Here is a 72,089-nt window from a genome sequence, read left to right on the forward strand (position 1 = left end):
ATCTGATACAAAGCCATAAATGATCTAGTTTGAAGAAAATAATTAAAAAAAAAAAAAAAAAACAGTCATCTTGTTCAACAGGATGTATTTTCAGTCACAGTATATAGTGTTTCACGATCCAGTACACATTGGCAAGTTGGGTTGTGACTAATGAAATGCAATGATGTTATCCACGTCGTTTGATGAAGTTCAACTGGAAATGGAAACGTGAGCAGCGCACACTGTCGTTATTTCAGAGGTATAACTATCACACAAACAATGTGGGACATACGGGACCAAAACTTCCCCGAGTTCTACCCTCTAATGTGGGCGGGCCGGTTCTTCTACATTTCTTTGGCGCTCCTCTTTTCCTCTCCTCTCTGAATACGTCAGGTTCTCTGGACGACTGGTACCAGCAGGGTTTTCTGCTGTCATTCATCGATGCAACGTTCACTTCCTTTTTTTTGACGAAATAACCGTCATAACGTTTTTTTTTTTTGTTTGTGAAAGAATACAATTATATATATATTTTTTTTAAGTTTTCTGAATCTGCTCTTCTGATTTACAGAATCTGATTTTACAGAGCAAACATTGCCAGAAGAATAAATATTGTAATTAAATAATTATTTAATTAAAGCGACATTTCTCTTCACGCTTTTTGGCCATTATCTATAGTAAAAAATGTGTCAAAATTATGGTCAAAATTATGTTAAATTGCTTAGTTTTAAGTTGAAAACCTTCACATTTTCTTCACACACTTCAAAGCCAATATCTCCTGGTATATTGTATTCACCGTAGAAATTCAGAATGTGATAATAGTTGCTGATAAACGTGGCAACAATGTGAATTAGGGGAGCACTGGCAACTAAATGCTGGTGGATTTTACTTAAAAAACATCATATTTAAACCTCCTTATGAAATGGTTACAGTTAAAGCTGTATTGGCAAACATGTGCAGGAACAACATTTTTTTTCTGGTGAAATTATTCATATTCATTCACTCTCCTTAACGCTCTGTTTTCGTCTCCACCGACTCATGAACTCACCTTGTCATGCCAGCATTTCAAATGGAAACAATTTCACAGCAAATTCATGCCATTCCACTGAGAAAAAAAACCCTGCTGCAAACATTCCCATTTATGTTGCATGATGTCACCGTGTTCATGATATCGTATATATATATATATATATATATATATATATATATATATATATATATATATATGTAATTGCGTGAGAAACATTCTGCTTCTAAGAACCCTCCTTGTACATTATGTGTGAAACAAAGAGCATCTGTAATACTTTATCCTTTATTCTAGATGCGAAAAAAATAAAAATAAAAAATGGATGTGCTGATCCACAGAATTGTAAAATTTGATTAGCGTTCACGCCTAAATTCAAACACATTCTGTATCACTATAACTGTCTATCCATGGTGACAGAATAAGGGTGAATCTGAAGATTTAGTCGTGCCAATTTGGTGGGGCCATATCTCACAGTGACTCGTTACGAGGGGTTCACGTCCCCGGTGTGAAATGCATAAGCTTTGCAGAAACGGTGGATTTTTAAGCGATATCATTTCCTTTTTATTTTCTTCTCCAAAAGCCAGAATAAAACAGGTCCACCTACACAGAACACCATGAAGTCATAGATCATTATAAAGCTTTCACTACACCGAGGACAAAAGAATTTCACCTTTGCACTTTTTTTTTTTTGAATGCCCCTTATGTTTTATGATATCTCATGAATTATAATCTGGTTGTTGCATCACGGCAATAATACTAGATCAGCGTTTTCCCATAGGGATTCTTCCCCTTCCACTTTTATCTATCTTTTATCACCACTGGCTCCAGACGGCTGCGATGCCTTTTCGATAATGGCTTAATGTTTCACCTGCCTGTTTCCTGTGAATCACATGCCGATGTGTCTGGCGGACCGACCGACCGACCGACAACGACGAAGCATCATCAGATATGAACCCGGTTCCAGAAAACGTTTCTAAGCGATTATATTTGCTGTGGATTCCTTTGACGATCGGCGTATGTTTCGTCTCTTTGTGTTTCGTTGACTCCCTGAACTCTCGAGGTTTCCACTTTGGCAGATTTCAAATTGATAACGGCAGGGTCGCTCGGTTTCCTTATATTTTGCAAAATGTTTGATGAAACTAGTTATTCGTTAACAGTAAAAATGCAACACTTAGTAGAGCTGAGCTATGAAATAATGGTCAAAATAAAAAGGGTCGAAATTAGTTGTAATAAATAAAGTATGTTTAAAATCCAACAATTGGTACCAAATGGCTGGCATTGATTTTGCAATGGCCATTGCAATATATGTATCCTCATTGGTTCTCTCTTTAGTAAGTTGTTTTCATTGTGTGTGGCGGAGTCTGCCATTCCCATGCAGTCACATGATGTTTCAGATGAGTCAAACTTTTTTTTGAAAACACCTGATCAAAGAATAACTATAAAATGTCCACACGCCAATGTCACTCATCACCGTCTTGGGAGAGCAACAAGAAGCAGGATGTCCACTCTTTTCTAGAGCTCATCATCAATCTACACTCAATGCCCTACAATCACAACGGAACAAATATCACATTGACATTGTTTAGACCCACAACATCTGCATATTCTCCCCAGCTGTGTTGGGGTCGGGTGGGGACGTTGATTTTCAACGACGCTGTCATTCGTCTTCCACTGAGGAGAAGGAGAGGATCCTGTCTGGACACTTTGGCATAAAGCCCGAGATCAGTGGAGTCATGCAGTGATGGTTTACTTCTGGACGTTTCTCCTATCCCCAAAACCGGATCTCTGCTCTGGGAAGAGTCCAGGCTGCTCCAAACTCCAAAAATATGCCTCGTTGAAAGTTCAATGAGGCATATTTTTTGGATTGTAGCGTTCCCTCAACACAAGCCTCTGTGAGCTCTGCAGGAAGCTGCTTCCACCTCGCAGCTCGGTTTACGCTCCGATGTGCATCGTCAGCAGAGAGACCTCACACAGACTTGTGTGTGTGTGTGTGTGTGTGTGTGTGTGTGTGTGCCTTTCCAAATCGACGTCCAATCAGTTGAATTCACCACAGGTGGACTCCAATCAAGGCGACGAGCTGTCTCACAGGTGATCAAGAGTAATGGGAGCCACCTGAGGCTGTCACACAAAAGGGTCTGATTACTTATGTCAATGACATATTTGAGCTTTTTCTTTTTATTGAATTTGCAAAAATCCTTCATGCTGTTGAAGCATGGTCATTCTGGGGTTACGGAGTTTGGATTAAAGAAGGGAAAAGAGTGACTTTAAATAGGTTTTGGGGGCCAACAGGGCCCTGTCCATGGTGCTGAGAGTCAGTGCGTCGACAACAAAGTGCATTTTCCCTCTGATCGAAAGGCAACCCTGCTCTCCACTTAGACCACGGTCACCCCTGACCTTCAACTAGTGCATCATTTAAGTTGTTATTATTGCACCTTGACATGTTCAAATTGATTTAAATTGCACTCATAGCCAATCAGTCAAACAGGATGACGTCAACATAATTATTAAGTGTAATCTATAAAGGACTTTCTCACCCAGACTTACTTCAAAGTCAGTGAATAGTGAATAAAATAAAAAAAATATATTTTTTTCTACCCCGTCAGTTTTTTGTGGGCTTCCAAGATCAGAAAAAAAACCATGTGATTCAACAAGCCAATCAGATCTGGCCTCACCTTCATCTGTCACATGCAGACTCCTTAGATTCTAAGCGTAAAGGTAGTTCTAAGACTAGAGGTATATTCTAAGGCTTAGAATATACCTCTAGTATATTCTAAGCCTTACAATAGGCAGACAAGGCTTTTTTTTTAGGAAAGGGTCTTAAAGAGACAGGCGCTACAACAGAGCATTTCAGACAAGAGGGTGAATGCAGGTCTATTCAGACAGACAGCGTGAGACAAATAATGTGTTTTTTGGAACATTAAAGCATGTAAACATGTTCTAGCAGAAACCCCAAATACTAGTATGAACCTGAAGTATGAGTACTACTTTCTTTTGAGAAGTATTTAAAAAAAAAAAATACAATTGTTTTTGTCATGGTTAAGTGTTATCTACAGCGAATGAAAAAAGAACCTGGAGCTGATTTCCTGCTTGATACGTTTCTGTGCATCGAGTTGAAAGGCTTAGTTGAACATTTTCCACCTTTAACTTCTCCATCCAGAAATCTTCGACCTAGAGGTGGCACGCATCCAAGAAGAGTCACGTTTCCAGTGGATGATTAAACCTTTCTCTAATACCTTCAAGTACAGAACATCGTGGCTGACGGTGTCTCTTCACTGATTAGATTCTAGTAATCCTGTTAGATTTGCGCCAACTGACTTGCAAGGGCCACACAAACCATCTTAAATATTTATCAGTGCGACTGGTCTGACCCTTGACCAGCTGATGGGCTTGGACAAACTTGGCACTTGTCCCAGCCACATGGCTTTCACATATGGCGCTCGCTGTGTGTGACCCCATTTTTACCTGTTATGTCAAATAAGCTTCAACTTACATACAAGTCAAGTGAACACACAACCAGTTGGCGCACTGGGTTGGAAGCAGGTTTAGTCATATACGTTGCTATAAAATAAGGTCCAGTTGTTCATATCTCACAAGGAGACAGAGGAATAGGTGTTTTTAAATTTGTACTTTTGCCATGTTGTCTTTACCTTCTAACCTAATGTTTTTACAAGATTTTTGGCTGCTAAGCTGTAGTTCCAGGTGTACAAGAGAAGCAAGTCATCCGCGTAAATACACCAGGATGTGCACATTAACTTAGCTTACCTGGGGGCGAGTAAACCTAAGACGAGAAGGGCAGAGGAGAGCCTAGAGAGACAAGAGGAAACAGGAAATCTGTGAAATCGCTGTCATCAAAGCCACAGGACACCATTGACATGTCATTTCACCTTGCAGTTGCTGGTTTACCGCTGCCTGTAAGTTACGCTGACTCTGCCGCCTATAGCCGTGGTTGGACCTGGGTCTACCCACTTGGCACTCAGGCCCATTCAGTCAGAGGACTTACTTGACGATGACCAATTCAAAAATTTTTGTTTCTTGTTTCGGCAGACTTTTTTTTTTCCGTGATAGTGCATTTGGCAAATGCCAGATTGTGAGCAGCCCCTTAACTTGAACTTGGTCCCTCGTTAAACCACAACATTGCACAGAGGACCAGAGGCCTAGACCTGCTTTTAATGTAGGTTGGATAAAAAATTTTTTTTTTTTTAAATCACGGTGAGACAAAGCGGTTTGCTTAAGTTTGTCACAAAAAGTCGACGTGAGGAGCGGGAGGATGAGAGTTCAACTCAAGTTCAGCCATCGTTCTCAACCAGGCCCTACTCCTGCGGCAGTTTCTCCTCAACAAGTGCCAACTAATAACGACACATCAGTGACCCCATTTTACCTGAACAAAAAAAAAAAAACTGTGACATGCCGTTGAAAGATTCAATCGTCAGTCGGAGAAAAAAAACTGGCATCGGGGCTGCAAACAGACTGAACTCTTTGTCCCTGCTCTCCTTTTGAAAGAGACTATAATGAAACAATTTCAGAGTTCAACACAAAGCGCTGTAGTCTCCTGCCGTAATCATCAAGAGCAGAGCTCATTTATAATCTTTGGACTGTATTGGCCGATTTTTCGTTTTTTGTTGGGTGTGTGACGCTGACGTTGCTTTGTGCTGATGTTGCTACATTTGTCATCTGCGAATGTGTGTTTTGTGTGGCAGCCGTCCAAGGCGAAGTCAAAGTGTATATTTACTGGGCATGTTGGAGCCGGTGAACCTCCAACGATACGTTTGTTTGATGATGCCACGGTGCTGTTAATGTTTGTCTTGACGATGACGTATAAGGCTAGGGTTGAGTACCAAAAACCGGTGCCAATACCGGTACCTACCGGACCTAAACGCAACGCAGATTTCGGTGCTTCATTTTGGTGCCTGAGACGACTGAAATACGTTCGCTGCTTCCTTTCGGTGCCGAGGCAAATACGCTCATATTTCTGCAAAAGAATTGCTGAAGTTTATTTATATTTATTTAAGTATGCTGTAAACTGTTGTTAACAGTTAATATATTGTTCATAGTTTGAAGTTAAAAAGTTTGAAGCTGTAGTTTGAAGCCAAGTGTTTTGTATTTATTTATATTTATAGTATACTTCAAACAGTTAATATATTGTTCAATTTGAAGAAAACAAATTGCCTTGGCAATAAAAAAAAGCCTTTCTTTAATGTCGTCAATCGTCGTTTTGTGTGTTTGTTTTTTTTAAAGTATCGGTTCAGGCACCGTTTAGGCACCGGTATCGTTTTAAAAGTATCGTTTTAGCACCGGTATCGGAAAAAACCCAAACGATACCCATCCCTATATAAGGCTCGTAGTTGCAATGGCCAACGGTTTGTAATTAAGTAGCCATTGATTGGTCTTGGACTTGCCAGCCCCACCTGATTTTCCCCTTTGCCCACCAACACTGTGATGTCTGCATACGTCGCTGCACCGACTATAAGGATGGACATACACTGAACGTGTGTCGTGCAGAAACCTGCGTCAGATCATGTGGGGGAAAAAAGGGTTTTAGAAGGGATTGGGAAAATGGCATTTTGACACTATAACGTCTATATTCTTATTATAGGAGCATCAGCTTACCGACATTATCTTTAAGGTTCTGGAAATATCAATGTTTTGCATGGTTCTTCCCGTCAACGTTTGTTATCATGGTATATAGGCACATACAGCACTTACAGTTAAACAATAAATACCACAGGGGATTAACTCTGCGACCCTTTGTTGAAAGACGATAGGCCTGATCAGGAGACTGCAGGAGACCCTTTTAATCACCCCAAATGTCTTAAAAGTCTCCGTGGAGAAGCACCCCAGAGGTAAATCTGTACAGTCAGATGTACGATAGACACTAATCCCAAGAAAGGAAGAGATTGTCATACATCAGTGAGGAATGAAGAGCGAGACAAAACATCAGTCGAACGTAAACTTCAAAGCTTGTTTTTAGAAGACAAGAATTTGTAAATGCCAAAACCGATGTGGAGACACAAGTACCATCCAAAGCCACACACACACACACACACACACACACACACACACACACACACACACACATGTACTAGAAGAAAACAAATCTAATTTCTACAGCTTGTTAGGAGAATTCATCCACAGAAAAAAAATCTCTAAAGTCTGTTTTAAAGATATTTTGCAATTTTTTGGGGGGTTGTAAGCTCTTAACATGCTCTCGACCCGATCACGGATAAGCGGACGAAGATGAATGAATGAATGAATGAATGATCCCAAATTGTTCCAATCCTCATTAAAAGCAACCAAATGCCACCATTCACAGTCACCGACGGCATGACGACCCATCGCACAACGCGTAGCTTTGTCTGACCTTAGAATAGTTCTGACAGTGTTGGGTCTTGATGCTGATGTCGGTATTTTAAAAACAACTGTCTTTTTAATTCTTGAGTGTTTCAACCTTTTTATTTTGTTATATTTGGAATGGCAGTAAGAACGACGACCGCCATTTAAACCTAGGGTGGTGCCATTAAACCCACTCACAGCTGGCTGAACATCCAGTTCTTGGTGCTCCTCCGCATTAGAAAGTGATCCCAAACTGTGAGGGCATTTAAGGCCGCTGACATATATCCGATCAATATCTGCTCCTTCTGCTTATAAAGCTGAACATGAAAGAATGAGAGAGCTCGGTTTATGCTCTTGCTTCTCTTGTTCTAATGATTTACAGAGTTATCGTTAATGTTCTGGTTTACACACTCCATTCACTTTTATTCCACGGAATTTAGATTCACAATGGTTTGATGGCGGGTCATAATTTAACAAAGTGTTTTACAGGTGCTCCCATAATGATGACATAATTACTACAATTTGTCTGTGTCACTCTGAAAGGCGGATAAATGATTTCACTGGGTGTGTCTAAGGTGAAGGATGTATTAGTTCAGGTAGACAGAGATGAACGTGATGTTTACTTCCTTATGCTAAAACCACTTTGGTTTCAGAGCCGCACGCATTCACATCACATACATTTTTCTTGTTCTTAACCATTCAAAGTCAATGCCTGGACTCAATCGATGGTATTTACAGACTGTGTGGGCTAAAAAGCACAACGGCCTATTTTCTCCTGTGCAATAATTCACTACATGTTTTCAATCAAGTAGGCAAACTCATTAAAATACGCAATATTTCAGATCCCAAGAGCCACCAAATTTGGGCTTTTACATGTATTTATTGTTTGGTGAAGTGAGGTTTTGTTTCAAAAGGAGCAATCGTGGCAATACTCATGGTAGAAATGCAGCTAAAGACGCCGACACTGACCAATCAGAGCAGACTGGGCTTTACGGGCTAAAACAAACAGGCGGCAACCTCCGGTTCTGCCGAGTGAAGCCGATGCGGAAGTTCCTTAACACCTGCATTCTCTCTAGTGTCCACCAGGGGGCGACTCCTCTGGTTGTATAGAAGTCTAGTCTAAAATGACTCTACTCCTCTCTTGATTTATTCCCTCAGTAAACATTGTAAACATGAGTTTATGGTCTCAATCTCTAGTTTACAGTCTTCTTCAATACAGCATGATGTTCATTTAGTACATTATGCTCCATTTAGAGTCAAACACACCATAAAGCAGGGGATGCTTTAGGGGCGGGGCTTACTGTGATTGACAGGTCGCTACCAGAGCTGATGGTTCTGATGTTGAATTTTCAATGTTAAGACGCTGGTCATACTGATCAGAGGATTGTTTAGTTGCTGCTGTTAACATTTATCCGAATGCTCAACAGGAATACTGTTTTTGTTTTGTCGTGTGTTTCTTGCGTAGCTACAACTGCATTTCGTTTTGCAACGCGTTGTTGCATGATGACAATAAATGACGTGCAATGGATCGTAATGACATTTAGTAGAGCGATTCATGGTCCCCAGAGGATTAAGCCTGCTGACTTCGATGATCCCCTGACTTTTACACGTTTCGCCAGCAGGTTAAAAGTTTTCAGTTTTGATTGAAATGTCTTCACAACTATCGGATAGATTACCATGGAATTTGGAAGAGACGTTCACGTTCCCCTCAGGGACTCGTGGACTTTTAGTCTTGTTGTAAAAAAATAAATAGGTTAACACCCTGTGGAGTACGTACACCAAGCATAATTTGACTTTATACTCAAAAGTGAACAATTCCCTTACTCTCATACCCAAAGAGCTCTTCATGTTATGACCCGTGCTTTAGAACTTCATGGATGTTTTTATTCTCAAAACCTGTAGAAACTTCAAGTTGAACATGTTGCACAGTGAAGTCTATATTAACATCAGAATTTATTTAACAACAACCCATCGCAATTTAGGACTTTTTGAAAAATTTTTTTGTAAAATTGCATAATATATATATATATTTGAAAATGCAAAAGTGTCACATGTAAAAACAATAAAAAAAAAGATGTTCTTCTATACAGTGTCAAAACACGTTATGAAATGTATAACGCAGTAACCTCAATAATGTTAAAAGCAGAACAGATATTATATATATATATAATATTAAAGTTATTATTAATTATACAATGTGAAAAAAGCTTTCCATTAATTATCTGTTTCTGTTCTTGATGAGGTAGTAGTGATTCTACTCAAAACGTTACTACACATTTGTAACACATTTGTAACACATTTGTAACACATTAATTGATTAGTAACTCTTTACTAATTTATTTTATTCTTTAAAAAAAAAAGACTGAAACGTGAAATTTAAAGACTTTGTTCATGCCGAAAGTCTAACAAAGGGTTTTCCACATCCGAGAGGTAAAAAAAAGAAAAAGGAAGAATGTTTGTTGAAGAATTTATGTTTAATCTTAAAACATATCTCTAGAGGAGTGTCTTATTAATGTCTATGCAAGCTCTCCGTGAGGACTGATGATTCCTCCTAAGTGGTTTAATGCCGCTCCTTGCTTGTTCAGGCACTACAGATGTTTCGTTAACCTAGAAGGCTTTTTGTTTTGAATTCCAACTGTAAGGAGACGTGGTACCTCGACTTTGACTCAACAAGTCAATGTTCTAGTCTACACAAGGACAAACGTGTTGAGTCCTACAGAAGATACGTGGATTCGATTTAGGTGTTTGTATTAACTACTGTTAACCGTTTTGATTTCAGCGTCAGTGCAACCCTGTACATGAACCCTTCGTTACTAAGACGTCCCCTGTTGGGTGGTCTTGTAAGAAGGGAGGAAGGGCAGGTACTGGAAACATCTAAACCGCTTGAAGACGGCGTTTAAGTACGGGATGTCGTAGCACGACTCGTCACAATAGTTTTTGCTTCCCTGTTGCACCTCGTCTTGCCAGCTTTTGATGCCCCGCTCTTTCTCGGTGCCTGAAGAAAAGAAAGAAATGGCGAGGTTAGCTGATAGTGATTATTATTATTATGTGTGATTATTACTTGAGAGCAACAGTAAAAAAGTGTTTTGACATACCCGGAATCGTGTTATCGAGGATGAACCCAAAGAATCCTCCGATGAACATGTGCGTGGTGAAGAGCACCACGATCACCTGGTCCAGCTCTTTTATTCCTTAAAGAAGTAGAGACACAACATTTGTTACCCACTCGGTGGTTTGTGAAATAACAACTATAAATCTTGGTAGAAAAGCATCTCTCTCCCCCCGCCCCCCCCCCCCCTCTCTGCTCTGACCTCATCCGCACGAGGATGTCAGAGGTCAGGTTAAAGTTCAGACTACAAAAACCAAAAAGAAACACAAGCTCCCTCAAACAAAAACGGCCACTGGAGCCTGACAGTAAATCCTGTAGGACCGGATAACAGATAATCCACAGACACAGTCCAGCTCTGATACATCTGTTGGGCGAAACTCAAACCTGCTTTCTGCGCTGAGCAGATCTCGTATCGGATACTGTTACTTTAACAAATAACAATTCAAGGCATTCATATCTAATGTATTTACTTTGTTTTACAAAGCAGCGTTTAAGTCAAGCCTGATGTTTCCTTTCACACAAACGAATGATCCAAGTCTCTTCCCACGCACCGAGGCACACAGCTCAGGTTCTTAACGGTATAGCGGATTGGTAGTCAGATCCACCGACAAGATGAACGTCGGTTCTAATAAAGAAAGGTCTCGCGAGTAAATACGGACAGCGTGCATTCGTACACGACGGGGCCACACTGAGGTCAAATAGCAAAAATCCCGACGTGGTGATTCAAGAACGTGAACGAGGAGCAGCGGTAGCAAAGCTCGAAGCAGTGAATCTGAGAAAATGGGATTGTTTCGGGGCCGTCACGTTCTACAACCACAACTCCGCGCAACCACACGGGAAGGTTGTGAACGATCGCAGCCGAGGAGCGGGCTTCACCAGAGAGCGAAAAAGGAAAAAACGGCGAAGCTCGTAGAAACTACGCCAGGTGTCGCAGAAGCTAAAAGCGCCGAGGGGGGCCTCGGTATTAGAAGGCGAGCGCCGAGGGGGGCGTGACTCCGGCCACTCACTTTCAGTGGGTCACAAATGGTGAGTGAGAGGGTTATTTTTGTGTCCGTTTATACCTTTTGTTGGCCTTTCATGTGGCAACATGTGGTTAATTGTGAATACTGTACGACACAAAGGGGGCACACCGTTAGGCTCCAAATAAAAAAAGTTATATTTCTTGTTGTTGTTTGCAGCATTTTGATCTGTAAGATCTTCCTCGGGTCATGCGTAAACTGCCTAATAAAGTTGTATGAAATTTAAATAATATTATCGAGAATGGCAGACAGCGCTGACACACACACACACACACACACACACACACACACACGTCTCGCGCAGAGAGGAAGTAGTCAAAAGTTCAAGGCGCCCGCTGAGTTGGTTTTAAGTCCCTCAGCTTGTGCCTGGAAGAGCATCAGCAGTGTGTTTACAAAGAGCCTCCTCTTGTGTGGCACTATCAGCTGAGTGTGTGTGTGTGTGTGTGTGTGTGTGTGTGTGGGGGGGGGGGGGGGGTATTAAGTCAGGCGAAAGAGTGCTTTATCTGAGCCGGGCAGATCACAGACAGTGACATGGGGGTTAGCCAAGAGGATTGGAAGGTAAGCAGCCTAGACCAGAGAAACCCAGACAAACCCTCATGCCCAGTGTTAAACTCTGGATTAGCACTTTCCTGGGAGACACTCAAAATCACATGACTCATGGGATCAAGAACTCATGTCTGTAGAAAAGTGCTGTTTAATCTTGAAGATTGCTCTTTTGATGACGCTTCTTAGGAGGTGGCCGCGGAGCGTCTCTCCCCGTGTGTCATCAGCTGATGGGCTGCGATTGATCCCGGATCGGTTCTCCGACTGATCAGACCTGCGCTTGTGAAAGCTCCACATGGTCTATTTTCTTCGGTTGGATTAGCGTAATTGGGTTCTGCCTGTTGCGTATGTTTAGACGTGTGTGTGTGTGTGTGTGTGTGTGTGTGTGTGTTCGCTTCGTTGCAAGACGATATTACCATTTTTTTTTAATTCTAATGTTTGGTTTTCCCAGTTTCCTACTGGTTTCCTACTGGTTTCCTACTATCTACCCAACCAAGCAGCTTTTCAACAGCAACCACTGCCATTAATGTAGACTGGAACATACAACCAGAGAAGTTGATTCTTGAAAAACAGCACGGACACATATGCATACGGAGCTGCGACTGTGGAAAGGGTCCGGTTGAGTGTCTCATGAAGCTGGACCCATAAAATAAGATGAGGAGATTTATGTGTGTCGTCTAAACTTAACTATAAACCTATTTGGGGGTCAAACAAATCCCGAGGTCAATATCAGGTTAGACCTCCTTTCCACTATCGAAGATGTAAAGACTGAAGGTAACCAAGTGTTTGCCATCTGGGCCTGTTGGATTTGGGAACACCGTGGCTTTAGAAGCTTAGGATAATCTGTAAGTGGAGCAGTGGGAGCACACAGGACCACACTGCTCCTCTGACAAGGATTAAGAACTTCGATGTGTCAACTTTTGTTTGCCGATTCGATCTTTGCAAAAAAAAAAAAAAAAAGTATTGAGTGTGTGTGTGTGAGTAAGGGTGGGGGACACAAATTACAAATATTGGGCCCATTATGAATATTATCTAGGAATTCACGACTGATCTGATCGAGTCACTTCCAGTCTGGATCTGTTGGTACCGACAGTCGCTCATTATATAGTTATTATATTATTATAAGTGTGTGTAGATTTTTTTTTTTAATAATCTCAAGGGCTGAGTCCTCAGTGTGTGCATGAGTGAGTGAGTGAGTGAGTGAGTGAGTGAGTGAGTGAGTGAGTGAGTGAGCGAATTGTCTCATGAATCACCTGTGTCAATGATGCCGGGGTTGGAGTGAAACCAGGTCGGTAAAACGAGACCGCTGAAGGTAGAGAAGCCGAGGATGAGAAGGTTCCGGGACGAGTTCAGGTCCACGTACTGGAGGGAGAGAGAGAGAGGGAGAGAGAAAGAGGGGGAGAGAGAGAGAGAGAGAGAGAGAGAGAGAGAGAGAGAGAGAGAGAGAGAGAGAGAGAGAGAAAGAGAGATCACTAAAATCTGATTAGAAATAATCTGGAACCTCAAATAACGATTCTATTTTGTTGCAGGATCCATGTTTATTTGGTCATGACAGGTCAAATCAGGGCAGATGGTGGTGGTGGTGGTGGGGGGGGGGGTGTACAAAGAAGAAGCATTGATCCGGCTACATTACACAAAATGACCGTGACTCTGTGAGGGGCATGACAGCACAGGAGCACAGTTAGCCTCTGTTCTACCAGCGTTAGGTTCTGATGTCATTTCCCTTGCAGTGCAGCGGTCTTCCTGTGAAACTAAAGTATGATAACAGGGTTTCTGTTCCGATATCAAAGCTAAATCTCAGCACCTTGTCATCGCAAACTGACTTTTTTTTTTAAAATAAATATATAATAATAATATATATAATATAATATATACTGTAGCACCCAAAAGGTTTTGACACCTTTAACTTAAGTTCTTTAAACACTGGGGGCGACTAATTCACACGTAATTATATATATATATATATATATATATATATATATTCTTCCCGTCTTACTTCTCATAAATAAAAGCCCTTTAGAAATAATATTTGCTGCCGAGTATTTTACATTTTATATATATATATATATATATATATATATATATATATATATATATATATATAGATATGGACATAAAATTTGTTTTATCTTTTTACAAAACAATATTATGGGAAAAATACACTGTCTGGGTGGGACTTTGGCTCTCTATACTAATAATTCAGTGATTACGATGTGACAAAGCACAAACGGAATATTTGCACATGAAAGAGCTGAAATAGTGTGAAGGATTTAGCAATTTAATATTTGGCTAAATGCTTCTGTGAGACTTCCACGCCAACTAATTCCCTGGTATGTTTGTGCTGGAGAAGCCTGGGAGGGCCGACGCCGTGCAGATCTATTCAGGAAGAGGAGATGCGTTCGTCAATATTCTCACTGCTTCAATAAGTCCCTCGTTACTTCTTCTTATGATACAAATAAGGAACCCTGTTACTGTTTTTCACCAGGAACTAATATCCAAAGCAACAACAATAATGTAAATAAATATCTTTGTGGGTCGTTTTAATGGGCAGCGGTGAGAAAGACGTGCCAGGAAACAGGATCACAGATGACCTTAGCTCACATGGTTGCCTGGGCGGTTCCCCAACTACACTCCCGACTATAAGTGTATCAACCCCCCCCCCCCCCTAAAAGGACACCCGTGGGTGCCTTATGGACTCAACTTATAGAGTGTAAAATAAATAGTCACTTAGCATTTTGTTTTCCTAATTTTTACAATTAACTTTGCAGAATTAGTTTTCTGTTGTGTTGGATTTTTATTTGTTTGTCTGCAACCTTTTATTTTATATATACCAGACGCTTATATATATATATATATATATATATATATATATATATATATTTATATATATATATATATATATATATATTTATTTATTTATATATATATATATATATATATATATATATATATATATATATATATATATATATATATTTATATAAAATTCTGATTCGCCACCCTAATAAAGGTTTTCTCTAATACTTGATGCCCATAGAAATTGTCTGTTTTTTGCTTGTATTTCAGCTCCTCTGGAACCAATTAGTATCTAAATCCAGTGGCCTTTAGCAGGAAGGATGTTTTATGTCTCAGCTTCTTGATTTTCATAGGAAGGGGCGCCATCTCAATACCGCATTCAGGAAGTGATATGGATGAAAGTGTCCAGCTAATGAAACGTAAGACGTTGCGCTATTGAACCGTGTTTACCTGGAGGTTGGATATTCCCACCGCTGCGATCATTCCAAACATAACGAGGAACATGCCTCCGATGACCGGGTCTGGGATGGTGATAAAAACTGCTCCAAATTTCCCAAAGATCCCCAGGACAATCATCAGAATGCCGGCCGTCTGGAGGACCAGTCTGCTGCCAACCTAGCATGACATGAGCACATGAGTGTATACAAGAAGGGTTAATCCATCGTTCTCATCATGCCACCTTTCATTTTCACCGGGACGCCGTCTGGGGGGGGGGGAAATGAGCATGAGCAGGGACACTATAAATCTCATCTGCAATGGTTTCGGGTCGGACGGAGACGAGAAAGCTGAGTCAGACGGAGAATGCTCTGGTCAAGTCTGCAGAGGCCATAAAAGCTTAAGCTGTAGAATACGTTTTTATCTGCGCTGTGCTGCTCAAAGACGGGACTGGGTACATCAAACTGACACGCCGTGGCTCAGTGTTATGTGCTTTTTACGTACCGCCCTAGTGAAGAACTCCATACAAATCCAACTTAATACCTCCAAACAGGAATCCTTATGGACGCTCTCGTCTGCGTTAACGTTATTAGGGCCCGGAGCGACCCGATGGTCCCTGGCAATGAAAAGTGCAAAAGCTCTTATTTTTGTAAAAAAATAACTTTTCTAGCGTGCGATCGCAATTTTTCAAGGGGCTTGGGATACTTGCAATCTCAGGAAAGTTGGCACACCGCAGTGACGTTTAGTGGGATTCAAAACACCGATTTTGCCCAATGGGAAAAGTCAGCCATTTTGGATTTTCTGCGTCCATTTTCGTGTTACGAAAACGTGTTTGAGGACTTAAAAAGTCACGAAACTTTGCACCCATCTTCGAACTAGTTATTAATTAAATTTTTGGTTTCAATTGGGCTTTGGTGTCAGCTCTATTACTTCTAGTCTTTGAGCGTGTTTTGGCTTGGTCTACACATGCTATACAGCAACACGGTATAAAATTCTCTACCGCCACATAGTGGACAAAAACAGCAAAAAAACATCTTCTGTGCTTTGGATCCCACCAGGAGCCTCGATGTGTCCGAAAGGTGCGAGGGCTCGTTCACCGCTGCTTGCAGCTATAATTGATTCTTCTTCTTTTTTTTAAAAATTTTCCCAGAATGTGAAGATCACAGATTATGATTTAAGAATCTATAGTGGGAGTTTTACAAAAAAAAAAAAAAAAAAAAAAAATAGATAAGGAGGTCACACGGTACACATTTCAAGGTAACTCATTACAATGACAAACGGCGATCATGTCAGCGACTCACAGAAGTTCATCTTAGGCCACATGCCAAAACAACCTTTAAAAGTTACCGTAAAAAACCTAAGTGCTTCCTCCAGATATATGACCATTAGTTAAAGTGTCAGTCCGGTGAGCAGCTCAGACCGTGTGAATCGTGTTGGGACCATGTGCTTCACCATGTGCTCTTAAACAAAGAGAGCTGACCGATTTTTGACTGAATGTTTAGATGCAAAAGCCATAAAAAAAAAATCAACACCGCAGTCTAATTGGACAAGGGGCCACAGACACCCCCAGGACCCCCTGTGGCTCAGCTCAGTAGCCTAGGTCCGTTTTACATTCGCTGGACGAAAAGACCGTTTGTTTTGTCTTGTTTTGTCATCCTGAGGAAACAGGGAGCGGACAATTTGCCGGCAGAAGTGAAGAAAACAAGGACACTCCTCTTTCCCATCGAGTCGACTCTATGCCGGTTCCAAGGACGAGAATTCCTTTGACTTCCGAAGAAATTTTATCTTGTTTCATTACTGTGTATTTCATACTGCTGCAATTATGTTTTTGAGATGATTCACCCGCTAGCGGGGGGGGGGGGGGGGGGGGCGGAAGTTGTTCTTTCATTGGTTCAAAGGTCAGAACCGCGGATGATCGATCGTCAGCCGCTTTTCTGTGACGAGATAGCGATCTCCGTATCTTGCGGCGGTGGTAAAGATCTGTTTTTGGAGGATTTACTTTGTTTTGTTTTGCTTTCTCTCTTCTTTAACTAACCCACCACGCACATGTAGCGCTAAGCTAATGTAGCTCGGGGTTGAGCTAGCTGCTTCAGACGCGTGGAGATAACGAGACCTCTATGTTCGCCATTTTGGAGTCTCTATCTTCAATGTGTAGTCGTGACGTAGCCCCGTTTTAGATTACATCATACGTTGTCTGAGCGGTGCTCTCGCCTCTACCCCACACACACACACACACACACACACACACACACACACACACACACACACACACACACACACACACACACTCTCTTCCTCTTACCGTAAATGTATAGTATTTGTTGCTAGTTTTAGATATTAGTTGACTAGATCATTATTATTGGAACTTAATAAACTCTGTTATACTTTAAAGAGCAGCTGTCTGTGATTACTTTGTGCATGTGTATTGTGATAACAGCTGGATATGTTCACTTTTCACTCTGAATGTGTAATAGTACTTTGACTATTGACATTGTGAGTGAACACTAATTATGAGGTTTAGTTTATAGTTTGGTTGTTGGTTCCTGTTCGCAGGGTGGTGCCCCGTTATTATTGATAATTGTTAATAATCATACTGACATTAATAATTCTATTGATGTCAATAATAATACCCTATAACACCAAAATCAAAAGGTCAAGTTAAATCCCATCAGACCCCTTTTATTCAAGTAAAAGTAGCAATACCACAGTGTAGAAAATACTGGTAAAGTTCTGCATTCAAACTCTTACGTAAAGTAAAAGTACAAAAACGATATACTTATCAGGTACTAAAAGTATTCCTTATGCAGGATGGCCCATTTCAGACTAATATACATTATATCACTAGTAATTATGTTAAGCATCTCTAATGTTGCAGCCGGTAAAGTTTGAGCTAATTTATATATATTTTTTCATATCTAGCATAACAATAAAACATGATTTAAATGTTTTTGTATTGATCATACGAATCGGTAAAATAATTGATAGTGTCAAGTAAATGTAGTGAAGTAAAAGGTACAATATTGGCTTCCAAAATATAGTGTTTAAAGTATCATACAATGGATGTAAAGTACTTCAAAATTGTACTTAAGAGCTTGAGTAAATGTACTGACAGTACTTGACAGTCGTACTCTATTCTTAGAACTTGCAGATGCCTGGATGATGCCCACAGTAGATGGATTATATATGGATGTTTTATGGATTTTACACCATGGACGCTCTCTGCCAGACACACATCAAATCACCATAAATCAACATTATTTGTGAATTCCACAAGTCTACCCTCCTTCGCCTCCACTTGGCACACAGTAATGTATACTGTGTGCATAATGTGCATAAGTAAAACATGAAAAAAAAAAAAAAAGTAAATCACATGAGTGAGCTCTTGCAGTGTGTGAGTAAAGTCTGGACAAACACAGTTGTGCTCAAACAAGCCAAAAATAAATAAATCAGGATTCATTTATGATAACGAATTCACTGCTATCCAGATAATGAGGAACCTATTATCCGAATAATTTTCCTTCAATTTAAACTTTTTGCAATTCTTTACAATCACTTACCGCTCGATCTTCCATTGTGCCAGGAGCAGAACTGACAAGAGAAGAGCCCAAAGCCTTCTGAAAGGTTTCGCTCGCTAAAGCTCAACAAAGCCAACTTGAATTTTCGCCGTCCCACAATAACATCCGCCGCTGAAAACATCCGTCTTAGGAGGAATGTGATTCTGTTTTCAATCCTCGTCGATGTACTTTTTCTTTCTTTCTTTGTAGTCCATTTCCAATATCAGTGAAATTCTTTGATTTTTAATACCCAATTCAAAACCGCGTGGGTAGTTGGTTTATTGCGTTCTTTCCGGATTTCAGACGGCGTTAGTCTCGAAGGCCCCCTGGTACTACTACCTGAGGTATTATAGAAAAGTGTTTTCGGAATATTGACATTAAACTTGATACCAAACTATCAGTTCTTATGTCATCCCAAGTTAAAAAAACAAACGCCATCGCCTAGTGTTAGTGGAGTTGGATTCTGTAAGTCTTTCACTTCTTTCCTTGACTGCGTGATGTTTTCAAGATTAAAGAAAGGTGGTTAGAAAAAGACATCGGTAAATCCTTTATAATTTACCATTTGACCGCAGCTAAGGTTAGCAACTCGCTTGGTGACGACATGTAGGATATGAAACAGAGCTAAAAGCGATGAAATTGATCTAAAGGAAGTTCCCAATTTGTTTGCTAAAATGTTAAATAGCAATGAGTTAAAAGAGCATAGGGAGACTATAATGACGCGTACCTTGGTGATGCCGAGTGCGGCGATGTTCTGGCTGTAGGAGGTGGTGCCGTTTCCAGTTCCCCACAGCGCAGCCAGGATGCAGCCGATGCCCTCCACCGCGATGCCTCGGTTTATGGCGTGGGTCGGCGGAGGAGGGGCGCCGGACAGGCGGGCGCAAGCGTAGTAGTCGCCGATCGATTCCATCGTGGACGCCAAGACGCCCGCTGTCATGCCCAACACTGAAGACACGCTCACTGTGGGCGCACCCCACTGACCTGATGTGTGCAGAGCAGACATACTTTAGATTGCACACATATTCAGACTCAAAAATACACTTGAAGACTTTTCCATGATCCTTCAACGTTTTCGTCCGTTTCCGCCCCCCGGAGGACACATTTAACGATGTTTCCGTATTTACTTCCGACTGAAGGAACGGCTAGCAGACTGCTACCAGACGACCAGAGAGGCTAAGAGGGTTCATACAGCATGTTAAGAGACAAACCAGTCCTCCTTAAACCATCGAGAGATTTATAGACAAGCAGCGGTAGAAAACATCTGCCAGACCAAAGGATTACATGACGCCATGTCCGCCTTACTATAACTCTTACATAATCACCTGGACGCATCCAAATATCATGCTAAGATTCTATTCCCTTACATTTTGTAACTGAAGTCATCCAGCCACCCCCCCCCCCCCCCCCCCCAGTCTCAGTCCAAAACCTTTTTTTGGATTATAGGCTCTCCCCACGAGAACAATAGTAAACAGGACGGGGGATTACGGGTCATGGAGCGCCCCGCCGTGCCATTTTATGTACATTTAATTCAACACATGACATCATTTCATAATTTATTGAGCATGAATAAGTGATACCTCAAGACACCGTGTGTCCACTGAAGACAGATGGTGACATCTAACAAGGTTCTCCATCTGGACTCGATTCAGAGTCCTTTCTCCGTTGTTTTTTGGTCTCTTTTTTAAGGTGGAGACCTTTAGCAACCGGTTGCAATATGACATGAATATGACAGGTACTGCAGCATCTTCCTCAGTGATACGTTATTACCTTTCCACCCTCAGAAAAAAATCCTGAGTGGGAATTTAATTATTTAAATAATTCAAGTGTTTACACTTGTTGCGACGGTTCACTATTTTCTTTTTTAATGGTTTTAATGGAAGTATTTTAATACTCTGCATGCATTTGTGCGGTCTGTTGAACTGTCGTCTCCCGGCAAAACAGGTTCTGCCAAAAGAGTGTGAACTGTAGTTACATTCTTAAATGCTCAAATGTAAACCTCGTCCCACCCATGCGTACGTGTACCGAAAAAGTCCGGTTCCCGTTTTGAACCAAGTTCCGTGGGGGCACCCTTACTCCCTTACTCCCTTACTCCCTTACTCCCTTACACCCGTCTGTCTTGGATTAGGCTACAGATTATGTTTTTAACAGTTTGACTAGTAATCGTACCGCAACACATTTTTAAAGAAACCCTCCCTGCCCTGTGTGTTTGCTGCGTGTTGAAGGACGTGCATTGTGTAGCGCCGACACGCTGACGCTTTCCTTCATTCGATGCATGTCATCGCAGAAACAACATTCCCAGAGGAATATGATGTTATTATAAACTAGCCTAACGTTTATTTGCCCGTCGTTATTTCCCCCCAAAAAAACCTTTATGGGAGGCATCGACACGTGAAGGAGTCAAAGGAGGTAACGTTAGGCGTGACCTTAAAGCACATGCGCTGTGTCAACATCTTCCTTCGGTCGATGAAGCCGATACTTGTAGCACATTGTTCCGATTCATGGATCAAATACAGAACCTTTTTCGAAAGCATGCAGAAACATGCAGTCACACCAAAGACACACATGAGTGCTCACTTATAGACATCATGTCGCGCATGGTTAGAGGCGGTTTGGGTTCATATTAGGATGAGGATGTTTTTTGGGTTTATTTTATTGTTTTATTGTTTTTTTAAATAGGCTTACTCCACATCCGTTCTTGCACAATGAATAACACAATGTCCTGCCAAAAATATGGAACAGACATTTTACCAGTTTGATAACAGGGAACATGTTGAGTCTGCTTTGTGTATGTATTTAATTGGCACGGTTGTTCCTGTTGTCATCGTAGATTGGTTCTTTCTGGCAGAAACGTGGATTACAGGGTCCGAGTGAAGTGAAGTTGCCATGTGCAAATAATCAAAGAGATCATAAAACTGGCTTTGCTGTTAACATTTAATCAATAAGGAAATCTGACACCAAACTGACCCTGTGAGCCGGTTTTTCCGAATACACCCAAAATCCATAGATTCTTTTTGACAGACGTGTGCATTTTGCCAGAACAAAGAAGGTGTATTTACATCAGAGACCCGCTAACAGGATCGGTTTATAAAATCAGTCCAAAAGTTGTGTAATCATTATTACAGCAGCATGTGTTCCTTGGAAACCCTGCAACGAGTTGTTGCCAGTTAAACGAATCAAGTCACAGCCAACTCTCTGGCAGGAGATTCCTGGTCCCAGTGTGGCGATAAGGATCTGTCATTTAATAGATCTATCAATCATCATCGCCGCCGTCTCATTTAGACACTAAACTGGAGGACACGCACTTCTGGCAATCACAGCAAAATACTGATACTGATACTGATTTCAATCCTCTCCGAGAGCTTCTGTGACGTTTTGGCGGATCATTAAAGAGTGGTTGTGCAACCCTCGGCCGAGCTGCAGAACGACCTCTGTTTGAGTTTTTGGAAGTTTGTCAAAGGTGAATTTGACTGTGGAGATAACGCTGAAATTTACGACACAATACCCGTCACATTGTTTGTTATTGGCGCAACCACTGCAGGAGTTTAGGCAGCACTGATGTACCCATAGTTATTGTATAATGAATCCTGTATACAAGTATATACATGACAGTATGCTGTCTGTCAGTTATTTGACCTTTATCGTTCAGTCAGTTCAAATTTGGTACAAACATACATGAACTGTTCAGGGCTAGAAGGATTCCTCTACTCTAAACCCGCTTAAACAGATCTAGAAACAACTATTTCTAGAGTGTATGAAGCTCTTATGTCGTCTTTATTATTACCTGATTTGGATAGAAATCCAGAATTAGATGGGAGAATGACCCGGGATGGGGAACTATGGGGTGCTCTGTGCAGCGATGGTGCTTCATCTACAGTTGTGGTCAAAAGTTTACATACACTTGTAAAGAACATAATGTCATGGCTCTCTTGAGTTTCCAGTTATTTCTACAACTCTGATTTTTCTCTGATAGAGTGATTGGAACAGATACTTCTTTGTCACAAAAAACATTCATGAAGTTTGGTTCTTTCATGACTTTATTATGGGTTAACAGAAAAAGTGACAAAATCTGCTGGGTCAAAAATATACATACAGCAACATGAATTAGCAATTTTGGTGACTTAGAAAGTTGTGTCAATGAAATGAGCTTCATAGCATGGCCTCTTAACTTCTTGTGAGTGATTATGAGTGACTACAGCTGGTGACTTCTCTGAGGCCATTTAAATAGGGCTCATTGGATACAAACGCCCACAAACGCTACAATGGGAAAGTCAAAGGAGCTCAGCATGGATCTGAAAAAGCGAATCATTGACTTGAACAAGTCAGGAAAGTCACTTGGAGCCATTTCAAAGCAGCTGCAGGTCCCAAGAGCAACAGTGCAAACAATTGTTTGTAAGTATAAAGTGCATGGCACTGTTTTGTCACTGCCACGATCAGGAAGAAAACGCAAGCTATCACCTGCTGCTGAGAGAAAATTGGTCAGGAGGGTGAAGAGTCAACCGAGAACCACCAAAAAGCAGATCTGCCAAGAATTAGAAGCTGCTGGAACACAGGTGTCAGTGTCCACAGTCAAGCGTGTTTTGCATCTCCATGGACTGAGAGGCTGCCGTGCAAGAAGGAAGCCCTCGCTCCAAAAGCGGCACCTTAAGGCTCGACTGAAGTTTGCTGCTGATCACATGGACAAAGATAAGACCTTCTGGAGGAAAGTTCTGTGGTCAGACGAAACAAAAATCGAGCTGTTTGGCCACAATGCCCAGCAATATGTTTGGAGGAGAAAAGGTGAGGCCTTTAACCCCAAGAACACCATGCCTACCGTCAAGCACGGTGGTGGTAGTATTATGCTGTGGGGCTGTTTTGCTGCCAATGGAACTGGTGCTTTACAGAGAGGAAATGGGATAATGAAGAAGGAGGATTACCTTCAAATTCTTGAAGATAACCTAAAATCATCAGCCCGAAGGTTGGGTCTTGGGCGCAGTTGGGTGTTCCAACAGGACAATGACCCCAAACACACATCAAAAGTGGTAATGGAATGGCTAAATCAGGCTAGAATTAGGGTTTTAGAATGGCCTTCCCAAAGTCCTGACTTAAATCCCATTGAGAACATGTGGACAATGCTGAAGAAACCAGTCCATGTCAGAAAGCCATCAAATTTAACTGAACTGCACCAATTCTGTCAAGAGGAGTGGTCAAAGATTCAACGAGAAGCTTGCCAGAAGCTTGTGGATGGCTACCAAAAGCGCCTAATTGAAGTGAAAATGGCCAAGGGACATGTAACCAAATATTAGCACTGCTGTATGTATATTTTTGACCCAGCAGATTTGATCACTTTTTCTGTTAACCCATAATAAAGTCATGAAAGAACCAAACTTCATGAATGTTTTTTGTGACAAAGAAGTATCTGTTCCAATCACTCTATCAGAGAAAAATCAAGAGTTGTAGAAATAACTGGAAACTCAAGAGAGCCATGACATTATGTTCTTTACAAGTGTATGTAAACTTTTGACCACAACTGTACATCCAATATTTCGCCCCTTTTGTTTTAGATGTGGCCGAGAAGAGGGAACATTTTCACCCTCCACTTGGCAGTGCCTGAAACAAAAGAGGTTTCGGAAGGGGGGGGGGGGGGGGGGGGGGGTATGTGACACTCTATCCATGGTGTTGACTTTCTATTGGACCAGGAGACTTGTTTATTGAGTAACTTTACTAAATCTCATCTCATCTTCAACCTCTTATCCGGGATCGGGTCGTGGGGGGCAACAGCTCCAGCAGGTGGACCCCCAAACTTCCCTTTCCCGGTGCCACATCAGCCAGCTCTGACTGGGGGGGATCCCGAGGCGCTCCCAGGACCAGTTTGGAGATGTAGTCCCTCCACCTGGTCCCGGGCCCTCCCTCGGGGGTCTCCTCCCAGCCGGTCGTGCCTGGAAACACCTCCCTAGGGAGGCGCCCAGGTGGCGTCCTCACCAGATGCCCGAAACCACCTCGACTCAGCGGCTCTACTCAGAGTCCCTCACGGATGACCGAACTTCTCACCCTATCTCTAAGGGAGACGCCAGCCACCCTCCTGAGGAAACCCATTTCGGCCACTTGTACCCGCGATCTAATTCTTTGGGTCATGACCCAGTCCACATGACCATAGGTGAGGGTAGGAACCAAGATCGCCCGGTAGATAGAGAGCTTTGCCTTTGCGGCTCGGCTCTCTTTTCGTCACAACGGTGCGGTAGAGCGACTGCAATACACCGCCCCAGCTGCTCCGATTCTCCGGCCGATCTCACGTTCCGTTGTTCCCTCACTCGCGAACAACTTTACTAAATCCAACCTTAAAAATTGCCAGGTGATAAAGCTCACAAAAAAACTCGCTGGCAATGGAAATTCAGATGTACCGGTCTCGATTGGAATGTGGCTCTCTTAAATGAATGGTTCAGAGAAAAGAACGCATTAGTTCAGGAAAAAGAGTAAAAACATTTAACGAGATACAGAAAAAGCTAAATTAAATATTCCACAAAAAAGTATGATATTTGTGCGCTCACCTGGGTAAGGCACATGGAACCAAGGGGAGTTTGTCACGGCGTCCAGGCTGATGTCGGTCCTGGCGGAGAAGCCGTACTCATCGGACTTTGTGGGGAAGACGTCAAAGATGGTCAGTAAGAAGCAGACCAGCCAGGCGCCGCACATCCCGAACAAAGCCTGGAATTTGTCGTCAAGATGCAAAACGTCTCAGTACGCGGAAATGGAGCTTCCACCAACACAAACGTTCTTTTGAGAATACTAAACCCAACCACCTAGCGCCACGTCGAGCGTCTGTCCGTCTCAACACCAATGAATCAACGCCCAAGAAGGATTCGCGTGGAGCACAGGTTCCCGCAAACAAAACTCCGCCATTGCATCACTCAAACGGCACAAAAGAATACGACGGGTGCTTTTGCTAGTTTCTCGCATTCAGTTTGTATGTCTTCATTCAACGCGCCTTGGGCTCCGGCGTGGACTTCAGATTGCATTCGTGCAGAGATTACGTGGGAGCAAAGAGCTGTGAACAAGTGTCAAACAGTAGCTCTGGGGCAGAGAAACAAATGTGCTTCAGTTTCCTCGATTTCTGTCGTCTTTACACCTGAACCTATAGGATCAAAGAGAAAGATTATATATATATTTATATATATTCAAACTACAAATTATACATTCCAGTGCCAGAGTATTTCACGCATCATTTGGCTACTTCATGATGAATGGGACTTGGCAAGCCAGTGTCTATTCTACAGCGAGTTGGCGGACCTCGTACAGTAGATGGGATCTTTTCTATGCTGCTTTAGAATCCTTCACTCCTTCACACTAGAAAGCGCCGCATTTCATCCTTTGTGTGGCTTCATTTGACGATGGGGAAATAAACACAGATGAAAAGCTTCGTTTACTGTGAGATGAAGGGACCTTTAGGGTCTTTTGTTGTCAGGTTTTTTTTTTTTTTAGGCTTGCGAGTCTTTCTGCCAAAAAAATGTGCAGCGCTGCTCAGAGGCCTTTAAGTTCTTCTGCATTGACTTTTATGTTTTTGTTAATCCTTTTAAACCTTTATTGTGTTTTGGAGTCTGCATGTTAGTGCCGTGTATACTTTCTGCCCCTATCTTCTAATCAGTCACAACAAATTCACACCCAGGAGCTTCAAAGCGCGGCGGAAAAAAACCTTCAGGCTGCTGGCAACGCTTGTTTATTTTGGCTCTCGCTGAACAGAAAAGAAATAAGTGTTTAATGATGGGAAAGGATTCTCCTCTATGTGTGTGTGTGTGTGTGTGTGTGTGTGTGTATGAATCCCTTGTCACAGTTTAAATTACTTTTGCAAAGCAGCGTATGTGTCCGCCGACTTCTGATTGACAGCAAGCCAGTCGGTTGTTGTAACCGCGTGAATGTGAAGCAGGGCGGTTGTAGAAACCAAACCCATCCTCAGTGACTTTAAGAAACACAAACGTGTCTGTGTTTGGTTTATCATCACAGACGATCTCTTACCTGGCAGCTTGAAACTGCAGTCAGTGGGGGGGGAATAATCTAGAATAAATGCACTACAGGAATACCACTACTGTTTTTGTTTTGTTCTGTTTTTCTTGTGCAAACGAGCTACCGCTGCATGTCGTTGCGCATCCTTGTGTTGCAACGAATGATCCTTGAATTTCTTCATACATTTGAACGTAGCTATCTCAGTCACGTCGACTGCTATTTTTGTGTTAATTAAAAAAGAAATAATTATGATAATAAAAAAAATATGGTTATAATTATTATAACGTTTTTTGTTAACGTACCTGTAAACTTGTTCAGCTCCACAGACAGACTACTCCACAGTAGCTATATGTTACTTAGTTACAGGACTCACTTGTAAGATGAACATTGTAAAAAGAAGAAGAAGAAAAACAAGTACGTGGGGATAAACTTTATTTGAGGTAAAAATCAATTTGAATATAATTATAATCTAGCACGCTTTCTGACTTAATTATCTGACGAATAGCTTTTAGCTATATCTCTGTATAATGCATCTGAATTCAAGTAGTGAAGTTTATGTTTATTATGTATGGTTTATCATATATATATATATATATATATATATATATATATATATATATATATATATATATATATATATATATATATATATATATATCTTTGTCTTTGATTTGGACATTTTGAATTAAATACATACACACATGTTTTTAAGATGCACGTTTTTTTGGAGTCATTAGCAGATGTTGGCTTGATACTGGATGATCTCTTCGCGGTATACTATTAACGTTTATTGTTTGGAAGCGAGGCACGGATGATTAAAAACAGACTTTATGGGACAAACACGACGCTGAAACTTAACAAACTTTCCATTATTTTTTTTCCCATGACAGCAGAACGCATGAGACCCCGGAGAACGTTGGCAACTCACAGAGAAGAGCTTGAAGAGAGGGTACTGGAAAACCTTCCACTTCTTATCCTTGTAGGCGATCATGGGCACGTTGACTTTGCTGAGATACTGAGAGAACAGCAGGATCAGACACACCGTGCTGTAAGAGAAGAGAAGACGGGGTACAAATGCGTCACTCGCAGTAGTTTCCCCAAACGGCCCGGCCCTCGCTCACAAGCTGCTAGTGTAAATCTGCTTTAACATGCTATGCCTCTGTACGTCTTGGGTAGGGGAGGGGGGGGGGGGTCACAGCGAGTGAAAACATGCTGTGTCACACAGCGGGTCACCTAAGTGATACTTGTCATCGTCTACATGTATGTAGCGGAAAAATATCAATCAATCGAACATTGTAGAATACTTAACTCAGTTCCCCGCCTTAGAATGGGATCTCACGCTGCGCGTGAAGCACGTCACGCTGTGCATGAAAACACTGCACACTGCATGAAATGCCGCTCTGGACCGACGCCAGCGTCAGTGTGTGTTATTTCAACGGGAGAGTCTGCAGCCTGTGGAAATGTCTACCAGACAAAAAAAAAAGTTCCTTTCTGTATCTTGTGTCAGCTCGACGTAACGAGCAAAATCGGTCTACGTCTCGAACGTACTGGAGGAAAACAAATGTGCTCGGACTGAAAAAAAAAAAAAAAAAAAAATAGAAACCCGGAAATGGAGCTCGTAATGAAAGAGCAGGAAAACGGCAGGATGCCCGAGGAGGGGAAGGATGCGGGAGACGGTGATGTGATATCGGAGAGGAGTTCCTGATTTGTGAGAATGTGGAGCTCCTCGTTTTCTACGGTCTCCTGCTGTGTTTTCAGAATAAAAGCCCCCCCCCCCCCCCCCCCTCCCTCCACTCTGTATTGTTATTACTGTATGTATAGTATGATAATAATACATACTATTAGGGCCGTATTGATCGTGTTTTAGAAAGAAAATGGACTGAGGGCGCTTTCACACCTGAAGTTGGGATCTATTGGTGCGCACAAAAAAAGGGAAAAAATGTTCACACTGACTTTTCACAAACAAACACAAACAAGATGGACGTCAAAAGATTGCAGAGTCGGGGGCCCACGTGGGGAAATAAAATCCAGGTGACTGACGGAAGTGTTTTGCAGCACTTGAATGCTCCAGATGTGTTTATCCATTGTTCTTTGATTAACACTTGGTAATAAGCATTATCGGTAATGATACTGAGTGACTACCAGGTAGAGGCTTTGCAAAACGCCCCGTTGCACACTCCCAGATGATGGCTGCGTACGACGGGATTTATTACCTTGGGTAATTGCGTTCACACACTTTTTAATGCGCTTAATGAACTGACTAAGTACATAGAGTCAGACGAAACCGACAAAACGCTCAAGGGTTCGGTTTAAAACAGGTTGTGTGTGTTGTGTGTTTGTGTGTGTGTGTGTGTGTGTGTGTGTGTGTGTGTGTGTGTGTGTGTGTGTGTGTGTGTGCTGGTAGTGTTGAGGATGCCTGTGTTTCTGCGCCTGTAAGCTGCTGGTTCTGCTCCAAAGGGACTGCTGGGTGGGTGGGGGGGCTATAGTGCACTGAGGCTGATGACTGATTACCACCCATATATACGGCACCAGGAGGTGGATGCGCTGAACCTTTTAAAACCCGCAAGGATCGCTCTGTGTAATGACTTTAGTCTGCATTATCTGGAGATGACGGCGGTGAATGAAGACATCTTTCACGGGGTCGGTTAATGTGGAACAGTGGCCGTGACTGCTTTGATAAAGAAACAAGCAGACGATGAGTTATTGAATGAATAAAGACGTTTTGCTGCACAGAGATTCGATTAGACGTCTGTTTCCAGTAATGTCGTTAGTTTCCCATGCATTTCTATGTCTCATCTTACTGTACTGTATTTGTAAATGCCAAAGATATGTTGCAATTGAAGTCGCGTATTGCAAATTTATCATTAATCCTACGTGTAATCTTAACGACGAGGTAATGAGACACTTCTTGTTGGTTTTTCCTTTCATTTGTATTCCCGTAGAGTACATTGAAGTACACACACACGTGCAACTGCAACACATATAATTACTATATCAGCTTATCGTACAACATATGGACATGACCTCGACCGTTTATACGTGATGACGTTTTTTATTAGCTCAGACGCATTTACGCAATAAATGAACTAGGCCTAAATCATTTTATATTATTGATTTATTGTACAATAAATGGACATGACCTCGATAATTTTACAATATAGATTTATCTTACGATAAATGGACATGACCTTGATAAGTTCTACGTGACTTATTGTACGATAAATCGACATTACCTCAGACGCTTTTACCCCATTGATTTATCCTACGATAAATCAACATGACCTAAATAATTTAACCCTATTGATTTATCCTACGATAAATGGACATGACCTAAATAATTTGACCCTATTGTTTTATCGTACTATAAATGGACATGTCCTAAATAATTTTACAATATCGACTTATCGTACGATAAATGGACATGACCTCGATCATTTTACAATAGATTTGTCTTACGATAAATGGACATGATCTCAATCATTTCTACATGACTTATTGTACGATAAATCGACATTACCTCAGACGCTTTTACCCCATTGATTTATCCTACGATAAATGAACAATACCTAAATAATTTTACAGTTTTGATTTATCGTACGATAAATGGACATGACCTCGACCATTTGGGCGCTATCAACTTATTGCACTATATATGGAAATGACTTTGACTATTTTTGCTGACCTCCATATTGCCAGTTGTGTTAACATGTTTCCATAAATACAAGTTGCCAGAATAAACAGAATAACCATTATTAGACTTGGGCATTACGCAAACGTTGCACATGTTCTGTTAACAGGATCCCAAGAGTTTAGGATATTTTAATATTTAATATTTTAATACTGAGTATAAAACGGCAATAATATTGTTTGTCGCAATTTTTTCTGGTACGATATATCGCCCAACACAAAAAAGTTATCGACAGGCTCATATGCTTCATAAAGATGTCCTCCACTACAAATATATGTTCATACATGTAAAACAGCATCCACTCACAGAGCAGCTATCCCCCAGTGACCTCCAGACTTCTTCCCAGCTTCGATGAAGAGTGACAGGCCGATGAGGTTGATGGTGGGAGCGATAGCCAGCGGGCCGATGTATTTCAGCACGAGACCCACCAGCCCCGAAAAACCCAGGACGATCTGGAGCAGAGAGGACACCAGGATGGCTCCCTGGATCTGTGGACGAGTCAAAAAGGACACACCTGAGCTGTATATGCACATAGCATGCCAATGTTGTTCCTGGAGGTAGATTTAAAGTTATAATAACTTTAAAGTAATGCTTTTTAGTACTGTGAATGGAAAAAAAACAACAGTTTGTAATATGTGATTTTGAGAGAAATGTGAAATAGTATAGCTCATGTCTTGTGTTGTGTTTGGTGGATATTTTGGAAGACAATGATACAAAAATAATAGTAAAAGATGATTGCAAGATCCTGCTATGTATCTGCATACTCTAAAAGATGTTGATTTAATTTCCTTTTGATTTGGTTTTGGATTTAACTGAGCTCTGAACAAAAAGAAAAAAGACTATTTATTTATCTTTAAAGGTCTAAAAAAATATTAGCGTTATGTGAACTTTGTTTTATTATCTGTAAATAAATGTATGTTAGTCTTAGTATTCTATTGGCCTATTCCATTTTAACTAGAAGTTACACAAGCATGTTGACTTTCCCTTATGAATTATTGTGCAAAACTCTGAATAGAGCTCTATTATAGCAATATAATACATATCTAATATCATGGAGTAAATACAGTATACTTATGAGAATGATTTATGACTAAAGAGTCTTTGGAATATTAATACTTTTTGATTAAAAATAAACTTCAATTTCTGGAACGATTAAAAAAAGTACGTGTTTTATTTGAATGTATTTGAAATATTGGGCCATACCAAACTTTTTCTTCGAAATTTTGACATTTTCAACACAGTTTGTTTGACCCACATGTCTGTGTTTTTACAAACCATATTAGCATTTGAACACAAGTTGAAGGTATTGTATTTGACCCCAGATGTCCAGTTTGTTTTTTAAGTCGTGTTATGCCTATTGTTTTTTGGTTTTTTTTGGAGGGGGTTTTCTTACAGTACCAGGAGTTTGGGTAAAAGTTAAACTGATTTCCAGGATTATTTTATTTTAAATGTGGCCTTTTGGAGTCTTGTTTGACCTAAATGTTTGTGTTTTTAAAATCTTTGTAGCAATTTATTTCCCCTTTGGGGTTTTAACCACACGTTTCTGGATTTGAACACTTCATGGGTCCTGGTTTGTCCCTTTTTCCAGTTGTTTTACATGCATCCAAAGTTATTACAATTTAACACATTTTATTCCAGTTCAACCGTTAAGCGACAGGATTAGTGCCTTGCATGCAATGGTGCTGTGGTTGAAGTGCATGACAAGCCCGCAACAATAACCAATAAACAGGTTAAAGCCATCATTTACTCCAGCTGCAGTGTATGTGCAAAAAAAAAAAAAAAAGGTAACTGAGCAATTTAATTTCTTAAATTGAGACTATGATACACGGCCTTCTTCGTTCCCTTTAAATGAATCAGCGCTGCTTAGGCGACCGATCGGTCACCTCCAATGTAGGGGCGCAGAAGGTACTGAAAACCCTCCTCTGGCTCAAGTAAATATTTGACATACCTCACGCATTCGTGACATCCAGACTTCATCGGAATTCCCATTTTGCAGTGGGCTGGTACTGTTCTGCTGCTGCATGGACAGCGTCACGGACGCTTGTGGGGCTGGACACTGCCACTTGGGGAGAGCGAGGATGGCCAGGGTCGGAGTGATGAAACTGAACGTCCCACCCTGGAGGATCGGTAACCTGCAAGTAAGTAAGGTGACGGGGTTATGGATCGGAGGTCCACGGACCGCATTATGTCAGGTCTCTGCCGACTAGGAGGACCTGGAATTGTTCAAAGCAAAGCTTGAAAGGAGAGCTGAGAATGTTAATGAGCACGACCAGAGGAGGTTTTTTTTTATCCGGGTGGACTAAAATAATTCCCATGACAAATCCTAATGATTGAAAGAAAAAAAATAGTGCTACATGAGGTACCTACGTTCAAACAAGCGCACAAGTTAAAAACATGTTTCGGATGTTTTTTAAATAATTTTTTTGGGGTAGAGAAGGTGGAGGCCGGTGATCTCATAATATGAATCTACTCTCATTTGTATCGAGGACATTCAATATTGACTAACCCTAGCGGAAATTATAATCAATAATGCCTGAAATAATGTGGATTATTTTCTTTTTCGTTGTGTTGCAGCGTATATAGAGTTATATATACACAGTTTAAAAAAAAAAAATAAAGATTAACTTATCATTTAATGTCAAAGTGTTTGCTGGGATTCCACTTTTTGGCCCTTTAAGCGTTTGCCAAACTGTGTAGGTGGAAAAAGTCGAACCAAAGCTCAGGCTCACTATTACAGCAGTGAGGGCAGGAAACTGTGTGTGTGTGTGTGTGTGTGTGTGTGGCGCCCTGTACTGTTATTGTACTGTGCTCTACAGTATGCGTGGGCGAAAGCTGCACTGTAAAGGCGTAGAGACTGATGCATCGGTTTCAGAAGGATTTTCCTCTAAAAGTGCCAAACAGCTCCCAGGATTTAACGCGTCTCTGTTGTGAAAGGAAAGCCACGAAATAAGCCGTGTAAACGTTGGAGATCAAAAGGCTTTAAGGAAATTATCCTGCAGGATAAATCTCACTTCCACTGTTAGTGTCCCGTAGAGCCCGACGGTGGACTGACTCACCGCTCAACACCACGTCAACCACTGCCGTAAGTCTTAAGCTTCAGGCTGTTGCAAAATACAGCTCAGCACTGCTTTGGGTGCACATTGAAGGTTGGGAAACCATCACGGGACCATGTCGGGCAAGTGTTGTGCAATCTTCAATACATTAAGATTGAAATACTTCTTTGTCCTTTTCATCAGAAGTGTAAAGCATTCAGGTCAAAAGGTGTGTGGAAAGGGTGATAAACCAGCGTTCCCTTCATCTCTTAACCAGGGCATTCCCTCAATTTGTACCTCCTGTAAATCTTAAAACCACGGGGGGTTTGAATACAAGGAGGAAATTCTCACATCTGTACGTGTAAATCTTCTTAAGTGCAAGTGAACATCTCCGCGAGGCCTGGTACCTCCCAGTTCACTGGTGCCGCGAGACAATAAGGGGGATTTACCTGGTACCGACAGCCGTCTGCAGTATCGTGCACAGTCCCGACACGAAGAATATGGTGGAGATGAGCTGGCTTTTGGCCACGTTGTTGTCCTTTATGCAGAGGGGCTCGGCCAGGATCAGCGGGACTGCAATGATGCCCCCGAACGCGAGGATGTAATGCTGTGGAGGCAGACGAAAAGGTTTAAAATTTGGGGAGTTTTTGAACGGCTAAAAAGGGGTAAAAAATAAATCCATTTCTCTATTGACACCAGGTTTATCCTGGCTTCTCGGTTTCCTCTGAATTCAGCTGGTCTTTATTTTGGTAAGTAAATAGGAAGTATTTGTTTCTCAGAACCAAAGACATGTATCTTAATTGCTCTTGTTGCAAAAAAAACAACCACCCACTGCACAAAATTATGGAAAAATACGATGCTTATCACCCTTCATAATAGCTGCTATTTATCTAGATGAGTTATTTCAGTTCAGACTAGGAGGGAAGAGGCCATCCTGTGTGGCTCAGCAACATATCACATAGTGTGTAGGTGTTCTCCAACCTCAACAGACAAACAAGTCGTTTGTCATCTGAAACAACACCTATTGGTGCGGTCCGATCCAGAACCCTGTTTGTCAGTGCCTTTATATTTAAAAAGAACATTGCACATATGAATGTTTTCTGGTGTGCCATCTCTATGATGTGAGGTTCAGGTCAGTTTAGGAACGATTTCCATTGATCCAAAAGAAATGTAAGCTGATGTCAACAGGCCTCAGCTGATTTATGGGGCTATTTTCAAACCAACCACTCCAATAAATCAGATGGAGATGCCTCTGGTCAGCTCCATGACAGGAAACTGGGAGGAGATTTTCCTTCAGGAAGAAGGCTGCTTCAAAAAGGCCACAGTTCATCTCCAGTGAACGCATTTTAATCCCAAATTGACAGAAGCTGCGCTTTACATAGTTTAAACTACAAGGTGACACTCAATGAATATTCAGTATCCCAGTTTATTTACCACAATTAGCTCACCAAAACACCACATTTGTACTATTCTGTGACTCACAATATTCCCTGACGAATATTGACTTTGAGTAACGTTTGCTAAAAACTACAAGATACTTCAGAAAATCATTGGGGCTTTTTTTTAAAACTGAACTATATCGTGTTTTTTTTTTTTTTTAAAGAATTCAGAAGGAACTAATTGATTTGGTGGTTTGGTGCCAGAGACACGGAGGGAAAGTCAGAAGGTGTTGAGTGATGGTTTGAAGTCTCTGAGACATTTTTTGACAATAACTAGCCTAACACCAGCCATATGTAGGTCAAAGGTTGGTCAGATGGTGATAAATAACTCAATAAGTCAAGAGTCTTGTTAAAGAATCACCGAATGAACGGTTCTTGAGATATGCCAAAGGGACATTGCACACATCCAGGGATTCCCCGCCTGATAGTTAGATGCTGTTCAATGACGTGATGAATTCAAACGTCCCGCCTTTCGTTGTGACTCTGAGGTGACCCCAATAGCATAGACACGTGTTCTTTTGACTTTGTTTCAGTCAATCTGGGAATTTACAGCTCGTCAACCACCTGGGAATTTACAGCTTGTCAACCACCTGGGAATTTACAGCTCATCAACCACCTGGGAATTTACAGCTTGTCTACCTCTACCTCTTGTGTGTGTTTGTCCTGGTTAGAAGAGACGGTCCTTAAAGTGCCTCTGGTGTTAATGACCGTGAACCTTTAAAATAACAGAGCCCAAACTGAACTCACGTCTGGTGTTCAACAACAATACAAATACCTGAGACAATAAAACAATGACTATTTGGCAGGGCCATGAACTACTTGAAAGATACTTAGTGCTCGTGAACTTGGCTTGTGAACTGCCCGTGGTTTCATTCCAGAAAAGATCAGCATCAGCCATAAAACTCTTCTCAGTCGAGCCTCATCTCTAAACTAGCTGGGCAGTCCCAGTGGTAATGGCACCATGGTTCTCAATCAAAATAGTGCTGCAAATAAGAGTTATTTTAAGGAATTGCTCGATTGAATTCATTAATGAATTGATTGTCTTCTCCAAACTCCAACGAAAGTTCACTATCTTCTAATTTGAGCATTTCTGCTTGAAAAATGGGTTTAGCAACGAATACTACATCAAATATAATAAATGGATGTTTTTATAAACCACATATTCACTCACAATTGCACAAGCGTTGGTTCGCAGGGTAACACATAGTCCTTTACCTGGGAGTGGTGATACTGATTTTTTTTTTGGGAGAGGGAGCTTGTGCGAGGAGACAAAAACAGATGCAAGCGGCTCGAAACGTAGAGAAGCTGGAGAAAAGAAACGATCCCCGAGGGACAAGAGGTGGTTGCAGCAGTAAAAGTAGCGGGTTTTAGATCTTTTAGTTAGTCTTGAACTTGTGGAGGGGTCCGCTGTTCACACAAAGCCAGCTATCATACCACACAGCGAACGCCAAAACAAAATATATTGCCCTAAAAAGCAACAAATGTACAGCAATAATGAACAACAAGCAACACGTGTATTAATCACTGCAGATTTCTTCCTCAAGGGTATGAGGCTATCATGATATGTCTTCAATGTGTTCTACAATGTGAGCTGACTCATTGTTTTCTTCAAATGAATGCACATTAATTCAAAGAAAACTAAGAAACTAAGCCGCCAATTATCGCAGCGGTCCTCCGTCAGACACGTGTCTCGTTTCATTCTCTCAAAACGTCCTGGAGGAGGACCGACACTCTTAATGTGTGTCCCCATCTACGCCCTTGTTCATGACAAACTCTTCAGAGTTTATATTTTGCAGGGCTTCCTTGGAACAAATTTGTACTGCATGATTCAAACTCATGACCTTCTGGTCTTCAGATTTCTTCATGTAGACTCAAGCAGGAGTTTTCGTCATGTCCTTTGTGCATTAGAAATATCCTTTTAATCTCTAATTTTCCTGTGGAGAAGACCTTCCCTCACCCCAGACGTCCTCCTATAGTAAACCAAATAAAGTCCTGAAATAAGTCGTCTCCTCCAACATGAGATTTGGAGGTGGAGTTTACCGTCAACTGCTGACTGCTGGATCAGAAGATGTCAAATGTTTAACGTCAAAATCAAATCCCTGCGGATTACTGACTTAATAAATAATGAAGGGGGGGTTACCATATCCAACATGAAGTGCTTTCAATCACAAAAAAAATGAAAGCGCAGTAACTTGTTTAAAGTAGTGTCCAACAAGTCTAAAACATGTCAATACAAAAGACGAATAAACGGCACATTGTTGTGAGTTGGATCGTTAAAGCGTTGCTGAGAAGAGGCCGTGAATTACTCTGAATTCTACAGGGAGCCACCAGATGGAATCTGCTGGATTGGATGCTGAGTTTCCAGGACAGGCTAAATCCCCTCCGACGTCTTGTCTTCGTCCAATAAAGGAGCAGCCTCCACACACTGGGAGAGAGCCCCGTTAATGAAATACGATTTGAGGGAATGCCATCGGCAAAAGCTCCCTGGCTGATGTTTCTACAGCAATTAGGAAGGGTATCATGCTAACTGTGCTGTTGTTTTTAACACATGGAACCATTTACTGAAAGGTAGCGGAATAATTTATTTCGTAAAGGTATTTCAAATAGTTGCTTTCGGCTCAGTAAATCGTACGTACATCACATGAAGAAAGACAAAAGCGCCACTTTAAATCTTGTGTTTACCAGAGATGTGCTCAGAAGTTTCTAGGAAATGAGTCATTCAGTATGAAAAAGCATAAAAAAACGACTTCAGAAATATTAGTCGACGAAGACCAGAACGACCGATTATTTGACTAATGGACTAAGAGGCGGCAGCTCAATTATTCACTGCCCTATACTTGCTTGCTTGCATTTGTCTACAATCAACATTGTTATTTGATCATTAGAAAAAATTTGCTAAACTCACAAATCAAGATACAAATGTTCACCCCAATGCATAATATCTAAAGCTTCACTAATCAATACCATCTCCACTGGCAATGACTTAAATAACGTCATGTAGTGTTCAAAGTTTACATTCGTGTTCAGTTTATTAGAGGACTTCTTCAACGCAGAAGCCATGGGGTGAATTTACCTGGAAGCCAAGCAGAATGCAGAGGTACCACGGCGGCCGGTCATTGAGGGAGTAGACCAGGTCTGCACCTTTGTCCACGGTCTCCTCCAGGGCCTCCGTGTGCGGCTCTCCGATGTCCACGGTCAGCTGTGGCGGTTCGTCGGCGTCTTTGTCCTTGGAGAGAAAGCAAAAGCAAAGGTAAGCGATTCAGCAAGGTTGATCTGTCCAAGAAACATCAAATCAAAAAACGATATTTTCTTTCCTTAACTCCCAGGCACACAACACCAGCATTCCTTTGAACCAATCCCTCACTGTTGCCGTGAGAATACTTCATCAGAGACTTTTTTTTCTTTGCCTTTGAAACTGAGAGCAATTCATGGAAATCCTTCCATCATCACTTTTCTGGGGAGCTGTGCGGTTTAGTTCAGCTCAGCTGACAGACACGAATACTGATCGTATCCAGCGGAGTTGGAACATCCATCCGCATGCTAGTAGCAGGTGAGGTGAAATACACGCCTCCGCCCAAATCCTGTCAAGATGGTAACGATGAAGCTGTAGAAAGCTGAATTACAGCCAACTTCTTGTTTTTAATAGAGAAACTTTATTGGGTTTCTTGAAAGCTCATAGAAGAAAATGTCAGAGTGCAACATAAATCACGGTCAACTTCAGGGACCAGCAACATCCTTGTTAAGGTGCCAAATGAAGATGTGAGGCTTTGACGAGGAGGCAGCGAGTGTGGTCCTCCTTACTGAGAGTGGTTGACTTTATCTATAACCATTTATGAGCTGGATATAAAAAGCGGGGCGAACATGAAACAAACAAACAGAAAACATGGAATTAAAGCTGAATATTTTGTTAATTAAAACCATATTGTGATCTTATTTTCAACATGTAAACACGAGACGATTACAAAGACGAGTACTGTTTGTATTTTTAACTATTAATATACAGAACAAACTAATGGCATGCATTTACAACGTGCGTGCGGTCGGTCACTTCTCATGTCAACTCACAAAAGCGGATGAAAGATTTTTCTTTTTCTTCCCCGCGGTGACGGCGGAGGCCACTAACAAACTCTGCAGCTTAAACAGGCAATTATGAGCTATGAACACCCCATTTACAAGAGTTGAACAAAGTTAAACCTGCTGTAGCCGCGCCTGAAGTCAAACCTTCCTCTTAAACGGGTACTGGCTCGTTAGTGAGAGTAGAAGAACTCCACTAGCCGCTAGGCTAATTCATGCAGTGTAAAATGCCATCGATGCCGTGTGAATCATAATCGAATCACGAGGCCAGTGAATATTCAACACCTCTACTAATTGATTTTACCACCATTGTTCATAAAAATGTAATTATTGATGGAAAATATCCGGTGAAGCAACCCTGTATGCATGCGTGTTTGCTGTCTGCATCGCCTGCTGCCCATGCATGTGTCCGTTGAGGGCTTTAAATGTGTTGCACGTTCTTCCAGGAATGGCAATGGTTGTCAACGTCTTCCCAAAATCAACTAAGCCACACAGTTGAGTTCAGGTTTAACAAGAAACTTTACTGGACCTCTGCGCCCTGATTTATGATGACAACAGCTGTTCCCATTTGAGTGACAAACGCGTGTGATGGTAATCTGAGGTATTTTATGCCAAAGTGTCGACTAAATAACTTATGTGGCATGTAACATGTAAATCTTTACTAGATTCACCTCAATATGCTCTTTCAAATACCAAAGAACCTTGAAACCATATATTTCATCAATTACTTCTTCTACCTGAAAGGATCGTGTTACAGGAAAGACATGTTTTGCCATTTAAATAATTTTTTTTTTTGGTGGGATCAAGGACAAGACAAATAATGGAAATGTGAGAGAAAATGTATATCAAGTGTGGTCCTCTGATCTTCAGGTAGGTAATGCTTAAGGTCCTGGCTTTCTTCTCACTATCCCCAAAGACACATAGTGGAGGTGAGGTGGTCAAGATAGTGGCATTCATAGAGACTTTGTTTTGGAAAACAAAAGGACTTTCCCACATAAAAAATTCTAGTCTTGTTGAAAAGCCAGATGTCGCAGGTTTTTTTTTTTTTTACCAGGCCCTTAATAACACAACCTTTATTTGAGGGACCAAACTCATTAAATGAGTCTCTGTACTCCACATCGAAATGTAACAAAATCCACATGTGACTCGTGCTTACAGATGCAGCCCATGCAAGGTGAAAAAAACTTGAAATGGATGTAGAGCTCCGCCAGGTGTGTCTGTAATGACCGCCGCAGTAACGACGGATTGAATGAATGCGAACCAGAATGGCCCACCGTCTAGACTGCAAGCCTATCAGACGCATTTTTTTCACGGACGTTCTGTTAGATGTATTAGCCCCGTTAGCGCTGTCGCTCACTTTCCCGCTACCCTATGAAAAGCGGCTGAGTGGCTCTCAGCCACTGGGGATGCTTTAGGGCGGGGCTTAGTGTGATTGACAGGTCGCTGTCTCTAATTGAGACATATACGGCGTCTCTACGTCGCTCCTCCGCGTTCCAAATATTGTAACTTCTGTTCTTCGGTTGCGAAGAAAAACAACATGGCGACGATCGGAATCCAAGATGGCGAAATCATCGAACTCAAGTCTTCAAAACGGGTGACGTCACGATGACTATGTCCACCTCTCACACACAGGCTATGGTCCAAACTGAAGCAGTAGTTAATGACTTGTTGCCCCTACCGGCAGGTTCAGAGGAGGGAGGAGTCAGCAGTCAATGATGGTATATAACAGTCAATAAAATATGTCTTCCAAAAGTGTGCACCACTGCAACCACGAGAGGTAAGTGAGCACCAAAAACATTCAGCTGATGCAAGATTAGCCGAGGACACAAGTAGTAGTGGAGAGTGGGTGGCGAAATAAATGTGTGATAGTTAATTTAAACCTCTATATGAAAAAAGTATTTGTATGTCTTGTTTCTATTTCTGTATAATTAACACATACTGTAGGTTCGATCAGGGGTCTTCAATGTTTTTCCAGGCCAAGGACCCCCAAACTGATAGAGAGATGGAGCAGGGACCCCCTACTATATATATTGTATAAAATTGTGTTTTATATTAATCTGGGCCTAGTGTCATGTATAAACATACCTTGTTGTTGTGCATTCATTACTAAGCTATTCAAATAATACACAGGTTCATATATTCATGTTTTTATTTTGAAGGAACTGTGAGTAGTGTGGCCGTGCCACTGACATTCATAAACACACCTTGTATGATATTAATGCATACAAGCCGTTCAAATTGTTGTTTTCATTTTAAACATAAACGTGGACATGAAAATGAGCGATGGCCTATTAGTGCCACTGCCATGCATAAACATACCTGTTATCTTGCATACAATACTGAACTATTAAACTAATGGACAGATTCATGTTCAGATTCCCAAAAACATTTTTTTTATTGTCTAATCAACCCAAAATTCCGCGGACCTCCGTGGACCCCCTAGGGGTTGCGGACCCCCTGTTGAAGACCTCTGTGTTAGAGACTATTTTTATGGTCTATTTCCTGTTCTGTCCAGGGATTTTCTCTGGCATCCTTTGGGAAAAAAAGAGGATATAGATGAGGATGGATGTGAGCCTGACTTGTATTAACGACTATTAAGAACCCTGCCACCTGATACATGCGAGCCCAGGGGCTCAGGGTTAACTGCCTCTTGAAACGGTGCCACAGATCGGTGGGACAGATCGGCTTCCAGTGGGTTTGTACAAACACTCTTGAGGACGTTTGAAGTAGAAGTACGCCTGCTTAGGTTGTCGCATGTATGCTATGACTGTCATGGAATTTGGCCGATGTGTTGCAAAAAAAAAAGTCATTACGATATAATCGGTACCATAAACCTCTGATTTGTTTTCAGGATTATATGTTTTCTGTTGTATATATTAACGTACACAATATATTACGGGATGCCCCATGTGACCCATTAGTTGTATTCAAATGCGGAGAGGTCAGGTCACACTTAACACAGTCCACATGGGACAGATCAGTTTTCTATTGAGGATGTGTCTGTTTGAAGTGTCACAGAAGTGTTTTGAAAGTGAAACAGGTGTGACGTTCGGTAGTGACATATGAGCTGACGTCTGAAATATAAGGTGTGACAAATTTGTCAGCTTCTGGAAAAAGACATTTAAAAAAAACCAAAAAAAAAACGGATTTACATAAAAACTAAACTGTTAGATGGATCTGTTGTTCCTTTCATTTATCAAGTTTGCAGAGAGCCAAAGCTTGGTTTAATGAGTGAAGACGAGCAACATGTCAGGTTACTTCCTCCCAAAACATTAAGCGGAGAAATAAATACTTGTTTCATTCAGATTGAGGAGCTTTGTCATCGGAGTAGCTACACTATACAAACATTATGAAATGATTTGGGGTTGAAGAAGCCCGTATTGGACAAACGCCATTTAAAGTCTATAGTGTGTTGGAACTGGAAGAAGAAGACAAAGTTACACCGTGGCTTTAACCTTGACTAAGTCTTGATTTTTTTAAAAATAGCATAGTCACTATGGGAACGGTTGAGCTTCTCTCTTTTAATTATGTGGGTCAGAGACGACGTAAAGCAGCCGCTTATTTGGCCCCTGAGCCAAGTTTACATGTTTCCACTAAATATGTTACACAACTTAAAAAAAAAAAAAAAAAAAAGGCTTTTAAAACTAAGCACTAGTAATATTATGTTTGTCGGTTCAAAAAGAGCACTACAGTTTAACACCACCTTCAGACGAGGTGAGACGCAAGTCACCAAAAAGATTTAGTTTCGTTAACGTTTCTAAACGCTTCCTAAATCTGGTAGCCCCGTTTCACCGCTTACATTTTGCCGTGCATTTACCTTTCCTGGTGAGATCGTGGTGCGTTTTTTTTTTTTTTGAATGTTGTGTTGTATACATTTCGGGAAACTCTCCTGTAACGTGATGTCAGTGGTCCGTCCGGTGGCAATTTCAATTTGTAATTTGTAAGCCACACCGAGGGAAGCGCTTCCGCCTAGTTGGGCGTCACTACTCTTCCCATTGGAAAAACAACGACCCAGCAGTTTTACCGCTCTACCAATGTGTGGGAGGCTTAAGCCTAAATAACCTTCTTTTAAAAAAAAAGATTTCACAGGTCAAAGACGTTGTCCGTCTCAACACCAGAACCCACAGTCTTACATTGGTCAACATGTCACTATAATAGGATCTTTAATGCATTTCTTGTGTTCAATAGGCACTAAACTCCTTGTTCTACGCATCCCATCCACTGCATCCGTCCCCCCCCCAACCGAGAGTCACATGACAGAGATGGACCGTGCAAATGTGCACCCATCTGCACTGCTTTTCTTCTCCGTCTTCGATTTACTCGCGCGTCACAGAGTCCTCAGCAGGTGGTGTACATGTTGTACGGTTGCTCCAGTGATTACCCGGCGAGGTGCCTCCATCTGGTGGTTATCCACTCGCATTAAAGTAACCACCTGCATGCAAGGGGAAGGTTCCACAGCTCTGCTGCCGATACTCAAGTTAAACAAGATGGAAACGTGTGAAACAGGATGCATCATTAATAACATGAATGCAGCACCACAAAGTGGGTGGTAATCAGCCTTCAGTGTTCTTGTCGGTATGATTAATAATTTGTGTGTCGTCCTTTTATGTGAAACACATTTTGTGTGAAACAGTCTCGATAAGGATCCACACAAGCAGGTGGAGAATATATTTCCTTTGAAAGTTGATTTCAACCACTGATGATCTACAAGTTGTAAATTAGAGTCACAGATATAGATACAGATTCAACATATTTAGAGATACATATCACTCTGCATTTATTTGTGCATTGTGTTTTACGAGTTACGCAACATTTGTTTGTGAATACTGTTTTTACACCAAAGTAAATATAAATTACAAACTAATTACTGTGAGGAATAGTTATATTTGTATTTAGATAGTCCAGCTGGAGGTCTGATTGTTTCAATATACTTCAAGTGAATCATACTTGGATGGTCAGTGTATAAAGTGTAGTACTTTCCGGGGACCGGGGGTCCGGTCTGTGTTGAGGTGTAGACAAACAAAACTTTTGCTTCAGGTCACACACAACTTTTTCAGTATTAACCCAAGACCACAATCTTTCCCTAACCTGAACCTTAAGTGCTGCGACTGACTAAACAGAACTATAAAACATTAACAATGCTACGAGCAGATCAACGTTTTGTGACTCGACAGACACATTCACTACAGTTTATTACATTGGTAATCAGCTCATTTTCTTATTTGCAACAAAGTCACCACAGCACAACACCAATCACAACACTATTTTCTTCTAAAATGAAGCCAAACCAATCCAAAAAGAAGTACTGAAGTGGAGTACCACCACCTCAGTAGATACATATGGAGTTAAAAGTGGCGGCAGTGGGACTATTCATGCGTCATGTGCTGAGGTGTGTGCCCTCCGCGACACAGCTGTGACGATATGGACGGATAAATTGAGCGTGGGAGGACCAATCGGTTTGCTGGCTGCATGGATGATCTTCAAGAGGCCTCTCAGAGTTAGCGAAGTACACGGAAGGATACTAAAGAAGAGGTTCAATGACGCTGTGATGCAGCAGGAAGCAGGAAGTGTTTCAGTTTCCAGATCACTGAACGTCTCTGTTGGCAGCGTGTGTGAACTTTTATGTTGATTCAAACTGGGATTACTGTTTAATCTAATGGTGAGATATTCGAAAGCCTTACACCACCTCAACCCTCTTCATACAGTGTTTTTGTGTGTGTTATGTTTTATGAACCATGAACCACGATTGTGCAAAGCAACACTGCAATGTCATATGTATATTTGAAATAGAGAGAAAAGGAAAAAGAGGAAACTATACTTAGTTACTTCCTATGTATTTACCTTTTAATCTGGAGGCCTCGGTGCTCCGCCGGTCCCCACTGGGGGCCAACACCGACACGGTGCCGCTGGAAACCCAGGCTATATTGCTGGGCCCACTGAAGGGAAGGGAGGCACGGTAGAACCAGAACCAGGACTGTGCAAGGCAGACAGTCGGACCCTGCTGCAGCATAATGAAGGTCCTTGTAGTAGCTTATTTGCTACTGGTTCATACTAGTTGGTTATTGGTTAATGTGGTTCCTAGTAGCCTGTAACTGAATGTTTTTTTGTTGAGTCAAGAGGATCACTTTGTCCGGAACAACAACAAACCAAGTTCACACCCGAACACTCATCACTCAACGTTGTCAGCATCTAACCCTGACATCGAGGTCAAGCCTACTCAGGCGCTGATGAAGCCGATAGGAAACACAACAACATGGACTCGCCTCTAAGGTATTTCACCTTTACAAACAAGCCACCAATCTTCCACCTGAACTGTGACGTACACACCTACAGTACAAGAAATGCTATTCATTAGCCAAATCTCCATTTAAAACTGTGAAATTTTAATTTTGGCAAGATTCTCCACATCTTTACAAAGTTAAACTAAAGTCTTAAGACCCATCTCAAGATAAGCAATCTGAGCGGTTCTGTCTGTGTCCCTGTCTCTGTGAGACTAGCAGGTGACTGAGTTTGTGTGTTTGTATTGATTTCCACACTTTCACACAACCATGCATGCAACACATACCCGTACAGTTCTTGGCATATTCAGTCACACCGACTACTTTCCACTGTAAGACACATTCCCTTACCTTGTTTTAAATACTGCTACATATTTGCCATTAGTTTCAGTTTTTTTTTGGGGGGGGGGCAACATGCTTTTGTTAGCAGAACTTTGCTGTTTGCTTCCCTGCCCATGAATCCATTCCTTTCTATTAATTTATTTATTTTGCAACATCGTATGTCACTATAATTGCTACTTCTAGCACACGTAAAATGTTCTCATTTCCGTCAATTATTTGCAGAATCATTCACAATGAGTAAAAGACTTATTAATATCGCCAACATTAAAAGCAACCACCAGTGAGGAGACTAAAGGTCAGAGTTACTGTACCATGACAGTGCTCCAGTGTCAAGAGAATACTAAAATCCAACAAAAAGAGACGTGAGCCCCGCAGAGAGTTTGGGTTTTTGCTTTCACCTGAAGCCGACCATTGTTTTTGGAGTTTAACCTCCATCCTATGTTGATACCTGAAACCGTAAATTGGCTTCCACTGGACTCCAAAGCTGCACTGACAAACAAAAGCTCACTTGTACTTAAACAGCAAGAAGAATGCCAAAAAACACATTTGCTTTCCCGTTCCATTGCTTTGCACTGGTGAGTCCGAAACGTAGTCCGGGTACAAAAGACATTCTGTAGCAGGTGTACCATTGCTGCGTGTATCCTCATCTGCTTCCATGTTATTATGGTTATCTACTATTATGAGCTTTAAGAAGTGACTGTTTGGATTTCTCACATGCTATATGCGATTTATGTTTTTTAGCTCTAAACACTGGAAAAAATCTTAAAAAGGCACTAAATATGGTATTAAGTTGTTGAAATAAATCTTGAACAGGATAGGAATATCTGCATGATGCAGCTTGTATTTGTTTGAAATGCTACATAATGTGTCTTCTCGAGAGTGAAGTGACTCCATTACCTTATCACCTTTTTGTTTTGGACTGTACATTTCTGTATTTTGGGGTACTTTTGTCACATATAGCCCAAATAGCCTAAAAACATCCGGACTTAGTTTCAAATGAATCTTAAGTGTGACTCAAAAAAATTTAAAGAAGGAAAGAAAAGCAGGGCCCAAAGTTCTAAAGGGGTCACTGTGAAATATATCTACAAGCTCAAACCCTACAATGAATTATGGAAACTTAATCTGGACGTCAAAGTCGGCAAGCTCAATTGATTTATTAAATGTATAAATCCTAGATCAACATCTTTGAATTCATTGAATGGTAGAAGCCTCATGTTGGGCCTTTGTGGGACTGTCAGGTAGTACACAATACAAGGATAATAATAATAAATGACGCCCCGTTCCTTTGCCGTCATTATTTTACAGATGTTGACACACTGACGTGTTCGCCCATCTGCAGACGACGCTGCGCTGTTTGTTTGGTGTTCCCATTTTTTCCCAAATTCTTCAGTTAATTGGGATTTCGAAGGAGAAAAACAAGGGGAAACATCAACCCTGAGGCTCAGCTGTGTACACTTGCACGCCCCATGAAGCCATGACCTTTTCACCGCACTCACACACAAACCACACATTCCCGCTTCAACGTCCTTTATCCAGTTTGTGTTTCGTGGTTGTCGTTTTATAAAAGAACATTTCTAGTTCAAGCTCGGAGCTCTTTGATCCGTCTCAACTGCACTAAAGACCGATATTTGCCACATACTTTGAAACCATGCAATCGATTCCTCTGAAACATCCCGTCTTTCGTGAAACACATTCACACTTTGTTCATTTCACATTCCACAGCGGCTTACATTTAGCTCTTTCTGCTGTAATGTAAGTAAGTAAATACCAAAACTATAGCAATAAAAAAACAGCTTTCATATCATAGATATATAATGATAAAAAAAAAAATATTTGCCTGACTCAAACTCTCAACAAGTGTTTGACATTTTGCTTTTGTTGGTGTCACAAAGCCAAACTGAGGAGAGAATAAAGATGTCACTTACCCCAAATGCAGGATTGACTGTCCCCTGCTCCTTGAGTCCCAGTTCTATTTTCTCCTCCGTAGTGAGACGCATTCTGATAAAAATGAGGCAAAGTGTTGTGTAGTTGCTTCTGGGCCCAAGTTGCCTCCGCGCAGATCAACAAACAGTGGGAGTAAAAAACCCTTGATTGACCGCGGACCACAGGCGACAACGTGAACGACCGCCTCACATCACCAGGGAAACAAGAGTATCACGGTCAGAAAGTGAGAGGCGCAGTTATTTTGTAATCTCCGCTCCGGCTCAGAAACATTTCTGGTCTGCCTGCTAAGCCACCGTGGCCTGTAGTTCCTCTGAACACGGTCATGTGCCTGCCGTTGTGTGACGATGGATCCTGTGAGTGGAGACGAGCACGTTTGTCACATGAATCTTTCATTTGTCAAGCTCATTAAGAAGGTCTTCTATAATCAAAAGTTTGGTGTGAAAATATTTTGGTTGACTCTTGGCTGTTTCACCATTTTTACTAGGATACAGATGTTCACCTGTACTAATATTGTCTCATCTTCACGTGTAACGTTACGATACTTGACATTTAGGTGGGATGACATCGTCATTAGTGTCAGTCCTTATCTCTAACAGATCATTGTGTTCCGCTGCAGAACTTAAGACTGCAGTTGTGTTTAATATATTCCCCTCCAGCCTATACTCCACATTTGATATTGTGTACCTTTGTTACAATATTTAAAATGCATATTAAAACTTAAAACACCACTTACGTAACATTTAGAACTGCAGACAAAATGGCTTATTAAAAGTGACAAACTTCTGAGCCACCACGGATATTATAAAGTTATTAGTGCTTATAATTAAGTAGGTAAATTATTTTTTAAATCATTAATAAAGTTTAATTACAGTTTATAAACCCATTATAAAGGATGCCTGATTAGAAAGTTCCATAGTATTGTACAGTATAATAATAATAATAAAACAACAATTATTATTATTATTATAATTATTATATATTATAGGAGCGGTGTCATCATTTGGTCTGGTCTTTCTAAAGTATACTGTAGGCCAGATGAATAGTTTCTGTGGATACAATCAAACTTTATGTGCCACCTTGGGCTTCAGTGATAACATTAAAGTGTAATAATTTACTGAAAGGTCTTGTTGTATTATTGTATAATTGTCTACAGATAGAAGAACATGTCCATAGGTGAGAGTAAACGTTTAAAATGATCATTGTATTGACCTGATGCTCAATATGTCATTTTCTGAGGATTTTAAAAAGGTCAACAAAGTAAATTACTCAGTTTGGTTATCAATATTTAATACTATTACAGTAAAAACATAAAAAGAGAAATAACATCATGTCAAAGGGGTATTTTCCTATTTAGACGGTCAATTGTTTGTGATATCCATGACTTGAAAAAGTGCATCCTACATGTAAAAATATGAATTTAAAATGCCTTGTTGATACAAAGCACCATAGCAGCAGAAATTAACCAAAAAATGATGACTGTATTTTTTGTAGTGTGTGCACTAAGAGTTTTCAATTTAAATAAAATCAATGCATATTTTCATTGTGTCGCAGTTGTTTAAGATGCGTTAAAATGAGCATTATCTGAATTGTTTTTACATAGGTTGAATACCTATTCATGATACTTTAATGTTACTGTATTTACAGGACCTGTTGGATGACTTAATAATTATGACCGTATCTTAATTTTTAAACGTATACGTTTTTTTTTAAGTCATCAAATTGTTTCAAGTTGGGCCAATAACAAAACGTGTGTCCTTGGGCAAGACACTTAACCCCAAACTGCTCCCGGTGTGTGGTGGGAATGAATGATTACTTAAGAGTCCTGGTGGCACCTTGCATGGTAGGCCCTGCCATCAGCGTATGAATGGCTGTGAATGGGTGAATGATGACACGTTGTGTAAAAGTGCTTTAAGTGTCGCTATACAAGTACAAGTCCATTTATCATAGCCAATAGCTGTTTGTATTGATATTCAGAATGTTAAATACAGCTCCTTCTTAACCTTTAATTCACTCTTTGAAATTGGTCCACAATTGAAACCTCATCTGACCCGTTATGCGCTTCACCTTCCTTGTTATTATTATTTGCACACGTCCTGAGGAATTGGACACGCTATGCACTGTGTACACACACTATGAATACTATGTTTAATGTCACTGTCCCGCATGCCAAATGGGTAGCTGTTTGTTTGCTAAAGGAAGGACAAATCAATCCATTCCTTCGTCATGCCATATTTAGACTTGTCATGAGAGTCATTGAGAAAAAGTTCTGCTGGAGCAGCTGAGGATTCTTACAAATTTTACCCAGAATAGATTACCTAGAAGCTTGAGCCACGAGTAACGCAAGTAAGCAAGTTACAACATTAGCATACGTCCTCATTATTCATTTATTCGACAAACTGAGCCATTCAGACTGGAGGACAATTTTATTACCTCTCATTGAGTTCTTTTTTAGCTCATTCCCAAAAGACTGGGTTGGGACCCATAGGTGGGTCACAGGGGAATTTATTACGGTCGCCAAATAAATTTGCAGAATTTCTTCCATGGTCTTTTATTTAACATTTGTCTGAATGTTTGTACTGTTAAAAAAACTGATAATTGAAGCCTACTTTTAACATTAAATCTAATATAAAAGGCTACCGTTTACTCTGTTTGTTTCAAGGCTGAGAGGACATTAACATAATGAGATACTCAAGATAATATAAGGATGTCATTTAGACACAAATTAGCTCTTCTCCCGATTCATAGGTAAGGTCTTTTGTGAATTGGGTCGTGATGGTCATTTTTTAAAAAGAGATCACCCCCCCCCCCCCCCCCCCCCCCAAAAAAAAAGAGGTTGGGAAACACTGTTTTAGCTGTTCATTTTCCCCAACATGTCTAACATAATAGTTAAAATATTTCAGGTCAAGCATGTTCAGAGAAAATGTCCCAGGTGCTGAAAGTAGTTCAGTTGTTGAATGTGCATTTAGACTCATTTGAAACCAACATCGTTTTGTTCTCATTGATCTTATAGACCCTTTTACAGCTGACGTCATCAAAAACAGAGACGTGGAGTTTTGCCCCAGTCATCCAGACGAGATAGCAAGCTTCATGATAATACATTCCATATATTCCGACAGCAGACTCGAGTACTAATGAATGAACGTAGTTGAGAGCATCTAGTGACTCGCATACTTGTAATTTCTCACTGGTGCAACGTTAGAAACTAGGTTTGTCCAAATATGTGTGTGTGTATATATATATATATATATATATATATGTATCCGGCCACTACATATTGGGCCACTTGCTAATGGGTTCTACCAGCTCACTGATAGTGCATCTGGACGTCAGTTACACTTTCTCAAAGTCAGATTGTTAGGGTTGCATCCCTGACTTTTGGTGGTTAATGTTCTTACAGGCTTTGACAGGCTATTGCACTCTGTCCACACACTACGTCTGTCATCACTTAATAAACTGTAAAAGGGTAAATTGAGTATTAATTATTTTAAAAATGTAAACTCTCAAGCTCTTTCTTTGGCTAAACTGCTTAACTGTTCTCGTCCTCAAGGTTTAATATGGACAAATTATTTACAAACAACAAACTTGTCGCTGATATCTAGTTAATTTATGAAATCATCAACGTTTCAAATATTCACAAATTCTTAATTTACTTTACAGCACCGTACGTTGTCTTAAACACTGTGCTAGCTCTGATGAGTGCAAAATGGTTATATTAATAAATGTATTATTACCCTTTTGCTGTGATGTTTTTATTAAAGGCCACAGTAAGTATAGGAATGTCTACGTATGAATTTAGAAGGGTAATATATCACTACAAGAGGTAAATATCAGACAATAAAAAATATGGGCAAAATGTTTATACCACTCTTGTCCCGCCATCATTTCGAGGTTTTAAGAAGATTTTAGAGAAAATCCTCCTTTCTAAATGTCTGTCTTATGCAGAGCCAAGACAAGCCTGTACTTGAAGAAGAAGCTGCAGCTTTTTGGATTTAAGAGACCCTGAATGAAGAATTGTGTTTGGCTCGGTGCACCACTGAGACTTGTGTGTATTGTGTGTCACGGCACCACGTAGAGCTGGAACTGTTGTCAAAGGAGATAAAACAATTTAGGATTGTTCGCTTTAGAAATGCTGCCTCAATGTGAACCTGAATCTCTGAGCCAACTTGGCGAAAGTCAAAGCCCTTCCGATGTTCGGCCCTGAACAGTCGCCCTTTGATTTTCTCATTTATCACTTTATTCATATAGCTACCTACATCTGTGCCACAAAGAGGCCCCTTTGCGACTGTAAATAGTGCTTCACAGTACGTTGTTTCTGCTTACATGCGGAATTGTCAGTCATGTCCGTTTTTTACAAGACACTGTAAATATCAGCAGTCACGGACTGTGTAAGAATTCAAACTGCTTTTGTATTTTGTGAATGGGTTTTACATCTCCTTTGATGACTGCTTCCCTCTGGCCTTTAAAGTGCAGCTGAGAAACTTTTTTTCCAATAAGTTGGTGATTTGACATGGACCTCCTTGCACTGAAAAGATTCTTTGTACCTTCAGCCTCTCACAGTTCACAACAATGTTATGGCGAGTCTTCCACATGATGAAACCAACGAGGTGGGAACCCTTCCAACCTGACAAAGTAAACCTTTGGTTTTGTTTTGTAGCTGTGTTAACTGATACTTTACATACAGTACCTTCAAAATAAAAGATCGTTCTGATACTTCACACATTTAAAACAAAAAGCATTCAGAGGAGCCGGTACCACAACTGTTAGTATTGTGAAAAGTAGCTGCATACTATGTTACCAACCACTTAAAACAATCGGACGGTGACTAATACAACATGTGAGTAGATGTCCGTCCAAAATAATTGATCAGAGCTTCGTTTCCAGGCTCTGATGAACTGTGGACCCTTGTGACGGTGTGACGCTGTGAGTAAAAGCAGCAGCTGCTGACCCGTGTGCAAGCAACTGATCGGCATGAGTGTTGCTGTCCTCTGCAGAGAGACACCACCTATATCGACATAGTGGGAAGTAACGTGATGTTCTGTCAGCGTAACTAGGTCACAAGGAGGTCAGGGTGAACAAGGTTGTACCAAGTCATTGTTTAGTCCAAAGTCAAGATTGACAAGTCTCAAGTCCTAAACTTTGAGTTTTAACATAACGCACTCTTCACCACATGAAATTCCATTTTAACAACAGAGCAACTGGCGCCACTTGGATCTCAGTAATGTAAAGTTAGTTCTTGATGGTTTTCTCCTGCAACTTGATTGGACGCTGACGGATTGGTTCAAACAAAGTGGATCCGTGGATTTAAGTTTCGACTTGCTGGGAATGTTTACCGTTAACTTTAGTTGATTCAGTAAATGAAGGGTTCATGGTGTAGCAGAACCAGAAGGCTCAAGTCCAAATAAAGTCCCAATCATTGGTGTTAAAGTCCAAGTCGAGCTGTAAGTCTTTTTTGATTTTCAAGTCATGTGACTCGAGTCCACATCTCTGCTACAAATCCTCCAATTTAGACTTTGTTATTCAGGGGTTGGAGACAATCTTTGCACAACCCTTCCCAAGGCAGGTTTATTGCAGAATGTATACCTTTTTACCTGTTTTTTCTGAACTCTGATCAAGTAGTTGCTGTTGCCTGATCTTGAGAATAAGTATTGCTGTGTTCGGATTGTATATTGACTATTGAAGGGATGATCAATGATTGTTTTGCCCACGTCCATATTAAAGTGATTTTAACTAAATTAGAATCTGAACTAAGATGATATGAAATAATCTCCAGAATCTGCACCTTTCTATTTCTGGTGGAGCGGGTGGACCCCATTAATAAGCACAAGTACAATATTAAATTCCATATTTGGGATCTTTCTGCGCATCCGACACTCAACTTCTCTGTTCACAATGTGCAATAGTGTAGACTAGTTTATATCGTATCCAATGTAATGTTTTTACATTTGGTTTGATTGAGGCGTTGTCTGTCATACTTTAAAACTTTATCGTGTTAAAGAATGGGGAAAATGTCATTTGTGTTCTTTGTTTTATTTATGTATTGTTAAATATGAGGTCCTAATCTTTGGCCCAGCAGACCACTCTGCAACCGCAATCGATGCCCTCATGTCTCTGTTTGTTAAAAATGTTGAGACTTTAGTTCAACCTTTTTGTCTCTCTCTCTCTCTCGCCTCGACTACTGCAATTCTGTTCAGGTAGAAATCAGTCAGTCAGCAAATATCTTGCCGCTCAAAATGCATGAGCAAGACTCCTCCCCAGTACCAGGATGAGAGACCACATCTCTACTCTCCTGGACTCTCTTAACTCTCTTCTTCTATTTGTTTTTAAAGCAGTGCATGGGGTTACATCTCTGACCCGCTCATCCCCTTATTCCACCTCCCGACCCCGTCAGATCTGGTAACCAATCGCTGCTCTCCATCCCACGCAGCCAGTCAAAGAGAACGGTTGGTCAAGCATTTGAACTTGTTGGTCCTAAATGATGGAATAGTGTGATCTTCCCCCCTCCATTGATACCTTTAACGCCTGTTCACACTGTGGTTTGTGCAATACTGTTGTGTTATGGATAAATCATTATACTTTATGCTTTTATTCATAAAGTTTTATTCTCTCTTATTTTTATTTGATCATTCCTGTTTCATGTAATCTTGTTCTAAAGCACTTCAGTTAATATTTGTTGTTTTTAACTTTGCATACTCTTAAGGGTAAGAGGCCGACTACAATGCTTGTTTTTAGTATTTCCTTTCATCTTTCTATTGTTGTAACTGACATAAAATTTAAAAAAAAATGATTAACATTTGTGTGCATTTATGTTCTTATATTTCCTTCGTCGTACACTGAAATGAGCCGTGTCAATGAAAGGGCTATCAGAGAATTGCTAATCCATTGACGGTTAGCTCATGACTCGGCTCATTTGATGATTAATAAAAAAAAAGGGTTAACTAAGGATAAAAAGTGACAAGCTATCATGATGTCAATGGTGTGTATTGTACTCTCTGTTGTTCATTGTGCAAGTTTTACACTACTGAGAAAATAAATGATTTTCAATGAAAAAGAACTTAATAATGACCACACAATCACATGGAGTTGTGAACCTTTTTTTCCCCACGCGGTGCGATAGATCCGTGAACATAGACTAGACAGATCAAAATCAGCCTTCCCTGTATGAGAAACACTAGCTGACATATTTGATCCCGTCTTATGAAAATTATGATTTGACACAGTAATCCATCATCAGATTGTGTTTTGAAGGGGGTTTCACATGGGTGCGTCCTGTGCTAGAAAAAGGAGTTTTATTAATCCTCCATATAGTCAATTATTCAGAAGCGTGAAGAAGTGAAGCTTGTCCTTAACAGCTATTCAGATAACAATGGGGTCAGATCAGGCTCAATATTAATGCAGGGTGAACAGGCTGTGGCTGGGGGGGGGGGTATTGTCTTTTAATATCCTTCAGGCTCTTTGCAGACGCTTTCTCTCCAATAACACTTGACGCTCGGTAGATGGGTACCAATGATGATCTGGGCGTTTTTTAATCCCCCTTTGTGGAGCCCTCCCTCTTGTCCTCGGCCATGCACATCCCACGCCAGTGGGAATGTAACTTAAAACCGTTCACTTGCTTCACCTCAGCTCCAATGACGTAGACAGGGATGAGTTTCTTTCTCCCAAAGCTGGATGGCGCGAGTCATTCAGACTTTTTAGGTACAGGGACGATGGCGGCTGTCTTAAAGACTTTTCTCCTGCGACAGTGACATGTTGAAAACCTGATCGATGACATCAGTTAGCAGGTTGACTCACGCTCTTAGTACACGACCAGGGAAGGTATCGGGCCAGATTTACTCCTCTCAGTGGCCGGTCCTCTGCAGGCGAGGCAGACTGAAATACCGACTCGTGGTTGAGGAGATCGAAGCGAGCATAAAAGACGTTCAGCTCATCTGGCAGTGTGGCCTCACACATGATGGGGGCGCTTTGCCTCCTTTTGTAGGTCGTGACGTTCTGGATGGCGTGCCGCGTACCTGCAGTGTTGCTGGCGTTGAGGTCTCTCTGCAGTCTCTCCTTACGCCTCCGCTTTGCCTCCTGGATGCCAGCTTTCAGTCTCGGAGAGACAAGGCTGCTAATAATGGCTGAGCATAGCTTGAAATGAAGTTGGTTTTCTCTCAAATATTGGCAACTGTGATGTAACATGGTGTGATTGTATCACAGTGTTAAGGGGCTGCTGCAGACAAACAAAGCCCTTATTGTTTTCACATTGTATCCACCCGCCAGAATCAGTCCAATTTTCAATGATATGGGTTTAGTTTTCAACAGAATGTGTATTTCCCAGTACAGTGAGTTGAGACCAGGCCCACTTGAAAAGGCTGTAAACTATTGTGTCCACAGGATGGCAGCATATCCAAAGCCAGGGATGGGACAGCTCTCTGCTGAACTGCCTGAACTCTCTGAACACACAAGGAAACACTATGCTGACTAGGGAAAAGAAAAGTTTTAACGTAGAAACATTTTAGAAACTTATATCTCCTTCCAACCTCTCCGGATAACGAGTATCGCTATCACACAACGTCTGACCACGAGTAGCTCCAAATCCACTAAACCAGCCTAACGATGAAGATCATCTAAAATGATTGCATGAGAGTGTATGTAGCAGAGACAGATAGGTGCCGTCGACACTGGCTAATCCCTGTTAGAGTTAGAGAAAGGTGAACTGGTCAACTTTGATCCCTCGTGGACTTAAAAAACGTCCAGAGCTGGTAATGCAAGGGTTAATAATACATGGACAAAATAACACTACGCCATATATTAAATTTATCCAGGTTAAGTTGTCCATATTCGATAGATTTTTAAAAAATATTTATAAAAAATGGAGGTGACCGTTTCTTTACAAGATACTGTTAAAGCAACGTTGACATGACACAAACTTAATCTCACTATTCCATGCATAGCATCCTCTAATCATTTACCGACTGTAAGCAGTACTTAAAGGACTCGAGGATCGCAGTCTAAATTCACTGTTTGTGTCGGTCCCTTGTAATCTCTTTCACCGAGTAGACGCGGCCCATTAGTGCTTCCAAAGGTACATTCACAGGACAAACGAGTTTAATCCTAATCTGTAGCCATAACCGCCTGAGGTCGTTACATCTCACTGCAACGCAAGATTATCTGAGGTAATCCCACACCGAGACCCCTGGAACCCCGGACCATGTAGATCCCCGAATCAAGCCGTTCATAAAACCTTCGCAATGTGTGACGACTGCAGCGATGACCCAAATGACCAAAGAGACACAGAGGCGTCACAAAATAACTTGGGAATAATTTTTTTTAAAAAGAAACCATATAGTGTGTTAGTTTTTCTTTCTATAGCGCTACTTGACGCACACAAACCAAACATTATATAGCAATACGTCTCCCATCACACCCTCAGATTGAAGACACGTGCTTTGTCTATTAACAACGGTTCATGATAAATAAAATAATCTATGGAGAAGTTGTGCACACCCCCGAGATAGCACATAATAATTAAATGTATAACTACATGTCTATTACTTTTACAGCGCAATTACACCGAATGAAAAAACAGAAGATCTAAAACCAGTACAAAAAAAACTTTACCTCGGTTATATACACCAACGTATGATAACCGGTAAGGTTGTGTAGGCTTTACTTGATTCAGACCTAGATGTGTATGTAAAATTATTATGTTTTTGATTCATATTACATTTGCCGTCCCCTTGGTTAAAATGAGATATATGTGAGGCCTGTACTTATTTAATCTCTCTCTGTGATTTCCCTTGAAACTCTTTTGTTCATTTCGCACTCAAGTATCTTAATTGTTAAATGTGATTAAATACTTTTAGGCCATTTATTGACTGAATCACCAAAAAAAGCATGTTATATCGTGACGTCTATCAAGATATGAATATCGGGATAGAAGGTTTTGGCCATATGAAAATACCTCCTATTGCTCGTTTTCATTTGTTAAAAATACATATTGTTGAGAGATTGTAAACAGGAACAAAGAAATCAGTGCAGATGATACATTTCAGTATAATTGACTCAAAACACAAATGTACATGACATGCTACTGCGGCTAACCGCTACAGACACAAAAAGACAAAGAGGGCTAAATCAGTGTGTTGAAGCAGCAGATGTGGACAGACAGTGGATAGTGTAAAGTAAACGGAAGGACACGGCAAATGAGTTGCTGCTAATTCACAGTTGTGGAACAGCTAGTCCTCTAACGGCTCAGTATTCACACGAGTTCACAGGAAACGAGCAGAAGCGCCGAGGCGGGAGTGAGCGGCAAATCAGGGCCTCGTGGCTAACAGACGTTAGCTAGCTGCGTGAATGGAACTGTGTTTGTATGTCAGCAGCGGTTAAACTGTGTGTGTGTGTGTGTGTGTGTGTGTGTGTGTGTGTGTGTGTGTGGGAGAGAGAGAGGAAGCAAGCCGACTGTTTATGTAGGAGTATATGTGTGCCACGTTGTCAATTGTGTTTGAGCAAGTATATCTGTGTGTGTGTGTGTGTGTGTGTGTGTGTGTGTGTGTGTGTGTGTGTGTGTGTGTGTGTGCACTTATCTGTTTGTGTGACTATTGGTATTGAGGTTGCGCGCGTGTGTGTGTGTGTTTTCCCTTTCGTCACTGGCATTTAATTAGTCTACCGGTTACTCTCTTTCTCTAACACGCACACACACACACACACACACACACACACACACACACACACACACACACACACACTTGTATCCCTCTCTGAAGGCATTGACACACCGGGGCCGTGACGAACTGTTGGCAGCGATTTTTGCAACACTTTATCAATAGAAGGTTTGAATAGATTTGCGCCGTCTGTCTGAGGTAAGCTGTTGTTCAGACTAAGCTACTGTAAGATATTTTATTGAGTTTCCTTTCAGCAAAATGCGAATGAGTGATTTTGAGTTCCCTCTGGTAAACAGTTACGCTGTGTTTGTGTCTGGGGCTTTTATTGTGAAAGGTAAGAGGTAGGGGGAGGTATCTGGTCTGATGTTTGAAAGGAGTAATGAAGTGTGTTGTGTTGGCTGGACTCCAGAGCCTCCGTGTCGTTGTTCACTATAGTGTACATTTGTACCAGAAAATAAATGTTGCTAATATTAAGTAATATTTGAGTTGTGTGTGAAAGTATTCAAGACAAAAACAACAGTTCACAAAAAATGTTATTGACGTTGAAAGAACACTCCGGTGTTTAAAAGCCTCAACACACAAACTCAACTCTGACCACGAGGAACAATCCATTTAACCCCAACACTGACACACACACACACACACACACACACACACACACACACACACACACACAAGTACACTTCCTGATACCGGACTGACCTCTACAGTGTCAGTGTAGAGTCTGTGTCAGTGTGTGTGTGTGTGTGTGTGTGACTGAGCACTGGTCAACACAAATGGCCTCGGGCCTCGACTGACCCAGTTTGCGTTGATGTTTTAGGCGTTTACCAAACCTTTGCTAGCGTTGGACTTAATGAATGGAGCCGTGTAGAGAACGTCAACAATACACTATTATAGGAAATTTCTATTTAGAATTCATGACTCATGCCTTAGGTCAAGACAGAATGTGATGCTTTGCCTCAGGGTGGCACCAGAACAAAAGGGCCGTGTTGGAAAGCAGGTCATTGTTCGTAACATTGTTTTCACATCTCATAAAGGATGAAATGTTCTCTGTTACTCTGTTGCCGAAGGCTTTGCAACTGCAACACGACAGTCTTCCCAATAACAAAAACATCACGCCCTGTTCCTTTCATCGCGGCACACATGGAGCTCTTTTCACTCTCTTGCCTCCCTCTTCAGCAAAGCACGACATTTCTCCAAAGCTTGCTCATCCATTGCATCGTTGGTCAGTGTTGCTGCCCGCCGTGTAACGTTGCATTGGTCTCTGTGAAATATTACTGTTTCTTTAGCTGGAACTCTTTGTGTATAATCCGTTGCTTCCTCGTGTGCTTTCATCGCCTGTTCTCATTCTCTTAGCTGAAAATGCCCCTAGATGTACCCTACAGCTAGATGTTGCTCTAAACCTGTCTCTCCCTTCTCCTCTCTCTCTCTCTCTCTCTCTCTCTCTCTCTCTCTCTCTCTCTCTCTCTCTCTCTCTCTCTCTCTGTCAAAGCCAGTTTTTCTGAATGGGTTTAATTCCTCCGATGACGGCATGCTTTCCCCTCCCGCTCAGGCTCTCTAGTCTCCTCTCTCCCTTCCCCCTCTTTCATCCAGCTGCTGTTTTTTCCTGAATGAGCACTGAAATCCATCCCATGACCTCATCGGTGGCTCAGCTGTGCTCCCCCCCCCCCCCCCCCCACTCTCTCTCTCTCCAAACATGAGAGATGGGGCGATGATGATACGGATGGCGGTCCTGATGATGATGATGGAAAAGGGGCCATAAACCGCTGCTGTTGCCGGTGTGTATAAAAGGCAGCCAGAAACATCCGGTCCTCTGCAGACAGTCGTGCATGCTCGCGGCGCACGCGCTGCATCCCCGCGCTGCATCCCCGCGCTTCAGGATTACAGCGCTTAATCTGCACGGCAACAGCCCCCGCGCTGCTGCAACGCTGAGCTGATGGGTGAGAGGAAAGAGGAGGGAGACACAGAGGAAATGCAAGACAGAGAAGCTGAAAAACGACACAGGGAGACGCACGGATCACAGAGCGAGAGAGAGAGAGAGACTCCAAGAATGGAGGATGTGGAGGCGGCGGGGAAAGAGAGACAACGTTAAGAATGGCTGCTCACTCATTCATAATCTCCTCTTCATTCAGATCGTCCGAAGGCCCGGTGGACAGCCGCGCTCGGGCCTGTTACGTAAGCGGGAGAGGGGGAGGGGCAACGGGAGGTGAGGTCAGGTGAAGTAGGGCGGAGATAGAGGGGGGGGGGGAGGCAATACAAGCAACATGGCCGGCTGCACTAATCCCACCCTGTTACTGCTGGATCGATCTGCCTTAGCGTCACTTTCAGGATGTGATTTGTGAAGTTTGGGGATTGTAATTGATGATGTCACAATGGTAGCAAAGCTGCAAGGGGGGGAGGAAGAGGGGGTGCATGCAGCACAGATGCTATCGTTGTTTTGGTGGTGCACTGCGCTTCATGAAAAATAAAAGAGAGAAGCCCCGACTGCATCCATTTTGGCCGAAACAAAGAGCCATAGGATGTGTCCTGTCCAGATCTACAGTATTTATCTATATTAATGACTGACTGACTTTTCCCCCCTAACAAAAAAGTACAAGGACTCCTCAGTGACTGCTGTAAATTGCATGAAGTGCACCACACCTTGTTTTAGGTGAGAGGGATAAAAAACAAAACAAGCAAGAAGTGCAGAAGATCATTCCCATGAGGCGCACACTGTTCCCACACATTCATCAACTGTCTCAGCACCTCCACAAGCGCTTCCGACGACCGAGCGAGGACACAATGTGCATCGTCCTGCAGTCTCCTGCTTTTAACAGTCATTAAGGACAGAACACTGAAAAGAGAAGGAGGAGGACGGAAACCACAGACTGTGTATGAGAAGTGGACGTAGTCACTGTGACGTCACCCATTGACTTGTGGACTGATGGTATGAAGACTCGAGTTCAGCGATTTCGCTGTCACCATCTTGGCTTTTTTTTTGCAACCGGTGAACTGAAGTGACCGTATTTGCAAAAAACGGAGGAGTGACGTAGAGACGTCGTATAGGCTCTGGTAGCGGCAGCGACCTGTCAATCACCGTGTAGCCCCGCCCCTAAAGCATCCTCCTCTTTATGGTCTGTTTGACTCTAAATGGACCATAATGTACTAAATGAACATCATGCTGTATTGAAGACTGTAAACTAGAGATTGAGACCATAAACTCATGTTTACAATGTTTACTGAGGGAATAAATCAAGAGAGAAGTAGAGTCATTTTAGACTAGACTTCTATACAACCAGAGGAGTCGCCCCCTGGTGGACACTAGAGAGAATGCAGGTTTTAAGACACTTCATTGTTGGCTTCGCTTGACAGAAGCGGAGGTTGCCGTCTGGTGGGTGACCAACCCTTCATGATTAACTCATCTGTCTTAAATGTGGTCAGACTGAATATCACACCAATTTTAGAGGAAGCCAGACTGAATGCAAAGTCATGGGGAGACATGAGCTAACGTTGCGTCTACGTGCGAAAACTGTGCTCATCCCAGGCTGCATGACTTTGAGGAAAACAACAAAACGCTTCTTTCCTAGTACTTTTCATATCTGTTTGAGTAACACACAATGTAAATTCAATAGGCTAATGGCATCCTTGCAACTTGGATGCAACTTCAAAGCCCACTTCTGACTTATTAACTCATCTTTCTTCTTGCTTGTTCCTGCTCAACCCCCGAATTATGTTTTGTTTAAAGCGAAAGGGAGTTTAAGAGCGGTGAAAGGGATGAGAGAATAAAAGAGAGGACCAAGAGAGTGAACCAATAGATGAATCATGCCCCGATGACTAACGTCTTGCATAACTCTGTCTGAGAATCTTTCCTGTTGCTTGTCAACGAGCGCCCACCAAGCCAACGTTTAGTAAGCCTCCCACCGTGCCCTCCTCACAATCCAGCGCCAGCAGACACACCGATGCTGCGTTCACTCCAGACGCGGAGCTGGGATCCTTTGGCGGATACAGCGCCACGCCATTTGCGCCTCCCGGCACCAATTCACGTTTACCCCGCGTCTATTCACAGCATAACACACTTTGTTACCTCATAGGTAAACATTGGAAGATCTAAAGCCAAACTGCTGGATTCAGTCGGATGTGGGAGTTTTGCAACTCGCACTGGGCCTTGCGGCACCCGGTGGTACCGACATGTTTGGACTTGGTCCAAGCTTATGTTCATGTGCACATTAAGGGCCATGGGGCCACTTTAACCCTTTGAACCCCAAAAACCCACCGGCAGGATGGAAAAGCATGTTTTCTTTAACGTCATACTCGTCAGATTTTCATCTTTCCAATGAACCGACACTAAGTTTGAAATTGTTGTCTCATTTAAAATCTCGCCCTGAATTAACCGTTTCAAGTAACCAGATCCTGTGAAAAGCATAAAATTCTGAGCTCTTCAGCGCAGCTATGAAGCTATGATTGATTCACCTGAGACCAACGGTCACGTGACAAAGAATTCTGTGAAACTTTGACTGAACTGCAGGCTTCTGAAAACATCGAGGAAAGGACAGGAGAGGCTGTAAGTAGAGGGTTTAAAAAATGTAAGTAGTTCAGTGAAAAATCAAGGCCACAAAGAGACAAATGTGACATGAGCAAAAAAAAAAACGCTCAGGACATGGGACCTGAACAAATCGGGTTTACGAGGACCGACGCCTGGCCAATCGTAGTGCTTGAATGCTGCACAGGTCTCGCCAAGTAGAGCAGTGGGATTCATAATCGCGCGTCGTTGGAAAGTCTGACTGCAAATGCTAAAAGAAGTCCTATAGAAGCCTTTGTCTTCTGATGAAGTTGCTCAGTGTCGGCTAGAGTTGAAGACCACAAGTGTCAACGTTTGTTATTTTAATCTGGGAGTTGTCACACCTCTGTAGCCAGAGGCTCGAAGCTACATTAGCCGCTACTAGAATAACAAACCTGCAACGGACGGACCAGTCCGGTGGACGAACCGCATTGTGTCTCGACAAGGACCTCAACGTCAAACTGTTCCCTTCAAATAAACACATTGCATGCAAGTTTAATTTTGGTTTCTTCCGTGCCCTTTAATTAGAATACGTGTCTATGATGCCTTTCACTCGAGAACCATTTGATGAGCTTCGAAAAGGAAAGAAAATCAATTAGACGTGTAAACACCACAGAGGAAGTGTTTGTGTGCAACAAAACGAGTTCAGAGAGTTCAGTCCACGTCCCACATGAGCAGAAAGTACAGTGTAAAGACGAATTTAGAAATGGGCCATCACACGGGAACACATGACTGCGATGGGGGGGGGGGAGGGGGGGGTGTTATCCATTGGGAACGAGGCCAGTAAATAAATGTAAAGCTATATTTGTGCGTGCATGTACACAGTATTAAGTACAAAGGTGTCTTTGTGTTTTGCAAGGAAGTGAAGGAGAGCAGAAAAATGAACATGTGACGCGTGAAAAAACACGAAAGAATCGCTGAAGAATAATAAGAATCAGTTTGAATCAAACAGTCCTTAAATGTGCTGTGTACGTGTGAAGCGCTGCCAGTGGGAGGAGCAGGTGTGAGCTTGTGTGAACTGCGGGTAATTCCTGGAGGTTTTCTCCTGTGCAGTATTTCCCTTATTTTAAGGCAATGGCCTACTTGTGTTTGTGACTCCCCCCCCACATACAGACATCCCTTTGACGTCATCCTGCAGTGCCATCCAAACTTCCCTCGTGGATTTTGCCGTTCCATCCAACCAAAAATAAATAGCCGAGGGGAGTGGATGAATCAGACCACCCCCCCCCCCCCCCCCCCTCCCCCCACCACCACCAAACCTTCTCCCCCCCATCTATGTCTTCCTCCCTTCATCATGTGACTCTTTACACATGAGTAGTCATTCATTAAAAAAAATAATAATTATACAGCCAGTGTAGAATGAGGACATTTAAATAGCGTCGTCTCACGGTTTGCATCGCTGCGTATTGTGAAGTGTGTCTTTCAAAATCATATTTCAAGATAACGCATACAAAGTCTGATTGGAATCTGTTAAATCAAACTACTGTCCTTATATGATTACTTAATAATTATTATTTGTGGGCATGCATGTAAACATATTCAGCGTATAGCTGGAAATATTTATACATTTTTTTGTCTTTAAAACCCTTGTAATGTCCTCCCGACTGCCATACACCTGTTGTCCTCTGGGGTCAAAAATGACCCCGCCTGGTTTGACTGCTATTTAAAGCAAAAAGTATAAACTGTCAATCAATTATTTTTTTACACCTTTAGTCTTACTTCAGTACAACACATTACCACACATTTTTCAGCTTGTTTTGGAATTTAGGGCGAATAGACCTTGTTTGCATAAAAGTATGTTTTTGAGGTAAAATATAATGAGACAATGAATTATTTTGACTATTTGACTTTTCACAGAGAGGTATATATCAAAGTTTAGTGAGGATCCTGTTTTTGAATCATTTGAATCTTTCTAATGGCTAGTAACTCATTACTGACAACATTGATTTCTGAAACATGTAACCCTCCGGTTACCTTCAAATTTACTAACACCTCTTATCCTGGGGTCAATTTGACCCCAGCAATTTGAACCTCTGGAGAATGATTATAATTAAAATTGCTACCCAAGTTTATGTGTCAGGTATTTAGTTTTTTGTTGACTACCTAAACAGCCCTTTAAATAAAACAACCCCTCGCCACCCAACCCCTTATACATCCAGAATACCTGCTACAGACGACCATGGAGAAATATGCTGATCACCATAAAATCTCACCAATTGACCTAAAATTGGAAAGAGATATTTTTTGGGGTGTTTTAATGGCTTTACATATCACGTTACATATCAACATGTTGACTTTATGTTTACCCAGTTGTCCCCATTAAATTAGGAAAAGTCATTAAATATGAAGCAAAGAAAATGATGTCTCATTTATTTAGAGACGTTAAACATTGAATGGGGTCTAATTAGACCCCAGGACATTACAAGGGTTAACTTATGTTCATTTTCGCACTAAAGTTCTTAAATAAATGATGAAATCCTCAGTACACTAGTATTTAATGAGGATGAGGGCAGGGCTGGAGGCTTTGCTGTCAATGTCAAGGAAAGATTGAAACTGAAATCTTTCCCTCCTGGTAGCATTGACTTGGTCATTTGCAGGTCAACACGTGCAGCTTAAAAAAATGACAAAATTTGACTGAAAAGTGATCAAAAAGTTAAAGATTTGTAGATGGTTGAATACAGCGCCGGTACATAACTGTTTCATGTGTTATTCAAACGAGCTTCACATCAGAATAGTATCAATGAAATGCTGGTAAATCAATAGTTCTCAAAACTCAAATTTAATTTGAATCCATATTTTACTCATTAAAGTATTTCCAAATACAAAATGGAAGGCTAAAAACACACACACACACACACACACACACACACACACACACACACACACACACACTTTACCCACCTTCTCAATTTCATGACCTTTCATTAGATATCACATATATGAGTGAAGTGACAGGCGGGGTGAGAGGAACACACACACACACACACACACACACACACACACACACAGTACACTCTGCATGAACCTCTCTTGTTTATTAACGGGGGTGAACGAATGAAAAAAACATTTGTGTTTCAGGTTTGGTGCATGTGATTAACATAACAATATTTTATTATATAATATATAATATAACTGCAAAGCGATCACTAGACAATAAAATAGTACCACTAGTATTATTTCTGACCGATAACCAACACACAGCCGCCCAATACGGAGTTCTCTAATTAGCATAGTCTAATGAATGACAGCTAATCACTAAGCTAATTGTTTAGCTGCGAATGTATTTCAAAGATTTTGGAACTTCTTCGTATTGCCGCTCTTTTAAACTGTTTCTGCGATGAATCGGTCAAAATTCTTAACGTCGTTCAACGATTAAAATGTTTTATTATTAACATCTCAAGTACATTTTTTTCCCCAAGTTCATTGTTTACTTGAACTCGGCAGCTGCTCAAGTCACAGGTTAAACCCTGGAATATATTATATATTGGTCATCAAGCTAGCTTTCCTCTTGACATCCTGATGAGGAAACACACTCAAAATGAGCCTCTATCACACCGACGCTTCTCAAGTATTAATGAGGAAATGAGTCGATGAATATTTATATCAAAGGTGAAGCGCAGCTCAAAACAGCCAACCAAGACGAGCTCATCTATAATTCGGCACTCGCCTTGCTCATTGTTAAATCTTACACATAATGTCATGAAGTCATGACTACATATTTAGAGCCATTACACGGCGACTCACCCTGAAGTCACAGCTTGGGAACGATAGTAGACGGAAAATATGAATTCTTTATGACCATTCTGGGAACAAATGTTACGTGGCGCTCGCTGCTCAACATTTTTTAAAGTACAAATGAGCAGAACGTTCCTGTAAGCAAATGCTAATTCAATGGTTCCAAACTTTTTTTTTTTTTTGTAGTTCTGATGTGCTGTGAATATTTTAGAAAACATCAACCACTAATATATCCTTTTGTTTACAGTTACAACAATTCCAACACTTTTGTGTTGATACACAAGTCCTGTAAGAACTTTACACTTTACTTAATTACTTTTCTCTGATGCCTTCAACTGGCCTTAATTTCAGTTTGTCCAATACTTTGGTTTTTTAACTTTTTGTTTAATGCTGTTCAGCAATGCTAAAAAAAAAATTAAATTGCTAAATTGTACCAATTATTCCATCTATTAATCGCATAAAAAAATGCTTTTGCTCTATTGTTCTAAGGAGCAATAGTAAGTATGCAAAAGAGAAAATAAGATGGAACAATTACTTGGTTTCCTTCTTAGATAAATCAACAATTGCATTGCTCAAAAGTGTGTTTAAGTGCCATATCACAGACAAAAAAATATTTTAAACGTCCTGAAGTAATCGTAAACTGTCAGATATTCTAAATCCTTTTGCCTTGTTATTGTCATCTACACAATTCAAATTATTAGGAAATAAATTATTGTTTAATTTAATCTGCGCGCCGTTGATTAGCGACTCTGCAAAAAAAGAAAGAAACGAGAATTGTATATTGGGACGAGCCAATTAGAATAAGTTGTTAAAAATGTAATTGTAAAAGTTGAATATTAGAAATTATCATTGAAACTATCTTTGTAATTGCATGAAAGTTAAATACAATTTAACAGAAGAAGTCGATATATAAAAGTTATCACCCCCCCTCCATACAACTTGTCATATTTTCTCATGTGAACTTGAACCACACAGTGAGCCTGCACAAACCACATCAGTCTGAACTGTCAGACGAGGACCCACGCGGGGGTTCGTCTTTGAACGGTGTGTTCTCACAGGCATCTCGACTGTGGGCTCTGATGTGGTGCAGAGGAGGCGTTTTTCCTAAAAAAAAAAAAGAAGCTCCGCTCATTTTCTACATTAAGCCCCGTGCCACAGCAAAGGCCGGAGACATCTGGTGTCTCTCTGATGACGAGCTCAAAGGCCTTCCGGCAGCTTCCCGTCAGGAAATGCCGTCTCAGCTCTACGAGGGGTGGGAACCTCGAGGCTCCTCACGAGGCAGATTCAGAGGGATATGATGTGATTATAAAACGATTATCGATTTATTTATCAAAAAATGCAACAAGATGCATCTTGGACCCTGGGCCTATTTTTAGGCCTCTGCTCGAAAATTGCATAGCCATACTAAAATGAGCATAGTTTTGCAACTAAGAGCTGTATTTTTAAAATGTTGGTGTTATAACAAAGGGAACACTTGTGAGATTTGTTCAGATGTGTAATTATCAGTATATATGTTACTGGTTAAGAGTAAATTAGGATGGCACACAGCACAAATTGAAATTTTTTTATTTTTGTCTAAAAAAAAAAAGCACTTTCAGAATATGTATTTTTAGGAATGATGTAGCTTGTAGGTTTAAACTCTCCCAGATCATAGCACAATATATGGACAGTCCCTGAGCAAAATTTTACTTTGATAAAGTGAAGCATTCGTTTGTTTGCCACAGAGCTCACTTTCTGCAATAATCCAAAACCCAGTGGAAAAACCCCATGAACTTTTATTTCGAGGGGAACAAAAATATCTCATCCCCTCAACACTCTATATACAATATTAAAGCTGCAAGATCCAAGTTTGGGGGCATCTCGATTGCCTCTAAACGGCTCTCAACATGGCAACGGCGAGCCAGCGGCTCGTAGCTAGCGGTGCTAACGGTGCAAACTACGGCGCAACTGCAGACAGAGCTGACAGTGTTTACGTTAGGGGGAACCGGGGGTTGGCCGCATCGTTTGTTTAATGCTGACATAAACGTAATACTGTTATAACTGTAGCGAAACCATGATGATGGTAAAAGGCTGCTGTAAGTGTGTAGTGAAACCAACATCTTCATCAGAAGAGGGACTTCTCATGGGCCTCTTCCTCAGAATATGCCCATTTTGCTAGAATCTCCCCGACGACTGTGCAACTTCCATCCACCAACCAGGGCTCAACAATAAGGACCGCCCGCTTCTTCTTCTGGGGCAAGTAAAATGCCAACTCACGTCATCCAACTCAAAGTGAATCAACATGCGGAGCCGATAAGGGAAGAAGGTAAGGAGTTTAGTTGAGTGGCGTTGGAGGATGTGGGCAAACCTCCAGCTGCATTTACTTAAATAAAGATCAACATTGCAGTTAACTTTGGCCTTTGTTGTTATTTAATTACCGCTAACAGATAAAAAATCAATTTGTATGGGGGCAAGAAAAAATAGGTTTTGAGCAAGTAGATTAATGTTGAGCCCTGCCAATAAAAAATGTATTGAAGTTTAAACACGTGTTAAAAATTGAAACCTATGTGGCTCTAGCTGTTTCAGTGATTCAATGCCAAAGAAAAAATGGGAAGTGATAATTTACTAATCCTTTGAAATAAAGTAAACATATACAATTACAGAACCCAACCGGAAATATCCCGCGAGTCTCATATCCGTCTTTTGTGACGAACAGATTATGTGAAAGAGGAGACACTTGGGTAATTGCAGGTGCTCACGGGAGCGTGTGCTCATATTATCTGACAAAAGAAGGCAGCAGGAAGTTTTGAGGCCACTAATTGTCCTTAAATTGCTCCTCTAAAGACCGCACCATGACAGCAGGAAAACACCCGACACTTGAGGCCGACACGCACGTCAACACAGGGAACAGATTACCAAGTCTGATGGAGTCGATGGGCTGCACAGAAGATGAAGCACATTAAGTCTTACTGTTGACTTCGGGGTGCATTAAAGCAGCTAGAGGCATTTCAAGCATTCTTACACACACACACACACACACACACACACACACACACACACACACACACACTAGCATGTTACCTCAGCACCTTGGCTCTCACCAAAGCACCAGATCATTAAAAACCCATGAGCCTTCACCCCCATTTTTTTTTTTTTTTTTTTTAAATGGTTGTTAAAGCAGAACGCTGCAGACCTGACCTCACTGTGAGCCAGGAGGCTAAATTATATATGGGCGCCTTGAGATGACATCATTCAAGAGAGTCCTCTGGAGGGAGCCTACGTCAACCGGTGTTACCAGCTCTGTGCTAGCGCCGCGAGTTTGTCATGAAAGCACTCGAACATTATGTGAATCTGGTCTTTCTTACGACAAAGTCATTAAAGAAACGGTTATGACAAACTTGTAAAATAGTTAAATATGTCCGGAGGCAAAACCAAACAATATGTTCAGAGACAATCAGGAGGAACATTTACACGATGCATTATTAAAAACATACTGAATCAAGCACTACAAAGTAATCAGCCCATACGTGTTAAGACCGTATGTTTAGAATATATGAAATTTTTATGCTCAGTTTTGCAAGTCAACAAAGTCAACAGTTGAGCTTGTTGCAGGATGAAATAACGGTTCAGACCGTTGAGATGTGGTCTGAACGGGAACGTTTAATCAACGTCTATAAATAGTCGGCGAGAAAATTTTCACTTTTGAACCAATTCTGAACGTCTTTTCAACGGTGGACGTAGACGTCTTTTAAACGTCTTTTGAATGGAAAAATGCTCGCTGGTTTTGTAATCAGTGTTTCAGCTGCAGCTGTTTGGTTTTTTTTACTTTAAGACTCAAAAATACAACAAACATGTAATAAAACCAAAACAAAGAGAAAAAAAAACAGCTGAAGGAAACTGCAGAGTTTGGTGATAATTCTGTGACTTCCTCACTACTTGCACTCCGTTACATTACAGATGGTCATTTGACTCAATGCTAATATTAAAACTTTAATTAGTGAAGCACAAAGTTTCTGTGAGGAACTTTATTCTGATTACGAAACAGTCTAAATTTAATACCGATGCCTCTAAATGACCTTCAAAAGGTAAAAAAAAGTCCATATTGTTTTTTATATATAGTTATTCTCAATGCTTGCCATTGGTGTCACCATGTCTGATTTCACACAAAATCAAACAAAAATCATGCAGGTCCACCAGAAACTTCTTCAGGTCAACATGTGACGCCACACTGCTGGAGGCCGAGGACGTATTGCTGGACCCATTGGAGGAGACAGGGAGGTAGGGGACAACCAGAACCATATATATAAGTATATATAAGGGTCCAGAAATGCCTGGCAAATCCTCATTTTAAATAATGTTTACAAGATATTAATCATAAAAGGCTGCTTTACAGCAAAGCAGCGTGTTTCCCTCCGGTGTCGGCGGGTGTAACTTCTCCGCCGTGACTCACCCAGATTGAGCAATGTTGCAACCTGGAGGTCACAGAATGTGTTTGCACAACATAACTTTATAATGATGGTGATTACGGGCACGTTATGAAGGAAATGACTCACCTGACATGTTTACAGCTGCGTGTGCAGTGATTCACAGGTTTTCCATTGTTAAATTGCGGGGGGTTTTTCTTTTCTTCCCATCATGCTTCTTCACAAATCTGATATGATTCATTGTCCCAAAGCTCCCTAAGATCACAGTCAAATCCACATTTACATGCTCTATAATTAGATGAGTGCAAGGAGACTGCTGGGTGCAGTGGGTGGACTCTGTTAGGACGCTTTCACATCCGTACCAGCCCGATGTACAGTGGGGGTTTTGTCGCTGTCAACATTTGTGTCAGCTATACTCAAGACGTTTCAGCTTTCTGTCGTCCAGACGTTACAGTCTGAGTCTTAGAAAAATACCAGAGATGATAGAAAAGGCACGACAGTCTCTCAAGGCCAAACATGCAGGAATGAATTTTATCTTTAAAGTCACGATGATTCGGCTTCCCAAACATCACGCGTACATCTCCAACATTGTTGTTTTTTTTTTATGTCACCGAACTCGCTGCCACAGCTTCTGGTTCCATTTGATCCAAAACTGACAACTTACATCATTCGCTGCGGGGTTGCTGCTATCCGACTGCTCTAACCCCATCGTCGCATATACTAATAGCACCTTGAAGTAGAGAGGCCTCTCTGACCAATCAGATCGTTTGGTTGGAGCTACCTGTTGCAAAATGCGAAGACATCTGCAGCGGTGCAGGAGGGGGGGGGGGGGGGACATGGACGGACGGAGGTAAACATGTATGTGACAGCTGAAGGAGTCAGTGATGAACCATGATGTAACGGCGTGGAAGCCGCACGAGAGGACACAAGACCTGCAGACTCTCATAAGCCAATTCTCCATGCATGTTCTCTCTGTTTCACACAACTCACTCCAACCCATATATCTAACTGTGTGTGTGTGTGTGTGTGTGTGTGTGTGTGTGTGTGTGTGCAAACTGTTTTCATCAACCCTTTTCTCCAAAGCCACTCTGACTCATCCGGTGTATTACGCAACTTCCCATAAGCGAATGATCTTCTAGAAAGGCTTAAATATAATTATATAATTGTATTCCAGTGAATGGACCTACTTGTTGCTTTCTTTTTCATTCAACTGTTCC

General features: G+C 41.3%; 1 protein-coding gene across 1 annotated transcript; it reads right to left on the reverse strand.

The window, feature by feature from the left end:
- Positions 1–9,204: 9,204 nt before the first annotated feature.
- Positions 9,205–47,754, reverse strand: si:dkey-106n21.1 (solute carrier family 23 member 2). Its single transcript, XM_068704538.1, has 12 exons — positions 47,539–47,754; positions 37,993–38,145; positions 33,930–34,087; positions 32,397–32,580; positions 30,755–30,936; positions 27,689–27,806; positions 25,311–25,467; positions 19,514–19,767; positions 15,251–15,415; positions 13,258–13,366; positions 10,429–10,524; positions 9,205–10,328 (listed from the first exon to the last, which is right to left on the reverse strand). Exons 1-12 carry the CDS (start codon positions 47,608–47,610, stop codon positions 10,147–10,149), a joined length of 1,830 nt encoding a protein of 609 aa, XP_068560639.1. The 5' UTR covers positions 47,611–47,754; the 3' UTR covers positions 9,205–10,146.
- Positions 47,755–72,089: the final 24,335 nt, after the last annotated feature.

This window comes from Cebidichthys violaceus, unplaced genomic scaffold, assembly GCF_023349555.1.
Source record: "Cebidichthys violaceus isolate CVI_PGR_0920_01 unplaced genomic scaffold, fCebVio1.0.p SCAF_94, whole genome shotgun sequence".
Taxonomy (NCBI): domain Eukaryota; kingdom Metazoa; phylum Chordata; class Actinopteri; order Perciformes; family Stichaeidae; genus Cebidichthys; species Cebidichthys violaceus.

Bases quoted from the DNA above. Each gene is read 5' to 3' on its own strand.
- si:dkey-106n21.1 (XM_068704538.1), bottom strand. From the start codon at position 47,610: ATGCGTCTCACTACGGAGGAGAAAATAGAACTGGGACTCAAGGAGCAG. The intron at 13,367-15,250 runs GTAAACACGGTT...CTCTCCCTCCAG, and splicing joins TGGGAATATCCAACCTCCAG to TACGTGGACCTGAACTCGTC. The intron at 10,525-13,257 runs GTGATTCATGAG...TACTTCTTTAAG, and splicing joins CCCCGGCATCATTGACACAG to GAATAAAAGAGCTGGACCAG.